Source organism: Helianthus annuus, chromosome 16 (assembly GCF_002127325.2).
Source record: "Helianthus annuus cultivar XRQ/B chromosome 16, HanXRQr2.0-SUNRISE, whole genome shotgun sequence".
Classification (NCBI taxonomy): domain Eukaryota; kingdom Viridiplantae; phylum Streptophyta; class Magnoliopsida; order Asterales; family Asteraceae; genus Helianthus; species Helianthus annuus.
The window spans coordinates 101,670,796-101,742,884 of record NC_035448.2 but is presented as its reverse complement, the minus strand read 5'-3'; the positions used below and the strand labels follow the sequence as shown (position 1 = coordinate 101,742,884).

Below are 72,089 nucleotides of genomic sequence, written 5' to 3'. Positions count from 1 at the left end.
GAGTTTCGTACCATTTCGACGCGTACCGTTTCGACCAGTACCGTTTCGACCAGTACCGTTTCGACCCGTACCGTTTCGACCAGTACCGTTTCGAATCGAACCGTTTCAACGCGAACCGTTCTGACCCATACCGTTTCGGCCAGTACCGTTTCGACACGAACCCTTTCGACCCGTACCGTTTCTACCAGTACCGTTTTGAATCGAACCGTTTCGACCCGTACCGTTTCGACCAGTATCGTTTCGAATCGAACCGTTTCGAACCGAACCCGTTCTAATAAATCAACTACAGAAAAATGAATTCTCAATTCTAATTCCCAAACCAGATGTCTATACCGTATAACTGATCATAGAAGCTTATAAATTGCCTACATTGTCATCGTATTTAAAACAAACCAGGAGGAGAGTGAATCGTATCGGGTTTGAGGACTAGAAATCTGATACAATGAACAAAGTTATATTTGTGATGGACTGTTTATTAAAAGATTAATTAGTAGAAGAGAAACTACCGACTTTGCAAGTTATAACAGGGGGTAAAAACCATGAAATGGTGAGTCTGGGGCAATGGTCAAAGATAAGATGCATGCCCAGATGGGCGTCCCCAGGCTCAGATGAATATTTATTTTTTTGCATTTTCTAAATAATACATATACTAGTTTTTTTATATCGTGCGTTCTGCGAAACCGAGCAAATGATAATTTAAAAACAAACGTGCTTTGAAAATAAAGCATGTTTTTTAGAAAGTCAAACCATTAGAACGATTTAGTTTATCATCGTACCGTTTTATTATACCAAATAAATACTTTATTTTGAATATAACCTTGTTTTAATAAAGCTTATAACGGAATGTCAGGAAAAGAAATCAAGCACAACTACGTACTTAGGTTTTTAGAAAAAAACATTATTCGAAAAAGTAGAGATGGTGATGCGTTAAGGCTGTGTTTTTTTTGGACAAAGTAAGTACATTATTCGAAGGTTACCAACCCGGACCTGTTTTAACCCGACAAAATTGCCCCTTGATGTACAATCATTTAAAAAAAAACATTTTTTAGCTAACCCGACCCGACCCAACCCAACCCGAAACCCGTTCTAACCCGAAACCGTTTCGACCCGAACCCGTTTTGACCCGAACCCCTTTTGACCCGAACCCGTTTTGACCCGAACCAAAACAACCCTTTTTTAATTGACCCGTTTTCACCCGAACCCGTTTTGACCCATGACCCGACCCAACCCGACCCGACCCGTTTGCCAGGTCTAGTTAGTATCTACTGTTGTAGTGGCTAGCATATGGAAATCTGCCAGCTGTCTATCTAATTCCTCTTCCCAAGGTGGTCTATTGACTGTTTCCTGAGTCTGTGTATTTGCTTCCCTATTAGCTCTGACTATCGCTCTCTGTTGTTGCAATTTCTTCATTCTCTTTCTTCTCTCATGTGCCCCTCTATTAAACCAACCTCTCTTTTTAGTAGTAAAGGGTTCCTCAGACTGTGCCTTAAATATAAATATTCCTTCCTCAGTATCAGCTGAGTATCCTGAGGGATTAGGTTGAGATGATGTTCCCTCATCTTTTGGTGAACTAAATAAGTGACTATAAGCGTCCGACGTTCCTTGCTCACTCATATTGTAAACTAACAAATAGTCAAATAACACAAAACAATATTTACACGTAATCACATAAGTTATTTCCAAACACAGAATTTAAGTGTCAGCAGAACACTTCTTTGGCTTAAACCAGTGGCTGTAGCTCTGATACCACTCTCTATCGCAACCCCCGACCCCTACCCCAGGAGCGGGTGCTGCGAACATTAAGATCAGTGGTATCGGTGTTTATTAATTTGGCAGCAGAATAATCAGGACCGTAGTTAGGAAATATTTTTATCAGAGTTAAACACCAGACTTTTTAGAATAATAAATCATTAGGGTAAAACCCAAGTTCATTTGACAATAGATTTGTAGGGGTAAACCCTAATTATTAAAATAAAAACTCCTTTTTATTTAGGTAACTTTTATAGCCACTTTTCCAAGCCTTCAGTGCTCTCCAGCTGGCTTCTATTGGCTTTCACATTGTGTTACCTGAAACCCATTTTAAAAACAATTTTATCAGCAAGAAATATTGGCAAGTACATTCCATTTTGGTAAAACATCAGTTGTTTACACATTACAGTATTAAGGGCGATTACAATATTTATATCTACACAATTACTCGGTCAGTACGTGTCACTCGACGGATCTGGGACTATGGTCATATCACACATTGGATACACGTGCCCAGTTGTGAACGTCATCAACTACTTTATATAAACCCCATAATACTGGTAGCAATTGTATAATTACAAAGACTTAATCACTATAATTGTATTTGAAAATATTTGAGGTTTTGGTAAAACATTTTGACTCACAAAAATGTAATCTCAAATAGTGAGAAAAAGTGAATGTACTTACATTGTTGATTTAAGTAAAACTAGAGCTTCCTGGTGTATCTTCCTGATTATTATCTATTAAAATTAAACAATGCACACGTGTTAGTAAAATAACCCAAATCGCATTAACCGTACAACTCGAGACAGAACTCCAATGACTGAGTCAGGCAGAGCCTTGACATGCATTACGGAGTCCTAGATCAATCAGGTGTAACACGAGACAGAACTCCAACGACTGAGTCAGGCAGAGCCTTGACATGTGTTACAGAGCCCTAAATCGATCGTGTAGGGTAACAGCAGGGTTATAATACTGATAACGAGGCAGAGCTTCGCTTTATATCGGGTATTATGACCAGGTATAATAATAACCTACAGAATATTGAGAGAGAATTCAGAATTGAATGACTGATCAAATGAGCTCGAGCCCCCCATTTATAGGCTGGTCGAGGGGTCCCTCACGCCCCGCGAGGACCACCTTTTCCTCTGTCGCAGGCCGCCAGAGCCGTAAAGGCGGCTGTAGGCCAGGTGAGTCATCGAGTAGCCTCCACACGTGTTCGGACACGTGGCGTCATTGTGTGTCCGGCAAGTCTAGGCCGTCGCGCCCCGTGAAGGATTTCCCTTCGTCTGTCGCGGGCCGCGAGCGACTCGTAGATTTGTTTTCTTTGATTTTTCTAAGTATGAGGGTATTCTGAGTCCGTTTCTTGCGTACGGGGTATATTTAGGAACATTTAGGGTTACGTTACGGGTTATCGGAGTGTTGTTATACTATTGTATGCTTAATTTCGTTAGTTGTGAAGAAATTATGAAGAACTTGATGTAAGGTTGCTTCTAAGTGATTAACAAGTAGATTATCAAGTGGGTTTTGATAATATGATAAAGATCATGATATAATCATTTTTGAAACCATCATGGATGGTAGTATTAGGAAAAATGCTTAAACAAACTATGAGTTTGAGTATATGTTCATAATTGCCATGAAATGGGTTAAGTAAGTTATGATGAAATTAAAGTTATGTTTAAGTGAATAGATACTTAAAAGAATGTTATCTACCAGTTGTAAGTAGAACATGATTAGATAAGGTGTTCGAATGAATGCTAGTGGTATGATGAAATAGGTCTCACTTATATAGGAGAACCCTTAGTTCTTGCGAAAATGAATGAATAAACTAGTCTTGATAATCGCTTGAACTAGTTAAAGTGTTGGAAAAATAATAAATTTGGTTAGAACTTTGGTTAAAACGGTGGCCAAGAGATAACGCCTACCGGATAATTAAGGAATGCCTAAACTAGTTGATGAACTTGATTATGCATTTCATATACTAATGGGCATTTGACTTTAAAAAAAAGTCAAACTGACCTAGAATACGATGAATGATAATTTTGGATATAAAATGCGTAAGGTGGAATAATCGTATTAAATTATGATTAAACTAACCACCTTGTAAACGATGATGATAGTTTGACGCTTAACAGGCAAGGTGGAAGCTTGGGGGGAGGAAGCAGGTCAAACGAATCAAGAAGGAAAAGAAAAGTGTAATTTGGATACGAGGTAAGTTAAGCTTACACCCCCTTTTGGAATTACAATACACTTACTCGTGAGTATTAATTATGAATTATGTTAAGTATTTGAAATATTATGTTCCGGCATGATTCAATGCAAATCGAAATAAATAAAATGGTCAAAAACCATAAGTCATGATAAAAAGGGGTAAAATGGTAAACTAGTCGGGTGAAGACTAACAAACGAGGAATTTTAATATCACATTGTGGGGTGAAATATAACGGGTAAAAGTGGTCAAATAATAATCCGTATACGAGTTTACAGATAGATAAAATATTTGAAAAGACACCAAATGGTGAAAGTCATAACGAGTCAAACAATTCAAGAAAATGTCTTTTAAGTAATAAGAACTCACGGTGCAAACCAGAATAGGTTCATGGGGCGAGATGGTATTAAAATACCATCATATGTTGATAATGGTCATGTCGACTAAACGGGTCAAATGGTGTGTTAATACCATTTGACAATAATAACTGATGACTACTTGTTGAGTTTTGTGATCACAGGAAATAACATATGTTTGCGTTGTTTTAACTAGAAAATTTAAAGTAAAAGGTATGTAAACGGGTCAATGCTATGACCCAAGCCAGGTAGGTATAAGTAAGATTATGGCAAAAGGTGATTTTGGTCAAATATATTGTTGATAGTGCTTCGTCGTAAAAGAAGAGACTAAGGTTGACCAAAATGCCCATGGATGTTAAACCGGGTATACCGTATACGGTCCTTATGAATCGTTTAGAAACGATATTATGATAAAGTAACGCTTTAGTAAGTGTAAAAGAGTAGGTATAATTTCCTTTTGGGTCAAATACCTTAATATGGTCCTTGTCGTAAATTGAAAATCCGAAAGGGGTAAATTCGGAATAAACAATATACATCTTTTAATCCATCGCAAAGCTAGTTGCGATGGAAGATATGTGAATACCTTTATGTAGTAAAATGATGGGTTAAAGGATAGAGAGAGTGAAATTTAAACTTAAAGGTTTAAATCCCTCTAACGGGTCAAAATGAAGTTTTGCGGATAACTTGAACTTTAGTCGCATAATGCATGAAAGTTTTGAACTCACAAGTTATGGGTTTTGAGATAATAATATTTCAAGAATTTATAATGATTTAAACGAAAGTGGTTTAAGGAATCATGAAATGGGTCAATAGTGTTAAAAAGGAATTTCAAGCCGAGAGCTTGAAATCTAAAATTTTGAGTAGTCGAATATTAGGTTTTAACTCCATATGATGGAGAATTCAAATACGATCACGTAGGAAGAAACGGATCGTAAAACGGATAGGTAAATTGAAAGTTATGCATGTTTTTGTGAATTTATAAGTTAGAGTATTTTGAGCTGGGAATCTGCAGCTCAAAGAAAGTAGCCTTCTGTCGAAAATAGGTCATCACGTCACGAGACGACGAAGTCTCAACACGGTCGCGCAACGCGACATCGGTCGCACCCCATGAACGCCCGGGGTAGGGGCTGTCGCGCCCCGTGAGAACTAGAGATCTGGTAATCCTTGTTTTCTAGTCCGTTTCAGCATCCGGACTCGATTTAAACGCTTATATTGTGAATAACTAACTCATTTCATGTTTTATAAAATGTAGGAATATCTTGGCTGGCCGAAGGACGATCAAGCTCAACGAAGAACTGAACACGAATGAGATAAAAGCTTCTGCACGTTGTTTCGTCGTCATTTTTAAACGACGAATCCATACATATTAAGTTGCAATGTTGTTAAATTGTAAAAATTTTAATAAACCTGTATTTTTCCAATGTATATGTAATTATAATTACAAGTCTATTGTTGTAAAATATATGAAAACTGTTAAATAATAATAAGGGTCTTACATCAACCTTGAGTTCTTAAGTAGTTTCAAACTCAAGAAGGACATCAGCAATATGTTCGATAATGAAGCGGTGACTTTTCGTTGTGGGGGAACCTGGTATGGAATGTCGGTGGCACAATATGGTGTAGATACGGGAATCTACACCGAGGAAGAAATTGGGGAGTCAGTTTTCACTGACAGCATCATAGACGTGCCCGACAACTCACGAAATACTTTTTGGTCACAAATCACAGAAGGAATTTACAACCCAAGTTTCACCAAGAGCACCAAGATCAGAGACCCACTCATCCGCTACATGCATCAGGTCCTGAGCGGTACCTTGTGCCAGAGAAAAGATAGTGGGGGTGTCGTGAACCTTCGGGAGCTAACTTGCCTATACTACATCCTAAATCGACAACCCCTAAACGTCGCCTACATGCTCCTCAAGAATATGGCCACTAACGCAAAGGCCACATATCCAACGCCCATATTCTTCGAAGGTTGGATTGCCTGTATCTACAAGGCTTACGCCACATGCACCGCTCGCCGCTTTACCAAGGGTGTTGGCATAACACGGGCCGATGTCAACCTCTTCCGAAGCCTTAACCTCATTGCCGACTGCAACAATGGTCTGATACGCTTCAAGGATAATAAAGGACAAATTTGGAGCCCGAACGATCCAGACCAAGTCCTCGCTATTAAGGATGACCCGAACCGTCGACCACACTCCTTTTTTGGGTTTGACCACGGATCCTCCTCATAAGGAGGAAGTGATTTCCCTAACATGCACAATTTGTATAAGATTATGCAGGAAACACTTCAGGTAAGCTGAAACGCCTTCAGTCTCGGTCAAAGCTCCAGCACCCGGATCGGAGGTATGGAAAGAAGCATCAACTCCATGCGGGGCGACATCTCTACATACGGGGAGCATATGATGTACTAGGATGACGAAGAGGAGGAGGGCGAGGATATGGAGTCAGATTAGAGGGCTTCGGCGGTAAAGATGGCGTGGTGGCGACGAAAAAGGTTAAATCTTTTCTCTACTTTTACTATGATGGTTGTGCAGGCTGCGACCCGTTAAACATTTACTGGTTTAAAACAATTTACTTTCTCATACTTTCTTTTATATTTTCTTTTTATGTGGTTGTTGATGGATGATAATGTTTAAATTTTCGTAATATAGGATTTTATGTTTTATCGTTATGTTGTGTTTTTGTGGTACAAACGAGTATACAGGTACCTTGGGATGCTTGAATCCACCAAGCATACGGCTCCACAGACCCAAATCAGGGGAAGTAAGAATGGATTGAATCCCTTATAAATAAACTATTATTAAAACCTTAAACCGGCCTTGTGGGATTGTATCCTTGCTGACTCAGATCAATATGGCCGAGGGTAGCGTTTCCTCCAAAAGAGGGACATGCCACATTTTGCATTAATAACTTACTTAATTATCTTTCAATATTCCGGCCTTGCGGGACTGTATCTCTGCTGACCCAGACTAATATGGCTGAGGGTAGCGTTGCCTCCAAACGAGGGACATGCTACTTTAACTAAGATAATCTTTTAAAAAACCCAAAGTGCGGAAATCATCAAACGATGTATAGATGACGAGTCGGAACCAAGTGATTCTATCTTGTCTATTTGTTTCTTTTATTACTTTCTTTTATTTCTTTATTATACTTATTAAAAATCTTCTCTCAAAAATTTGATTAGATTAGATGTCGACAATATTCCGGTAATAAAAGCTCTTGTGTCCTTGGACGACCTCGGTATCTTACCATCATTATACTACGCCAACGATGGGTACACTTGCCCTAGCGTGTTGTACAGAGTGATAGTGTCATATTATGTTTTATAAATATAAAGCTTGAATAACGAGTGAAAAGTACTAAAAATGAATCATAAAGACATACACACCCTCGCTCACGTCAACATGCTATGATCAAGTGTTGCTATGTGAACGTCTTATGTGTATTCTATCATTCTATATTCTATATGCTACCTGATGTCAAGTCTGTTGCATGCTATTGTGTCTTGTGGATCTAATGCTGACTAGGTTCCCCACGGCCATGGGTTGTAGCCTAGTATCACCAACAGTATTAGACTCGCTCTTCGGAGCTTGAGACTAATGCACGCTATTGTCATAAGTCTATTATTTTATTATTACTTGTTGTTAAATGGTTGTGTATTCTTGTTTGGTGTTTATGTGATTATTGCCTAAGTTAACGTCATGAGACAGTCACCAAACTAACCTTGAAATGCATGTTAAAATTATTTATTTGAAAATTTAAATATAAAAATGTTTTTGAAATAAAACGAGAAAATTACTCACCAACATGTTTGTTGACCCAAAATATATTTTCCTAACATGATGCAGGTAATCAAGGTTGATGATCGAGTGAAGAACTCACATAGCATGGGCCTTAGGAAATAAATTGGGAAAACTTATGTTATGTTTGATTTTGAACATTGTATGAACATTTTATGATTTCTATATGTTGTCTGACACTTTAGTTTGGTTTTGCCTTATATATTATAACTTTAAATAGTGTCATGAGCTATGGCAATTAGTCTGCTCCGTATCAATTCGCCATGGGTCGGGGTGTGACAAGGAGTCTCCCAGATTTTGACTGAGTTCATCTGATTGAGGGTTTCTTTAACATCAGTCACGTCTTCATACATGACAAAGCAAAAACTATTATCCTTCATGTCCTTCTTCTTAGGAATAAACACATCCGTCACCAATCCATGCGGTTGAAATGCCTTCCACAACATAAACCGCCCCACTTGAACCGAAATATTAGTGACCAGGAAGGTCGTCTCCGGCTTATCGGAGTTGCTTCTGAAATCCCTTGGCCGGTAATCTCCCTCCAAATAGTGTCGCTTCATTCTCTTTTTGGTTAATTTGTTTTAAATTTATGAGTGAACTGCCAAAATGATTCCTGAGGTCTGTTAACTTTTGTCACTTTAGTCCAAAACTCAAACTTTTTGAATCTGGGTCCCTGTGGTTTCAATTTTGTTGCCATTTTCATCTGAAATCAAAATCTGGTCATATTTTTTAGTAAACATCTAGCTTTTTTGTATTTTCCTCCCTTCTAATGAAGGGCAAAATGGTTTTTTAACGTTTTATTATAACAAATTAAAAAAGTCAGACCATTTTGCCCTTCATTAAAAGGGAGGAAAAAGATAAAAAAAAGCTGGATGTTAACTGAAAAACCTGACCAAATTTTGCTTTTGGATGAAAATGGCAATAAAATTGAAACCATAGGGATCGAGATTCAAAATATTTGAGTTTTGAACTAAAATGGTAAAAGTGACCAAACCTCAGGGATCATTTTTGCAGTTAACTCTAAGGTGCTGTTTGTTTTTTGGTTAGAAGCTCTTCTGAGCACTTATGTCTGCGTCGCGCAGACGCGCGCAGACCTTCAGATCCTGCAGCTTGTTTGTTTTCTTGAAGAGTTTCTCATCAAAAACATCTTCTCCACCTCTTCCCCAAGTAGACATGAACCCAAGTCTGCAAACCTCTTCAAACATCTTCTCCTCTTCTCCCACCAGCTGACACCACCTCCTCTGCCAAAACCTCCATCTCCGACACCACCTCCACCTCCGCCCACCTCCACTCCGCCACCACCTCCACCTCCGACACCGACACCCACCTCCTCCGACACACCACCTCCTCCGACACCCATCTCCTCCGAAACCCACCAACCAACCATCATCTTCGTCTGCAAACAAAACCCCCAAATCGGAACTTCTAAGAACCGAAAACCCAAACCAAAACATCATCTTCAACATTTTGGGAAACAAAACGACATCATCTTCAGCAAATAAAAGACATAAACAGGAGGGAGGGGTTTACCGTCGTCGGAGACACCATCAACATCACCGAGCCTTCCTGAGACCACCGTTGCCGCCCTCCGACGCCGGCTCCATCTTCGTCTTCAGTCTCTCTCTCTCTCTCCATGATTTCTTCTCTCTCTCCTGCATTCTCCCTCTCTCTCCTCCTCGTTATACCATCGCCGCCGCCACCAGACAGTGGTGGTGGTCGGCCGTCCAGTAGCTCGAGGGGAGATGGGGGTGTGGGTGAGGGTTGGGTTTTGTTTGTGAAGATGGTGATTTTTCTGTGTTTGTTCTAGGTAATCGAGAGAGAGAGTGGAGAAGATAATGTATGTGTTTCATTTGTGTGTGTGGGTTTGGTTGTAGATAAGATGCAGACAATGAGAGAGAGAGAAAGGAGTAAAAAAAACAAACCCTCTTCCCCTGCAGACTACAGACCTTTGGTCCACCTCTTTTTTTGCAGATGCCTGCAGATGTGGTCCGCAGACTACAGACCTTTTCCTACAGAAAAAACAAACACCACCTAAATTTATATACCTATCATGGTCCTAGGTATTTTTAATATTTTGACGTCTTTGTGTTTACTTAGCATTGTTAATCATGCTATGTATACTTTTACGTGAATCAAAATTAAAGGCTAAAACCATAAGTATATTTGAATATCGTACTAACATAGTATAATTTAATATCTTTTCCCTGTATGCATCATTTTATGGAGGTTACTTACAATATCATTACATGTATCATGTAATCTGCCTCTTTTGTATCCTATTTCCAAATTTTGTAAATTCCAAAACAATTTATTTGTATTATATTGTCATTCCTTAAGATTTGGAATTTTTTTATCATTTTCATCTAAATATTTAAGAGGAAAAATAAAGTAAATTAGACTTTTGGATAAAAATGACAAAAAATCTAAAAAGTGAATAACTATTTAGTAGAAAGTTGTTTTAGATGAAACAGACAAACAATCCCAAACCTCAGAGACAATTTTAGCAATTTACTCTTTTGTAAAATATACTAAAATGATTTTAAAGTTGGTGTTTTGGACGTGTAGTAACTTAATGAACTAAACAACTTTCAGGACCTGAAACTAACTGCATACCAGTTTTCAGAACGTAAATGTGGATATTAGTGTCGTATTTTGATTATAGATTAAATTACTTTTTAAGTCCTTGTGTTTTATAAGTGAGTTTAACCACTTGAGTTTAAAATAAAATAAATAACTCTTTGAACAACCATACTCTCATTTTATAACGTTTTGAGTTCAATTTTTTTAACTCTATTAGAACAGTATGTTAGTTTTTCATGAAAGGACTAAAATGCCCATATACTTTGAAAAAAATAAAAATAAATAATATATAAATGGTGTCCATGAAAAGACACCATTTACCACCATCACTATAATACACCACCGTTACCACCACCATAAACCACAACCTCTACCACAACTCCGGCCGTTAACACCATCACCATCTCCGATCGTCAACTGGAACACCACCATATACCACCACCACCACTAATACCTCCTCCTTTCCACCCTCAACCCTGATTTCCTCTTTCTCTCTTCACTCCGAAACCCCAACGTCGCCACCATTCAGATCCATAAACATAACTGCTTGTGCAACTCTAAATCTGTGAACAAAATCATCCAGTTCTCTCATAAATATAACCGCTTGTCACTCGGTTTATGGCAGAAGGAAGTGAAGATCTTGTATCTTGTTCTTTGGCCTCGATAACGTTGGTTTGATGTTGTTGATTGAGTTGTTTTTGGTTTGATTTTGACCTAGATGTGTGTGATCTGATGTGTAATTGTGTTGCTTTGGTTTGATTTGTTTAGAGATTATTTCAGGTGGTTCGATTATACAGTGGTGGATGTTGTGGTGGCTCTTGGTGTTGTTCAGATGTGTTGTACAAGAGAGGGGGGAGGGGTTGTGAGTGAATATGTGTGTATAATTGTATACATTAATAAAAGAGGAAAACTATTTTGTAAATACCTTATGCATTAAAGGGTTGTACATAAGTATAAAATGACTGAAATACCATTCTATTTAATTGACTTGGTAGACAGAGTTAACAATTTGGACTCAAATAATTAAAAAAAATGAAAAATCAGGTACGTAAGGAGTTAAACCTTTTATTTTAGATTCAATTGATTAAAACCAACAAAACACGTAGATTTAAAAAAAAAATTACTCAACTTGTATGCTAATCATATAAACACTTTTCCTAATGTGTTACTTATTAGAAAAAAAAATATCGTGTTAATGAATACATTTACCTTTGCAATTACATGCAGGGCTGGCATATCGTGTATACCCGTACACGATAAGACACGACACGATAAGACACGATACACGAAACCCAATACACGAACACGACACGATAACTTATCATGTCCTTTTGTTCAAACACGAACACGACACGATATACACGAAAATTACCTGTTAATACCTGTTAACACGACTGTTCAACTGTTATACACGAAAATTACCTGTTAATACCTGTTAACACGAACAAAAACACGAATGCGACATCCTATCTGAGAGTTACAGAGAGAGTTTAGGGTTTTATTTTTTTTAATTGAATGGGGAATAAAAATAGAAAGGAATTAAACATCCCACACGCACATGGCTGATGAGTTTTATTTAATTTAATTTCTTATCGTGTACTAACGGGTATTAACAGGTAAACAAGTATTTAACCTGTTTATACACGAAAATTAACAAGTAATCTCGTGTCTACCTGTTTGGTACACGATATCTGTTAAGGCCATACACAATACCTGTTAACTTCATGTAATTTCGTGTCATGTATTCGTGTATTCGTGTAAAATTGCCAGCCCTAATTACATGCATATATATATAAGAATGCATTAAACTAATTTATTATGCTAAAACGTGCAATAGGTATACATGGTTGAGGAGTGCATGTTGTGAGGAATAGAATAAAATCGTTGGGACTCATTTTCTATATAAACTATCTCTCGTTACTCTTCCCTACTATCCCAATAAAAAACTAAACATTAAAATTTCAAAAACATGCATTCCACCATCTTCTTCCTCTTCCTCCTCACCACCACCCTCACCGCCCAACCTCCACCAGCTCCGGCACCAGCACCCTTATCCGAAACCTGCAACGGCATCTACTTATCGTATACGTACACATCCGGAGCAAAAATCCCACCCGAACTCAAATCCGACCCCGAAAAACAACCATACCGCTTTAAATCAACGCTCTTAGTGTTAAACAACGCGGCTGACGAGCTTAAATCATGGAGGGTATTTGTCGGATTTCAGCATGACGAATATTTAGTATCGGCTTCTAACGCTGTGATTGCGGATGGGTTGGCTACTCTTCCTGGTCCGGTTGGGAATGGGACCGTTTTGGCTGGGTTTCCAAATGCAGATCTTAAAACCGCCATTGAGACCGCTGGTGATTTGAATCAAATGTCGGCTCGGGTGGTGTTAGTCGGTACAGAATTTGGAGTTGGCGAGCCGGATGTTCCCATGCCTGATGATATTTCTCTTGATAACGAAGGGTGGCTTTGTCCTTCAGCTACCATGCAAGGTATACTTATTAAACATATACCTTATTATTTTTACTTAAGTTAAATTTTATTTTTACCTCTATTAGTTTACTTTTCATTTTATAGAAATAAAATTAACGAATTCTAGTAAGTAACCTACTTTAGTAAGGTGTTGTTTGTTTTTTAAGAGAAGTCTGCGGACCACATCTGCAGACATCTGTAGATGAAGAGTTAGACCAAACCTCTACAGTCTGCAAGAAGAAGTGTGTTTGTTTTTTTAATGTATGCAGATTTCTAAAATAAAATGTTGGTGGTGTACGGACCATCGTCACATGGTTCGCGGTACGCTCCGGTACGGGATCGCAATTCGCTAGGTCCCTAAAATCCGGTACGAAGGGGGGTAGGCTCATTTCGGATCGTTTCGGTATGATCCGGGTCGCGATCCGGGTCGATCCCCGATCTCGAACGTACCGCGATTGGGATCGTTCGAACTGGATCGGAGATCGTGGCTCAACTAGCGAATTATGTGACTATGGTACGGACGGTGGTGGTGGGTGGTGGTTTTGCGTGTGCCAACATGTGCGTGTGGTCTGCGCGACGCAGACAGAAGAGTCTGCACAAAGCTTTTCAGAAAAAACAAACAGCACCTAAGTGTCTTCCAAGGAAAACAATTAGCTTTGGTGATAGTAATTTGTTTAGTTTTTGGAACAAAGTAATTGTTTTGTAGTAATGGTTTCTCAATGTTGAAGGAAGTAGGGTGATGGAAGTTTGCTGTACAAAAGATCCAAACCCCATTACAACCACCCCTCCACAAGATGAGTATCTTCCACATCAGACCGGGGACCTCACGATCATGTACGATGTGATCAGAACCTACGAATCCAACTACTGGGCTTCGGTCACCATCGAGAACCACAGCCCTCTAGGCCGGCTCGACAACTGGAACCTAACATGGGACTGGATGCGAGACGAGTTCATCGCGGACATAAAAGGGGCATATCCGTTCACTCGCGACTCATCAAGTTGCATATTCGGCTCGCAAGGCTCGTTTTACCAAAATATGGATTTCTCAAACGTCCTAAACTGCGAAAGACGACCAACCATTATGGATTTACCACTCGAGATGACCAACAACACCCAACTCGGAAACATCCCGTTTTGTTGCCGAAACGGCACCATCTTGCCGCCCACAATCGACCCAAGCAAGTCGAAATCGGCTTTCCAGATACAAGTCTACAAGATGCCACCGGATATTAACCGGTCGGAGCTCATCCCACCTCAAAATTTTAAGATAAGTGGTCGGTTGAACCCGGATTATAAATGTGGCCCGCCGGTTCGGGTTAGCCCGAGTCAATTTTCAGACCCTAGTGGCCTACCCGGTCCAACCGCGGTATCCAGCTGGCAAGTGGTGTGTAATATAACACATGCTCCGGGTTTGGCCCCGAAATGTTGTGTGTCGTTTTCGGCTTACTATAACGAGTCGATTATACCGTGCCCGACTTGCGCTTGCGGGTGCCGGGGTAAAAGCCCGGGCGCATGTAGTGCAACTTCACCGGCGTTGTTACTTCCATCTCAAGCTCTTTTGGTCCCCTTTGACAACCGGACAGCACTCGCTACGGCTTGGGCTAGCATTAACCACCGAAATATACCGAAACCGTTACCGTGTTCGGACCACTGTGGGGTCAGTATTAACTGGCACTTGCTTACGGATAATCGAGGTGGGTGGTCTGCTCGACTTACTCTTTTTAATTGGGAAGATTCTGCATTTCCTGATTGGTTTGTTGCGGTGCAGAATGACTATTTTACCCCTGGATTTCAGAAAGCGTACTCGTTTAATGGGACAACTCTAGAAGTAAATGGAAAAAATAACACCGTTTTAATGCAGGGATTACCCGGATTGAATTATCTCATGGGGGAAGTTGACGGGGTTAACCCGGGGAAAGACCCGCGAGTACCCGGGAAACAACAATCGGTCATTTCGTTCACGAAGAAAAATACACCGGGGATTAAAGCTGAAGGTCGCGATGGATTCCCAACTAAGGTTTTCTTTAACGGGGAAGAATGTGCGCTTCCGGGGATATTTCCAGCGAATGATTCGGACAGGAAGAACTCCAAGGGGTTATTATTCATAGTTGTAGCAATTATTGTTTTGATGTTGATGTAGAATTGACAACATTGCATGTTGATTTGGGATTATTTTGTTATTTTTTTTTTCTTTTGTAAAAGAACATTGAGGTAAACAGGTCTTTTAAGTAATTGTGTGTCATGTGGATTTTGGTTGTTTGCAAAAGAAATTTACAAGTTTGGAAATTGTGCGGGTTACTAGTTTTGAGTTTACGGGTTGAAATCGATGACCGAACACATTCTTTAATTGTGCGGCCGATCCTCCGAACTTTTCGCTCAAGAGTGGAGAGTATGTAGTTTTCGTATAGAAATTTTTGGCTATATACGTTTTCGACCCCTCGGTTTTATAAATTGTTTTAGATATATACGTTTTCGACCCCTTGGTAGGAGATCTCAAGTTTCGCCAAACATGCTAAAGGGTTGAACTTATAATATAGAGTCAAAATTTCAAGAATAGATTGAAGTTGCTAGCATGTTCGAATACATGAATAGCGCCCCAATTGTCCCAAAATAGAAGTGGCAAATACAAGAAGGTTTGTAATGAGTTAAAATGGCTAATCATTCAACACGGGCTAGGTTAGTGTGACCCACCAAAGCATGTTGAAATTATAAAGAGTTAATTACTGTTTTTGTCCCTGTGGTTTGTCCCTGTGGTTTGTCAAAAATCACTATTTCAGTCCATTAGTTTAAAAATTGTGATTTCAGTCCCTGTGGTTTCACTTTCATAACCATTTCAGTCTCTGTGGTTTCACTTTCGTAACCATTTCAATCCATTATTCTGTTAAGTACAGGGACTGAAATGGTTACAAGGTGGACTGAAATGGTTACGAAAGTGAAACCATAGGGACTGAAATCACAATTTTTAAACTAATGGACTAAATAGTGATTTTTGACAAACCACAAGGACGAAAACAGTAATTAACTCAATTATAAATGATTAACTTGCTAAACATGATTAAAAAGAGAAAGAGTCACTTCTAAAACAATAATCACATTTTTATAAGAATTTAATTTTAGTGAATACATGACTTCTCGTGACTTTGAACCTTCAACCTATACGACCCAACATTACAGATTGCAAAATGAGCCGATTAAATAGAATTTGGTTGTCAACGTGGGGCTAGACAACTTGGTAGAGGCATATGCCGCTTAGAAAAGAGGTCCCAACATTAGAGGTTCAAACCTTGGAAAGAGAGAATAATTTAGGATTATTAGTATAATCGTGCACTAGTTACATTTCTCATTCAACGAAAAAAGTAGAATTGAGTAATGAGTCAAATTTTAAGCTACTTGTTGACTTACAAACACTCGTAAGAAGGTGCATCTCAAGCTCAAGGATTTTGAATCCATTGATGTAACATCATTGATAACTACATCAAATCTCCTCTTGTTTCCCTCAGTAAAGATAAAGCAACGTCTGCTCAATTGCATTTAGTCACTGCAAATGATAAAATATCTTTGAATTAATCACTTCAAATCCATACACAAAATACGGGTTTTAATACTTTTCGGTTGGTTTTGAACAAAATTTTTGGCTGACTAGCTAACTACAATTTTTTGGACGACAAACCAAACTGGTCGGGATGAGCGAGAGATACAAAGATTTCCTCACACAAACTTAATAACATATAATGGTTCAAGTGAATATTAACAAACTCTCTTCATTACCATTCATTGGCTTTCCACCAAGAGTTCTTCTACACTAAGCTTCTATGTACCATGATAGAGATCACAAATATATTAGAGTAGCTAAAACTTTTTGGAACCACGGTTTATCGCTCACCAATCAACCAACAATCAAGTATCCAAATTCTAAAGAAGAATCATTACTTATTTAATATATATATATATATATATATATATATATATATATATATATATATATATATATATATATATATATATATATATATATATATATATATATATATATATATATATATTTGAAAGGTGAACTTCTTATAAGGTTATTCACATCCCCAAATCGGGGACCTTAACCAAAATCTGCCCAGACTTACGTTGTCTTAACCGGACCCGCGTTGGGTAGTCAGACTTGGCTACGGCTCTCGCCCGAAAACCGTGCCGCCTCCACACGAGTGACCTCGCTAGAGTAACGGCCGGATGAAAACCGGGGCCGGCTCAGGCTCGAACTTGCGCAACTAGCGGCTAACAAGTTCTTACCATCATTGCCTGGTCCTGCCCCTTTCGCCACAAGCAAGAGTCGAACCAGTGCCTCAAGAAGAGGACACTAGTATATATAGAAGCGGGATCAAGAGAAAAAGATTTAAAGTGTGAAAACGGTGAGAACGATTTTCAGCCACAAAATCTTTGTGATTTGTGACTTATGATGATGCGGTGACATTTTTGTAAATAATGGGAACCTTAGAACTATAAGGAGAGGTAAAATTGGAAGATCCAAACAAGGGTGCGCATGCTCATCACATGTCATTTCCCCCATCATATTTAAACACCAATAATTTTTTATACGTGATTATTTTTCTAAAAAAATACACCATAAAACTCAGCGTTTTTTATCTTTCTAACGAGTATGCTATTGATATACTTTTCGAAAAAATGAAAGTTTTTGTATAGCGTTTTCAACTTTGTGTTTTTATGGTGTTTTTAGCTAGTTTTATGATGTTTTTCTGAACTAGGTGTTTTATGTCGTTTTTTTTGAACTGAGTGTTTTTATGGCGTTTTGAACTAGGTATTTTATGGCGTTTTTCTAAACTGGTTGTTTTAATCGCATTTTCATCTAAGTTTTTCATAGTGTTTTTCTGAACTGAGTGTTTTTATGGCGTTTTCAACTGAATTTTTCAGGGCGTTTTTCTAAACTTGATGTTTTATGGCGTTTTCAACTGGTTATTTTTATGGCGTTTTTCTGAACTTGGTGTTTTTATGGCATTTTCAACTGGTTATTTTCATGGCGTTTTTTTCTGAAATTTGTGTTTTTATTGAACACCGGTTTATGTCATTTTTTAATTTAAAAGTATAACAATATACTCGTTGGAAAGATAATAAAACACTTGATTTTACGGTGTAACTTTTAATAAAAAATAATAACGCATAGAAAAGTTACGAGAGTTTAAAAAAGATGGTGGAATATGCATGTGACTTGCATGTGCATGGTTTTTGGCATGTGGATGAGCCTTTTAACAATATTACCCATAGGCTATAGGGTGTGGTTGGAGCCCCATGTGGCTTTATCAAGTCCACGTAGGATCCACGTAGATCCATGTCAGCCATGGAGCCTCCTTTTAATTTGTAGGGTGTGGATGGAGCCCCCTATTAAACAAAATTTAAAAAAAAAAATTGATTGGTTTACAAGTTATGGGCCCCACCTGATAAAGCCCTTCGAGCTCGTTACCACGGTGGCGGACGTTCAATGGCACCCCGGCATAGCGCCGGGGGTGTGGACGATGGCGGGGGTGGGGCGCTATAGAGTGCCAGCTGGGTTGGGTGGCGCCCCCACACCCTCCAGCCTTAGTGTAAATTAGCATCAACGCCACATGTCAACACCAAAATCGTTCCCACCGTTCTCACACTTTTAGACGTTTTCTCTAGATCTTGCCCCTATATATATATATATATATATATATATGATTTAGTTAACATATACAACCATATGATTTATGCAAACCTTTTTTGCCATTACTTGGCTACCAAACCTATGTTATTCGCCAACTTTAGGGTGACTAGCATATGGCCATTAATCAAACACTAATAATAAACACATCAATCTATACTCAATTGGATTTAGGAAATGATAGTCAAATGATTCATATATATTCTATTATGATTTAAGAACAATCACAATACAATACAATTCACTCCCCTCACCACACACACACACACACACACTCTCTCTCTCCTAGTTCTTCTACTTTTTTTCTCTCTAGATTCTTTGATAAGAGGATATTCAACTCTAAGAGTCTAAAGATTACATCATGTATTGTTCTATTTATAAGAGGAGATAACTGCTAGTGACGTAATCATGAAAGCGACCGTAAACAACCTATTAAATGATGTAACTGCAACTGCTAACTGCTGGACAGTTGGAATAAAACAACTATTACACTAAAACTATTGAAAATACAAGGAAACTATTGGGATTCCAAAACTACCGGAAGAATTCTAACACGTTTGTAATCCAGTACTTCTGTCTTCTGTGTTGACTAGTCTTTTGGTCTTCAACTTTGACTTGTTGACCTAGTTGTTGACTTGTTGACCAACACTTTGTCTTTTCAGCACTTGTACTTTGTCTTCTAGTACTTTGACCTTGTAGTTTGTTTCAGCTGTTTTAGTTAGTTGTTTGAGAAGCTTTCGAGACGGAACTTCTAGTACTTAGATTATACTTCAATTTTATTCCATCAGGAAAGGAATATGGTTTCTTGGGGTTTGGCTTTCATCATCAACATATCTTATATAACCCAACACGGTAAAAGTTGTTTTGTTACTTTATTTAATCAACCATTCTTCATAAACTTGAAACCACCTTCTTACACACTTAAACTCTAGGTTTAAGTCATTTATTAGTGATTTTTAAACTCTTTAAACACTTCATATTTAAAAAGAGATGTATATTTTCAAGAAAGAAAGATAGAGGGTTTTCGTCAGGGGGGGAACACTGTTGCACATCTACCGTCATTCCCCGGTCTTCATCGGAAGGCCAGCAACCACCTCTGGACGCTACTTCCATAGCAAACGATCTGAGCGAGCTCAAACGACCATTTTCCTCTTCTCTGGTGGGTTAACTTCAGTCAAATCGACTGTTGAAACGGTAACGTCGGTGGTGGTATGGTGGCGGCGATTAGGTTGTGGTGGCCGTCAGGTGATTGTTATGTGGTGATAGCAGATGACGGGTGGTTGTGGTGTGGTGGTGGTGCGGGTCGGTGGTTGTGCCGTTTAGGCGGTAGCAATGGGGGGTTTGATGATGGTGGTGTTGGATGGTTGTTGTGAATGTCAAAGAGAGAAAAATATGGGAGAGAGAGAAATTGAATTAGGGTTAGGCCGTGGGTATGGTGGGGCTTGGGTTGGGGCATATGCTGATACGTGGAATGGGAGCCCCCCCACCGCCTGGTTACGTGGCCGCGGGGTATGGCGGGGCGTGGGTTGGGCTTGGGTTGGCTGCACCGCATGGCAGAATAATTAAACAAAAAAAATTACAAAAAATTTATAAAAAATCACACAACATTTATAAAAAAAATCTACAACTTCATTAAAATTTTAAAAATTACATAATATTAAAAATTACATAATACTAAAAATTACAAAATAAAAAAAAACCTAAAGCGTTAAATAAATTTCAAAAAGGTCGATCTTGTCGAACACCTTTTTTCCTTGCCTCGAAACTCTATGTTAGCCACCGCCACCCGGTCCTCGTGGCTTAAATCGCCACCGGGAACGGCTTCGTAATAAGCCTTGAAACGCTCGAGCTTGGGCCGTAGCTCGCGCCATTTATGTTGGCACGCGTTGAGGTTGTGGCGGTCGTTACCGACGTTCTGTCGGTAGGCTCTGAATGCTTCCACCCAATATTTTGTTTGGCCCGGTGGCCGACCCTTCGTAGCGTCAACGACGCTTGTGACGAGAGCAATTTCCTCTTCATGGGTCCAGGATGCCATAGCGGGGTTGGGTTCAAGAGAAGTGGGGTAGCGGGTTCGAGAAGGGGTGGACCAGTGGGGTAGCCGGTGGGACAGAAGTGGTAGCCGGTGGGGTTGTTGGGTTCGTGGGATGGGGGGACCAGTGGGTTGGGGTTACCATATATAGAGGCCTTTGGGGGACCCGGGTGGCGGTTATAGAAGATGGGGGACCGTTTGAAATTTAAAATTCGAAATTCAAAAGACCCGTTTGACGTGGCGGGCGAGCCAATGAGATTCAGCCAACTAGCATGGCCATACCGCCCCACGCCCGGCTTGAAAGCCAAGCCCCAAGGGCCACGCCCCAAACCCAAGCCCACCCGGGGTGGTGGCTTGGGCGTTTTCCCCCAACCCACGCCCCAACCCAAGCTCCATACCCCACGGTCTTAATAGAGTGTGTTTGGGAGAAAATTTATGGAGATCTTTAACAAAGACCCAGAAACAAAGTGTAAAAGCATAAATTAGTTAAGGAAAAGAGCTTTTTGTAGCTATCAAAATAAATTGGTAAGAGCGGGGTCGTAAATTGGGATCAAAACTATCATAAATTTGAAGGGAAGGTAGTAATGTAGATGATCGTAATACTACTCATGTATGGGAGAAATTGTTCTTTTTCTTTGTCACCGAATTTAGCTGTTTTATAAATATTTAAAGATAAAGAAATGCAATATAGAAAGTTAACTAATTTAAATTATAGGGCTTTTTGCATATATCCCCTTAAAAAATTTTAAAATTGCATATATACCCAAGCCAAAAACTAAATTGCATATTTCCCCTCTATTAACTAGTAAAATTGCAAATTTACCCATTTTGATTTAATTTATTAAAATTAAATTATAGAAAGACTATTTAACCTTCATTTTACTAAACTTTAGAAAATTGCAGATTTACCCTTTTTTTACTAGTTTTTGTCTTTTTTTCACTACTTGCATTTTTTCATGAAGTTTTTTTTATTATTTTTTCTCACGAACTAGATTAACAATCATAAAAAATACAATTTACAAAAATCTAAATAGAAAACAAAATGCCAAAACTTTAATCCATTACGGTACCAAAAAATCATCTAAAAAAACAACCATAAAAATTCAATGTAACAATATTCAAAAAATGAAAAAGACAGCCAAAGGTTTGACCATTTGGCCATTAACAGTTTATATGTTCTTGCGCCGGCACCTTTTGAATCTGTGGCGGCAATCACATGGGTGACATTATCTCTGAATATTGACACTATGCACCACTGCTGCTTGCAAAATCAACGAGATCAAACTGCATTTTAATGTTATTGATTATTAAAGTTGAATGAAAACATATATAATTCTTATAAGCCTAACCAAAGCAAGAAGATGTAATAAGACAGTTTTCTGGAACAAAGAAACAAACTCAAACATATGAACAAGGTTTAAAGGTACGGCGGCTAAACTCAGTCAATATGACCGTTATTTGACTCCAACAACATAATCGTGCTCATGCTGTCAACAAACTATAAGAGAATTGCCAAATTTCAGTAATAATTAGTTTTGTACACCAACCTTTTCATCTGAAACCCACCGTCTCCGCCGCCGTGAACGGCGGCACTGACGCCGGAAATCTTGCCGTCTCTCTCTCTCTCTCTCTCTCTCAGCTCCGTCTCTCTCTGTTAACTCTGCAAGGTGGGGTGTGTGTCAGGGTGTGCGGCCGGAGAAGACAGCCGGCGTTGCTCCGGTTTGCCACCGGAGATGAAAGAACGAGGGAGAGTTGTGGGGGTGTGGGTGGTGTGTCAGAGAAACAAAAGAAAGCCGGTGGCCGGCCGGTGTGACTCTCGGTCTGTCATCGAGAGGGAGAGGTAAAGAGCTGTTTGGCTTTGTGTGTGTTTGGTTTGATAGTGTTTGTGGAGAGTTTAAGAAGGGTAGTTTAGTCATTTTAACAGGGAAGGAAAAATATGCAATTTTTATTTAGACTTGGGTAAATGCAATTAAAAGTGTTTTTAAGAGGAAATATGCAATTATTGCTAAATTATAAATATTTAAAGATAAAGAAATGCAATATAGAAAGTTAACTAATTTAAAGTAAAGCCTTTCAAAAAAAAAAAAAATACTAATTTAAAGTAACTTGTGAAAAATTGAAGTTTTAACCCTTTGCTGATGGTTAGTGGTTATGTTAGATGGTATGCGTCATAAAAAACAAGAAAAAAATAAAAAAGTTAAAGGGAAAGATAAATTGAGTAAATATCCTCAAAGGTTGAATTGGTGAAGAACACGATTGTATACGTCAGAGATTTTTGGATGTTGATTTGGTTCGATTAGCATCCAGCTGTTGTTCATCCTGTCGGAGGATTATTCAGCTTAGTTAGAATGTGACGCGAATCCTTAACACCAACATCCCCATTGGTGGTTGACGATGTTTTGATTGATGGTAGGAAAGAGGACCGTCATGCGCCACTGCCCTAAAACCTCGTCGTCGAAAACACTTTATATCAGATGGTATAATATAGTACCCCTCTGCCTATTGCTACGAGGTTGTTTAGTTGAATGAGATTATTGCTACGATATTGTAATTGTATTTATCAATGGTCCTCATTAATTGTATTTAGTTGTGTTATTAGTTTAATTTGAAAAATATTTATATTTCACAAAAGTCATACTTTAGTTAACTTGAAATTGAATAAATATCTTTTATTTACTTTTAAAATATTTTTAACGAACCGAACACGTTTCGCTACTCTTTTGGTCGCTATAGCGAGTGCCGATACCGTAATAAAGTGAAACCTCTGAATACCCACCGCGAAGCGTGGGTTATCACACTAGTTAAATAAGTTAATGGTATTGCTATATGTATAGTATTATTATTAAATAAGTTAATAATAACGTTATTAAATACTTAAAATAACATCAGGTTACTTTTCATGTTTAAAGTCGAGTCGTCTGAACATTCGACCCCTCGCAGAGCACGGATTAATACCCACTAGTTTATAATAAACGCTTAAATTGTTTAACTAAATGCACTTCAATGATCAAATTAGTCTAAAAACATTCATCTTTTGGTTACAAAATTTTAGAAACTATTTAAAAAAGGGTTATTGGATTTTATCACCCCAAACTATTGGCTATTGGCCGCTATCACCCCCAACTATCACTTTGACGCCCGTCACCCCCCAACTTAACACTTAGTGTGTTCTGTCACTATGTCGTTAACTGATCACTAACTTTTGATCATGTTACTATACTTTTGGGGGTGTCCTAAGATCTCTAAAACCTTCCTATGATCCCTATGACACCCCCAAAAGTATAGTAACAGGATCAAAAGTTTGTGATCAGTTAACGACGTGGTGACATAATATACTAAGTGTTAAGTTTAAGGTGACAAACGTCAAAATGATAGTTAGGGGTGACAGCGGCCAATAACTAATAATTAAGAATGATAAAATCCAATAATCAAAGAGCAACACAAATCTTAATTTTGTAATTTCTGCACATTTCTAAGCAACTTTTATTTTCTTTCACAGTTCACATACGCATCATCATCATCATTCATCAATACCCAAGGGACCATTTCTGTAACATACTTCAAACTGAATTTAAACTGTTCCAAAACACCCAATTCTCCCTTTCAAAAACCCTAACAAAAGATTTCATAAAACTTCCAAAAAAAAAGCCCCACAATTCAACTCAACAGACTACAAACACAATCAATACATATAATCACTTCAATCATATCCTCTCTTGATTCTGTTAATCGCCATTTTCAAAACTTCAAGTTCTTTCCTACCTTATATCCGATAAATGTCGAATTCGGGTCGGATCCGCGCCCGGAAAGACAGGTTTTACAGCCCGCCGGCGATGAGAAGGTACAATCAACAACAACAACAGCAGCAGAAGCATAAACAGCAAGTAGAACAACCAAAACATCGAGAAAAAACGGAGAAATCGGAGCGTTGGATGAGTATTAACAGTGGAAGTAGTGCTGTGGTCACTAATTTGGATCGGTTTATGAAGCATACGACTCCGGTTATCACTGCACAGCATTTCCCCAAGGTGTTTGATAAAATGTTTGAATGATAAAATGTGGAGTTTCTTTTTAATTTTTTTTTTTTGCATTATGCACTTTTGATGCTTGAAATCTAAAATCAAGAATGAAACAAAGAAGAAACAAATTGTTGAGATTCAACTGCGTTGTTTTTATCTTTAGTTGAATTCATGCACATTTAAAAGTGGACATTTGTTATGCATCTTTAATCTGTACGGATGGAATGAGGGTTTTGTTTGTGTGTTTTAATTTGTTAAATGATATAAGAAATATGGTCTTGATTTGTGGTCATCTGATGTATAGACTAGCATGAAGGGATGGAGGAATCGTGAAGACGATTACCACCCGTACTTTTTACTTGGTGATCTTTGGGAATCGTTTAAGGAATGGAGTGCGTATGGAGTTGGAGTTCCTCTAGTGTTGAATGAACGGGATTCTGTTGTCCAATACTATGCACCGTCTTTATCTGCTATTCAACTATATGTTGATCCAACCGCACCTACAACAAGCATAAGGTAACATGAATATCCGTATGTACATTATGTATAGACAGTGACTACCATACTTGTTAATGCATGGTCAAATAAGGAATCATTATATTGATTTCATGTACAGGCGGGCGGGTGAGGATAGTGACTATGAGTCATCCAGCGGTGATGGCAGTAGCTATGAGGCAGGTGGACCTGCTCCAGTGGCCATAAAAGATTCTGATGAAGGGGTGGAAATAAGGAACCCTCCAGGCCTTTTAGTATTAGAGTATTTTGAACGCGCATCACCCTTTCAACGTGAACCTCTCGCCAGCAAGGTAAGTCATTCAAACATGCACATGTTCTTTCGCTCTTTGCAATTTTTTCATATTTTAGAATAATAGCATCATCAAAGTTATGTTGGATAGCCTAGGTTAGAGCTCTTCTTTTTAAGAGGCAGCCTTGATGTGAACACAACAATACTATTTTGTTCAGAGTATGCATGTATCACATAGGTCTGCCTCTGAGTTATGTCCAAATTCATGGGGATAAGGATATCAGTATCATGTAAATATATATTTTCTTTCATATAAATACCTATACATAACTAACATTTTATAAGACATGAAATATTGAATATATGTTTCACTTACAGATATCAGACCTTGAATTCAAGTTTCCTGAACTGAACACGTATAGGAGCTGTGACCTGACTCAGTCAAGTTGGATTTCTGTGGCTTGGTAAGCTTTTACTTTTATATGTTCCATGAACATTTTATTTTCCGGACGTTTTTTCAATCCGAAGTGGATGCATATTGCTGTTATTGCAGTCTTGGTTTTAAAAAGTGTGCCTAGGCGTCTGACGCGGTTAGGCGACTAATAGATCGCTTTTGGCTGCTTGATGAAACGGAAGTACATGACTACATGAGGCATGTGACAAAATTGATTTTGTTCATCGGGAGGTTATGCATATAGCCTTTTAGGTTGTACATAGCGGTTTTTTTTTTTATATAAATCGTGCCTAGAAGTTATTTATATTCAAGCCTAGGTACATAATGATATAAACCTATTTACCTATCAAAATTATTAAAATATATGCTTCTCCACTTCAGCTTCGGGGACTATAGTCTCGGAGCACCGGTGCTTTCTATAAGCAATACTGCAATTCACTGATCTAAGTTGTACCCTTATTTTGTAGGTATCCAATATACAGAATACCTGTGGGCCCATCCCTTCAAAATGTTGATACAAGTTTTTTGACTTTTCATTCCTTGTCAACACCGTTAAGAAGTAAGCTCCTCTTTTACTGTTTTTGTGATCGTATTAAATTATAATAAAGATATATATATATATATAGATTTTTTTTGTAACCTTACCAGTCATACATTAATTTTTAAAATGAGGGACACAAAGTGTTCCCCGAAAGCAAAGTTAACCCACATGACCGAAACTCGTTACCTGGACCTGCTCCTTTTGAAACGGTGTCGGTTGACCATCCAGGTACAGATGGGAATGGTGTGCACCCTCGTGGTTCAACGGCTAGGGAGGTTCATGAAGCCCGAATGCCGTGTCAGCTCTCGTTACAGATTTTTGGTATGGCTGTCTATAAGTTCAAGGATGCTGACTGGACCAAAGATGGAGTTCATGGCACCGAGAAAATAAACTCGTTAATAAAGTCAACTGATAATTGGCTCAGGAATTTGGACGTACATCACCCAGATTATATGTTTTTCAAAAATCATTGAAACAGGTAAATGAATATGATCATTTTCTTGAAAACTGATATGATAGTTTTTCTTTGATTAAGGTTTCGTTAAACAAACGATGAAACTTGTGGTTTTGATAGTTTTGTACAAACTTGAATAGTATCTGTAACTAATGTTCCTCTGTCTAAAATAGAAACTAAATTTTGGATTATGTTTGTTTTTACCTTTCAAATTTCTTGTTTGGTTCATGGCATGACCTTTAAAGGGGTTTCATAAATGGCTGTAACCGATTGAACCATCCAAAAAGAAGCAGATAAATCAGTTTGCCGGTTTGAGATTTACATGGTTGGTTTCATGGCTTTAAAAGCTGGGTTTGATGGTTTGGTTCACATTTTGGAATTTACCTTTGTTATTTGTATTTTTCCAAATCAGGGTAAGGTTGAAATATACAGTCTCCTAAATATAGGAAGTCGTAGGAAGGGTATCAAGCGAGCTCCAATTTAACTCATTCAAGTGTCATTGGTACCTTGTTGTCAAAACCTACAATATGAGATTTTTAGGTTTTCGTTTTTGGATTTTTAGCTTGTAGATTTTAGAATTTTTGTTTAGATCGTTGTCTTTTTATTTAACATTGTGTTTTTTCTTTATTTGTGTCATTTTCTCTTTTTTTTTGCGTCTCATTGTGTTTTTTTTTTCTCGACATTGTGAGATATTTCTCAGTATCGTGTTATATTTTATGATCCATTATGTCTTTGTACGCATCTTATTTTTAGGAGACTTTGTATGATAACTTTATTCCTACCAGCCGGGGGTCTTACTGGAAGCAGCCTCTCTATTCCTACGGAGTAGAGATAAGGCTGTCTACATCTACCCTCCTCAAACCCTACCTTAACTTTGCTATTGATGGAATTTACTGAGTATGATGATGATGATATATGATTACTTTACCATTTTGTAAATTGTAGATCGTCAAACCAAATTGTTTTGGCGAGTCCAGTCAGCCCAGCTAACACGCCAACCAACAGATTCACGGTTTACATCGAAGCCGGTTATCCTTCTTTTGGGCAAAGAGGTTGACAAACTTTATTTATAAAGAATGAAAGAATACAAATTGTAAGCATTAGCGTTTCAAAGTCCATAACCCATATAACCGGTTGAGTTATTTTTAAGAGTTAATTACACAAATGGGTCCTGTGGTTTATACCTAATTTCGCCTTTGGGTACTAACTTTATTTTTTAACAGGTTTAGGTTCTATGGTTTCAATTTTGTAACATCTTTGGGTACTAACACCAAAATTAGTTAATTAATGACTAAAATACCCTTGCATTTTTTTAAGTTTATCAATGTAACACATTTGGGTACTAACACCTAATTTTATTTAAGTTTAAATCAATTTTACAAAATCTATTTATTTTTTTTATTTTCATCTTTTTATTACATCTCTTAATTAACATAAACTCTACGTATTTTTTTTTATTTTTATATTTATATTAAATTTCTTATTTAACATAAAATCTACTTGTTACACCGGTATTTTTTTTAAATAGATTTTCTAAATAAAATCTACTAGCTATATAGTTTTATGTAAATTAAATTTCTTACTAGTTTTAAATAATGTAAACCTTACTCGTTTTCAATTTTGGATATATATGATTGATAATAATAATAATAATAAATATCTTTCATGTAAAAAAAATTAAGCCATTTTTAACTTGTTTTTTTGTTCATTTACATTTTACTATTTTAGAAAGATATTTAATTTACATAAAATCTACTAGTTGCACCAGTACAATCTACTAGCTATATAGTTTTATGTAAATTAAATATCTTTTTTACAAAAAAAACGAGATAAAAAAAAGCTTAAATTTTTTTAGTTTTATCTAAAATACCTAGCTATATAGTTTTATCTAAAATAGCTAGCTATATAGTTTTATGTAAATTAAATATCTTTCTAAAATAGTAAAATGTAAATGAAAAAAAAACGAGTTAAAAAAAGGCTTAAATTTTTTTACATGAAAGATATTTATTATTATCAATCATTTCAATCCAAAATTGAAAACGAGTAAGGTTTACATTATTTAAAACGAGTAAGAAATTTAATTTACATAAAACTATATAGCTAGTAGATTTTATTTAAAAAAATATATTTAAAAAAAATATTGTTGTAACAAATAGATTCTATGTTAAATAAGAAATTTAATAAAAATATGAAAATAAAAAAAATAAATAGAGTTTATGTTAATTAAGAGATATAATAAAAGAATGAAAATAAAAAAAATAAATAGATTTTGTAAAATTAATTTAAACTTAAATAAAATTAGGTGTTAGTACCCAAATGTGTTACATTGATAAACTTAAAAAAATGCAAGGGTATTTTAGTCATTAATTAACAAATTTTGGTGCTAGTACCCAAAGGTGTTACAAAATTAAAACCATAGAACCTAAACGTGTTAAAAAATAAAGTTAGTACCCAAAGGCGAAATTAGGTATAAACCACAGGACCCATTTGTGTAATTAACTCTATTTTTAATTGGTTAACATGTAATCGGTTAATAATAATGGAGTTTTTTTTTTTTTTTTTTTGTGAATATTTAAAACCTTTTAAAATATAAAAAAATAGTGAAGTATGAAATAGACTCGATAAGCTCTTGTTTTTTATTTTTGAATATTTTAAAGCGCTAGAAAATTAATTCGTTAAAAAACATTATAAATCGTGAATGCGTTTTAATTCTTAGATATATAATCATCGTTGTCTTCCTTAAGTGTTCAATATCCGTCTTCAGGACTAAGTATATCGATTCATCGTAAGCGAGTTCGTCATCAGAATGTGGTTGCACCCTTTTTTTGATACTTTGTACTCGTGTATTGGTTTTTCTATGGCGATTTTGCCTTCAAGATTTGTCGTATGTTGTAGACGTTCCGTAATCCGTAGTGTCCATCATCTTAACCCAGTGCCAACACCATCCAACTGAGCAAGTTATCCATTTACTGGAGTTGACTTTTTGACCAATGTTGACTTTTTGATATTAACCATCATCCAAATTCTGAATTACCCAGTTATTATTCTCCTTATGACATTTTAGTTCCTTTACCTCATTGCGGTAGGACCTTTGACAAATGTTCCATGCTCCCCATATCAATACCTTATTAAACGATTTCTTTTGTCATGCTCAAACACATTTAGATACGAAACTACTTTTCATCAATCCTAGAAATGGTCATTGCGGTAGGACGTTGTGAAAGTTTGAGATCTACTCTACAAAACTCATGCTTGCATTTTAGGGTGGAGAGTATAGGTTCGGTAAACCCATTCGGTGAATGGAGTTTACCGATCGGTGACCGCCCCGCCTTGTTTGACTCACCGCAATTTTGAATGATTTCGGTGTATATTCACCGATGTGGGAAGAGGAGGGAGGGAGGTTTAATGGTGGGTCCCAACCTCTTTCAACCAATCACAATTTTTTTATTTTTTAACCTACTCACCGCAATTTTGACTATACCCCCTGATTGAGTGCAAAATGGGGAATGGAATGGGGAGTTGACATGGCATAATATTATTGGATAGGATTTCACTCAAACACCCTAAAGTGTTTGACTATACCCTCCACCCTTAGTTCCTTTACCTCCTTAAACTAATGTGGTTATGTGCAAGTGAGTTTATAACATCATAAGGAACTTCGATGTTACACTGAGAGCTTTCTTTAGATTAGGATGTTGATTGTGTAAAGACATTCAGTTTTGTAGATGCAATACTTGGTGATAAATACTTGGGTAGGTGTAATAGTTGGTAGGGTGATGTATTGTAAAATACATCTATTATTCTTGTATAGTTTGTGCGTTTTTCATTAGAAATTAGTTTCAGTTTTAGTTAGAATGTATATACTTTTGTGAGTGCATATGTCTATCGCTTCCGTCATGTATCGTAGTAGCTGAACAGATGAGACAAGACAAGGTTGAACAATGTTTAAACATAATCATGCCAACCCGCACGATTCCGCGCACAATTGGTCCGCACGGATGGAGTCATATACTGAACGCACAACTAGGGTTTCTTGTATTTGCTGATCCGTGCGCAAGGAGTACGTCGGCACATGTGCATCCGTAAGTATATGTTGATCCGCACAAGGTTCTTGATCCGCAATTATGTCCATTCGTGAATAGGTTAGTGAGGATGGACCTTGCCTATAAATAGGAGTGTTTTGTTCATTTGTAACGAGGTATCTTTGAAGACCTGAGAGCAGAAACTCTGTCAGTTTGTTTTCATGGTATTGTATTGATAATCAATCAATAGAAAACAACTTATAATTATTTGTTCTTGTTCAATCCACTCTCGTACTTGGATTCCGCACAAGATACGAGATCTACGCAATCAACGGAGCATTCAAGTGCATCAGAATCGATCCTACAACGCACTATCAAGTGGTATCAGAGCGTGGGATTGACTGCAAGGACTAAAGATACAAGATTCAAGTTGAATTCATGCAAATCAGAGTTGAATTTCATCATTCTTCTTCTACTCATCTTCTACACTTCTTTTCAAGTTTAAAACTCAGATTTACGAAGAATCTACGGTTAAAAACGTCTGATTTTTCAACATAGTGTGCGAATTTAACTTTTAAATCAACCCTTGAAAGTTTCAGATCTAAATTTAACCTAAGACATTGAAATTTTTTTAAAAAACTATCAAAATTGAACAACATGAACTCACTGATGTGTACGCATGGATCAACAAGTAGATCCGCACAGACCTAGGTTTGACAATAGTCACGAATCAGCATCACAAGTTCGTGCGGATCAGCTTGTTGTCAGTTCACATGGATCAAGATACCTACATCCGCGCGAACCAAGATCTTAGTGTTGTTTGATTTTAAAAATTGTTTAAGTGTTTGTTTGATTGTTTGCAGGTGATTCACGAGCATCTCAAAATCATGGAAGAGGAATTTTACAATGAATTTTACAATGCGTTCACATCCGAAACGACGTCCACTTCGAAGACCATATCTAATGCTATTTCGGAAAGTTTGAAATATGATAATGTGTACGGAAGTAATCAAAGACCACCGAAACACTTATGAATATAGAAGATTATAACTGGTGGAAGATTGTAACTTATGAATGTAGAAGATTATACGAGGATCCTGATAAGCCCTACCCTTACTAACCTAGTGAACTAGCAGTGATTGACCATTGGGAATTGAATCTCTTTGAACAACGAAACATTGGTCTTCTTAGTCCTTATCGTTCTGCTTGGTTTTTAGAACTAAAGGTTGTTGGCCAAGTTTGATTCGAAGTGTGATACGACAGGTACCATGGGTTCTCAACTCATAAACATCGGTGAGTTTGAAAGACTGATGTCCATAGAATGGGTTTGATTAAGCCTATCAAGAATGTAGAGAATCCAACACAATAGAGTCATGGCTTAGGAATAGTAGATTTTGGTGATTTCGATGAACTCGTTAACAAAGGGAGAGAAAGGAAAAGTGAACCCAATGCTTAAAGGGTAGAAAAAGAAGTACACCCACTGGGTGGAGCACAGATCGCCCTTGGACAGAATTTTCAGGAAGAACACGAGAAGCCCTCCTCCGCTCAGTGCACTGATCATAGAAGGAACAAAGCTCTTCCTCACAGGACTCTAGGATCTTTTGATCCGTAAACTTAGGACGATAAAGGATCAGAGAGTTTTCTTCACCATTTGCAGGTTTGATTGGTTAAAACAAAGAGAAAGGTAAAAGAGAATGGGAGAGAACTAACCTAGTTCTTTGGATTACTCTATTATAATGAGATTCACAACGGTGAAAACTACATTGGTAACCGAGTCGAAATTTTATCCTTTAATCCCATTCACACGTTTTACAATTGAAATTTAAAAAATTTACAATTGTTATCCACAACCATAAAATTTGGGGGTAAATTTTTATACTCAGGATCCTGCTGTCTTTAGCATACAGTAGTATCCTAACATGGCTAAGGATCTTGTACCTCAGTATTACTAATAATTTCCTTGTCCCTCTCAGGAATTATTCACATGAATATACTCTTATAACGGCTGGTGGATGAGCTCTTGCAGATTTCTCATTGAACTTGTTGAAGGAAACGTGTTGAATGAGGCTGTCAGGCTGTAACGTTAACTTACATGGTCTTCTTCGCAGGATCCCGAGAATCTCGGAATTATAGTTAGGATTTGTTTTGAGCTCTGTACTATAAATTAGCTTGATCTGATCGTCTTAGGCATAACTTACACACCCAACTCACTCGTAACACTTGCATACTGCTCTATAACACTTAGTTTCGATCGACCAAAGCTCTCGTTTGTAACTTTTCAAGTGATTAATAGACCAGAGTTGTGTAGTTTCAAGCTCCCGGGGTTTTTTGTGCCGGAGATCATCTTCATAAAGAAGATCAAAGGCTTTTTCCACGTAACATATCGCTTGTATTCTTATTTATTCATGGCAGTCATATTTATCTCATCACATCTTACTTTCAATTGACTTGTAACCTATTCTTTAAACCGAGGATCCTGACAGTTAATTAAGGATCCTAAACACCAAACTTACCATTTTTACAAGCACCTCACCCCACTTTCTCGATTTGGTTATAAAATTATCTTCACCAGTTTTTTTTTTTTATCAAAACAATAGGGTAAAAACTATTTTTTGAGTTGAATCTGTGTGAAAGAATACCTTCATAAAGTATTTATATATAATTCACGCACATCACATATTTACCAATGGATACTGGATGAAAAAAATAGGTGGTTATTGGTTGGGGACTATATCCTTAACCTTTAAACCATCTGGATATAATCCAGAATTTAAGGCAAACCGCATAATCATTTTTGTAATTTACTCTAAATATTATCATGTTTCTTCGAAACAACAGGTTATATATCCTCTCAAACTAATTGGGCCATTGAAGAACCAAGTTTCGTATTACAAACCATCTCCATATATCTCGTTCAAATAATTCCTGGTGTTTGTGGGCGCGACAAATGGTTTGCAAATTTTATATCAACTAGTGCGATGGGCCAGTCTACGCGAAGAAAAAAAAACCATGTCGCAGCAGTTTCAAAAGTAACGGAAACGTTATCGGTTTACGAAATCAACACTTGTTATAACCATAAAAAACGAATATATGTTGTGGCTTCGAATGTAGTTTAACTAACCTAGTTATGACGGTACATATGAAAAAATTAGAAAAAAAAAAATTACATTGACAAAAACTAAAAAGAAACCACAAAAAATTCAGTAAAAGAATAAAAATCAAAAGTTGAGAGTCTAAATAGTAATTATAATAAAGTGTACAGCAAATATGTAAAATTAAAAAAAAAAGAATACCTTATTAAAGTTGAGGATTTAAACATATCATCATTAGAGTTGATGAGGTAAATATATCATTATTAAAGTCGATGGGGGCAAAGATGTTTGATATTGACAAAACAGCCTTAAAAGAAACCAAAAAAAAAAAAAAAAAAACTAAAAGTTAAGGATCTAAGTAGTAATTATAAAAAGTGTAAGGGTAAATAGTGAAAACTAGAAAAAGAAAACCTTCGGGCTAAACATATAATTAAGGCCGTAAATGAACCAAACGTTTAGTGAACCGTTCTTGAACCGTTCGACGGGAAGTTCGTTTATGTTCGTTCGATTAGCTTAATGGACGAACACGAACAAAAAATTCCGTTCGGTTGGCTTAGCGACCGAACACGAACAAAGGTCTCGTTCATTTGACTGCGTTCATGAACGTTCGGTAATATGTGCGATTACGTTCGTTTATGTTCATTTGTTTACGTTTGTTCATGTTCGTTTGATTATATTAAAAAATAATAAATAATAAACCTTTTATCTAAACATATTGAAAACTTGAAACCTTGTTTTTTTTTTTTTTCTGTGTTAGCTAAAATTTGGACATTAAATACTTTCTAGGATAATTATGTCTTTGTTAGTTAAACTTTAAAATAATTACGTCTAAGTTAGTTAAACTTGATTTATCGTCTAATGATTGTTGTAGACTTCTTGTGTTTTGATTTATCATTTGATGGTTGTATTTAATTACTTATGTCCAATTTTTAAGATTAACACTGTTTTTATTTTTTATTTTCAAGGTAAATGTTCGTTTACGCTCGTCTTTATTCGTCTACGTTAGTTTGTGTTCGAGACTAGTGTGTTCATGAACTGTTTGCGAACAACTGAATTTCGTAAATAACTTGCTTTTATCCATCAAGTATTGTTCCAGTAAGAGTAAATTGCCATTTTAGTCCCTGAGTTTTGTCCAAATTTGTCATTTTAGTCCAAATAGTTTTTTTTTGCCTCTGGGTCCCTGACTTTTCCCTTTTGTTGCCATTTTGATCACATACACTAACTCCATCCAAAAACTCCATCTTTAACCAGGGGTATTTTGGGAATTTTCATTTTAAATGTTTTCAATTGTCATTTTGATCCAATTCCAAAAGATCAAAAAAATTCCAAAAAATCAAAAAAATTCCAAAAAATTCTAAAAAATAATAAAAATTCTAAAAAATCGTAAAAATTCTAAAAAATTCTAAAAAAATACAAAAAATCCGTTTCGGCGCGAACCGTTTCGAACCCGAACCGTTTCGAGCTGAACCGTTTCGACGCAAACCGTTTCAACCCGTACCGTTTCGACCCGAACCGTTTCGAGCTGAGCCGTTTCGACGCGAACCGTTTCGACTCGTACCGTTTCGACCCGAACCGTTTCGAGCTGAACCGTTTCGACGCGAACCGTTTCGACCCGTAGCGTTTCGACCCGTACCGTTTCGAGCTGAACCGTTTCGAGCTGAACCGTTTCGATCCGTACCGTTTCAGCTCGAAACGGCTCAGCTCGAAACGGTTCGCGCCGAAACGGATTTTTTGTATTTTTTTTAGAACTTTTTAGAATTTTTATTATTTTTTATTATTTTTTGGAATTTTTGGAATTTTTTTCATTTTTTGGAATTGGATCAAAATGGCAATTGAAAATATTTAAAATGAAAATCCCAAAATACCCCTGGTTAAAGATTGAGTTAGTGTATGTGATCAAAATGGCAACAAAAGGGAAAAGTCAGGGACCCAGAGGCAAAAAAAAACTATTTGGACTAAAATGGCAAATTTGGATAAAACTCAAGGACTAAAATGGCAATTTACTCTTCCAGTAATTTTTACTTACTTTTTTATACAGATGGAATGATGGTCCATTGATAAAGTCAATGCCTTTAAAACACTAAGGGGAGGTTTTGGATTCAAGTTAGGGATAAACATTTGAGACTTGGTACCGATATCGGATTTCCCATACTGAATTTTTTGATACCCACTCGGTACCAACTTTTTGATGTTTTCGGTACCAGTATTTTCGATACGATACCGGTGTTTTACCAAATTTTATACACAAATATTGGTACCACACTGAATGCTTTTAGTACTGGTACTGGTACCCATATTTAACGAATTTACAAATACCGATCTCATCCTTATTTTTGATGAAACTTGCCTATGTAATATGAACATGGTAAAAAGTTGTTTATTTCACTGTACATACATTTTGTAAAGTTTTAAGTAAAATCAATCACATGATCCCAATTTTTGGCAATAATAAGTAAAATCAGTTGCCAATGAGCTAGTGGTGGAGTGGTAAGGGAGAGACCTTGTGTTCCAAGTGACTCAAGTTCAATTCCTGCCCCTAGCATTTAGTTTCTGCGGCACCTGGTGATGATGGGAGACTAGGCGAGTAGGCGGCGATCGCTAGTTCGATCCTTGAACTGAGCGGGTTTTACCTCACCGCACTGTTGTGCCTTCGGGCGAGTGTTCACGGGCTTCGGCCCTAGGTGGGGGTTTTCCCCGGTTCGGAAGGCGAGTGTATCCCGATGTGGTGAATTTCGCCAGTAGCCCATTTGGAGGATTCGTTGGCCGTTCAAAAAAAATAAGTAAAATCAGTTGCATTTATTATAAGGAAAAATTATTGAAACTCTCATTGTTCCATTAACTATAGCTCTCATTAAAGTTTTTTTACACGTTTGCCAAGGATGGCATACCAGTTTTTGTGATTTTTTTAAGTTTTAGTATTGCCATGGAATAAAATAATAATGATGTAGATGTATTTATTGAAAATTATTAGAAATGTGTTATTTTTCTTATGTTTTTTTGTTGAAACTAAACTTCCATTCACACTAAACCGACCCGAAAACCGAGCCGGCAACCCAAAAACAAGACAAAGTTACATAATTACAAATTTACACCAATCACTCCAACAAATCGACTGAAAATGAGACCTATGTTTAAACAAGAAAAAACCCATGGACCTGATGTTACAAAAAATTTCCTCCACTTTCGCCCGCTGGCCTTCGAACACCGCTTTGTTTCTCGCCGACCAAATGCACCAACATGAGATAATGATAATGCCTCTTAAAATCTTAGAAGCCAGCCGGCCCACAGAGCTAAACTTATGAACTTCAAAGAGGTCCTTAATGGAGAAAGCAAAGATAGTCGGAATTCGACGCCATCTACTCTCCTTTTGCCACACCAAATCCGCAAAACGGCAAAAAATGAAGAGATGAGGAACAGACTCGTCGGCGTCGCCACACAAAGGACAAACTCCCGGCTGACTAACAATGCCCCTAGACAGTAAGGCGTCGTACGTCGGAATACGGTTTAACGCCAATCTCCAAGCCAGAATATTATACTTAATAGGAATCCATTTACTCCAATTAATCACAACAAAATCCGGATTACATTTAGGCCGCACCAGAAGATGTTTAACTGATTTAACCGAAAAAATGCCCGAGGCGTCACCCAACCATTTCCATTTGTCCCTACCCGACCCGAGAATAATAGAAGAAACCATACCCGAAAGTGTCGACAGCTCCTGACTCTCTTCGGCCCCGTCCGGATCGCTCTTCCAAAGCCACAAAATACCTCCGGACAAACGATCATAAACTGAGCAACTTTTAACAACTTCCAAGTGAAAGAGACGAGGGAATAAATCCTTGAGCGGAGCCTCGGAAATCCATGGATCCAACCAGAAAAGAATGTCCGAACCCGAACCGACCTCTCCTTTGAAGAGACAACGAAGAGGCTTATTGTCAATAAGCGTTTTACTAACAATGCTGCATATATTCGACCAAGTTCCTCTAATCGCTTTGTTAAACGGTAAAAACTCCCATACCAATCTTCCCGAGTGAATAGCATTAATAACTTTAACCCATAAGCTATCCGGTTCATTCTTAAACCTCCAGCCCCATTTGCAAAGCAAAGCCAAATTAATGTCTGATAATTTAGTCAACCCAACCCTCCCGCTTTTCTAGATGTTTTAAGTTCAAGAAATAGATCTATTTTCTTCTATCTTCGTATTCAAATCAGAGGCTTTTTTGTTGCATATTCGAACAAATCAATCACCATCTCAACCTTAGTTATTTAGATTGTATTTGCCAGTTTTGCTTATTAATTATTGTTGCTCGTAGTTTTTACAAGTTGGAAAAACAGATACATTTGCTATTTATTTTTGTATTTTTTTGTGATTCTATATATCATTTTTCTCGTCCGTTGCATCAACTACTTTTTATGATCTTGTTTAATGGCCTACAGAATTAGCAGGGGGGATATTCTACGGTCCTCCCAACCGCTGGAGTGATTACACTCCACAAGCTAGCTTAGCCCCATAACTACCTGGGGGTGAATACCCAACCGAGAGCGAAGAGCTTGGCCGTGAGATGCGGACACCAAGATTCGAACCCGGGACCTCTAGGGAGAGGGTGGGTGGGGCTGGCCAACTGGGCTACCCAGAAGGTTAGAATTAGCACAGGGTATTACCAATATTTCTTTTTATATTTTTTAAATCAGATTTTCACTCCATACTTATGAGAGTATTGTTCTTTAAAGTTATGAAATAGTTTTTATTGTACCTTGTCCTTGTATGAGGAAAAACGAATAAGATGTTTAGTGACCATATTATGATAATAATTTATTATTGGTAGATAACCTGTAAAGATTCCTTAAAAAAATAAAAAAATAAAAAATAAAAACGAACGTGCCACGACGGTAATAAGAAAAATGTATAATATTCATGTTTGGTTATCCTTAGGAGCAATCAGTCAAAATTGATGGCTTTCAAGTTAATTCCTTGAGTCTATTTTTTTGAACGGCGACTTTCCTTTTTTAGTGACCCAATGTCACACCATTTAAAGGGCGGCCCTAGCCAAGATTTATTCATACTACGTTATTTTAACCAGGCTTGTGCTGAGTTGGTCAGACTTGATTACGGCGTTCCTCCGGAGACCGTACTGCCTCCGCACGAGATGGCTCGCTGAATACCAAAAACTGATGGGCTTGATGGCTTAAAAAATTGATGGCTTTCAAGTTTACTCCTTGAGTCTATAAATACCAAAAACTTAAGTCTTATTTCATCACAAACAAAACACATTTCTTCTTAACCATTTCCATTTTGTTTTATATCAGTTAATTTAATCATGGCAACAGTTACTAATGAGATTGAGATCGCTTCTTCCTTTCCGGCTGAAAAGGTTTTCAAGGTCTTTAAGGACTTCGAAAATGTTGCACCTAAGGTCAATCCTGCAGTTTTCAAGTCTGTCGAGACACTCGAAGGCAATGGAGGTGTTGGAACGATAAAGTTGTTCACATTTGGTGATGGTAAGTGTTTTATTTCAACGTTATCGGATTAGTCCTCTTTATCTAAACGAAAGATTTTTTTGACACAGCCGTCCCATTTACACACGCAAAGTACAAGGTTGATGCTTTTGATGAGAGCAGCTTTAGCTATAGCTACACATTCTTTGAAGGTGACAACTTGATGGGTATATTAGACTCCGTCACCCAACATGTTAAGATCACACCTTCTGGTGAGGGAAGCATATACAAGCAGACAATCATTTATAAGTGCAAAGGTGATGAAAAACCATCCAAGGAGACTCTTAAGGCAGAAAAGGAATTGTACGAACAAACCTACAAGGCTATTGAAGCTTATGCCGCTACCAATCCCGAACTTTATTGATTGAGCATTCAATCAACTGCTATCTCTTGTTTTGTTTTGGTTTGAAATAATGGACAATGTTCCATGTTGCTTATTGTTGTGCTTGTGTTGAAGATTGAGTATATTGCATACTTTGGCTTTGTTAATAGGTTTTGTTTACTTTGTATTCCACGGATGAGATCTATGTTAACGTTTTTAATGAACGTAATATGTTTTTACTACGACAAAGCATCATATATATCCAGTGGTGGATCCAGGAAAGTTTTTCAATGGGGTCCATTTTTTATCGGTGTTAAAAATTTTCATAACAAAACGTTAAAATTTTTGGGGCGGTCTTCGTTCGGGTCGGGTCATAGCGAGGTTTGAACTAGATTTAAAAAAAAAACAGGAAAAACGAGCTATACATAAATTGAACACCTGACCTCTTGTTGGTAAAGAAAGGGATTTACCACTACACCAAGTTTCTTTTTATTTATATGGTGTCCACCTAATTGTATTTATGGGGTCCTTATACAATTTAATATACCGAACCTACTATTTTTTTTTAAAAAACAATGGGGTCCGGGGACCCCGACCCTCTCTATGTGGGTCCGCCCATGTATATATCCCTCAAATATAACCACCAGATATAAATCATAATAGAAAAATGAATTTACATCGAGATAGTTGGTAAACGTGCAACAAGCTGCGCCGCTACCCCTTTTTAAATAGCAAAACTAAGTCTTTTAAAAACTACGTCCATAGATCTCGGGGTCGTAACATTACTATGCATGACCCTTTGAACTCGTCTGAGTAGGTCCACGACCTCTAGCGCCAGAAAACCAAAAGTATCAAAAGCAAACGAGATAAACACGTGCTGGTTGTCAAGGCACGCTTTCTCGTGTTTGGTCACTTTACCCGAAGCAGCCTTTAAAGCAGTCTGACCCACCGTGAAAGCACTACCCCCTAAGCCCACAAGCGGGGAAACCCCTGTTAGATCCACACAAGCATGTTTTCTTCCTGCCCATCCAAAGACCAGAATGTCGGCTGGTCGAACTATCGAAGGGTAGATCTCCCTTACAACGGGTCAACTAAGAAATTAACGGGTGCTTCTTTCTTTGCAGAAATACCAGCGCGTCTGAATATGTCAAAAAGGACATCCCTAACCAAATTATGTCGGTATTTAAATTCCGGGAGCTCTCTACAATGAACTGCATGCTCCACAAAAGAAACCAAACACGCCAAATAACATGGCATACCTCATTAAAGAAAGTGATTTCAATATATTGGATTAGAAACATTACATATAAATAGTTTCATGTTTATTGAAAACAACGGTTTCCATTTATCCCTTATAACAGAATTGGGCCCGTATAGCAAAGTAAAAGAACCGAATTCCTGAAAAACAAAACGATCTCTTCTCTGTATATTCTGTCTCCTTAGTTAAGAGAACAACATAGGTTTATTATATTCAAACTTGCTAGGGAGAATATTTATTTCATGATTAACTTGCTTTTATCAGATGCTGTTCCCATAACCTTTACCAACTTTTCCATGAAAATTGACCTTATAATATGAACATGGTGAAAAAAGTATTTCTTTTATCATTTATCCCTTTTTATTTAATGGATTTTTCACATGTCATTCCAACAAGTAGCCGGTCTACCTACAACCGTCATCTTTGCTAACAAACGACACATGGAAATTTTCTAACATCATCATCGGATTCCATCTTTTTGCAATGTAAAAAATCATGTAGTATGTATTCGTTGGCCACAAGCGCCTGTTTGTACTATGCGCATATAATGTATATATGAGTGGGCCTTCGGGGGGACAAAAGTGAAAGTGCACTAATTTTAACATTATTTTACTAATTTCGTGAAAATAACATTAAAAAACGAGGGACAGTTAATCATGAATCATGTGGTTCGTTGATGGCCGAAGGGCAAGAGGGTATATGCACTAATCGGCTTTTGCGGAGTGTTATGTGCCTTATGTCCAAGTCTTGATGCAAAACTACTATCGAGTCGGGGTCTCTCTAGAAGCAGCCTCTTTATTCTTACGAAGTAGATATAAGGTTGTCTACCCTCCTCAAACCATACCATAATTTTACTATTGGTAAGATTTACCGAGTATGATGATGATGATGATAATGAGTTGTTGGCCCGACCAAGGAGAATTCAATTCAATAAACAACGGAAATTTGTAGCAAAGAATTTCGTAACACTAGGAACCTTAGAATTCATAACTTTCATTAATTCAAAATAAATACTTGACCTCCTAACTAACATTAAAACACCTAACTTGATAAACCTGCAAACAATTAACACAATTAAATAAACTTTCAAACTAATCTAAAGCTAATAGATAATTCAAACCATTAATTAAAATCTAAACTTAATTCAACTTGTCACTTTAACCCTTCATCTTTCATCAATTTTGGTTTTAGAATTAAACTCAAACATTCCCCCTTAATTCAAAAACGCATCAATGCTCCTTCACTGCAATTGTAGGCCTTCTTCCTGTTAAAAGAACAACCAGAAATTGATCCAGAGAAAACTTGAACCAATGATTAACGATTCTTCTTGAATTGTGAAAGTAGAAAAGAAAATTACAAGAATTGAAAACAATGAACTATTTACAGACAAATACAAACCCCCTATATATACTAAGAGCTCCAAATTCAGTTACAACAAACCGTTGTAAGAATTTTCACAAACACCCCCTGATCTTACAAGAATGTAAGAATCAACCCTTGTAGCCCAATCACTGCGCTACCTTAACTACAGCTTCTCAACCACTAACTTCCTAATCACTGCTTAAGACAACACCAGTTGTTTACCATCAGATGTTATCATCAGCTATTAACCACCATCAGGGTTTGATCACAAGCAGTGCTTACAAGGTTTCATGTTTCCATCAGTTGTTTGCCTTCTGAGTATTCGGCAGTGGTTTGCCTTATTTATTCGGTACTCATCAGTGTTTACAGTTAAACTAAAATGTTACTTCTTCTCAACAATCTCCACCTAAGTAACAATTTAGTTTAACCTAAACTTAATGAGTTAAAACAAAATGTAAACTTTACACCTGGCAAAGCCTTGGTCATCACATCAGCTGGGTTAACATCTGTTCCAACCCACCTGACCACCACTTCCTTAGAAGTCACCACATCTCTAATCCAAAACATCTTCACATTGATGTGTTTGGTCTTTCATGAAAAACACTGTTCTTTGACAACTGAGCAGCTCCTTCATTATCACAACTCACTTGCACACCATCCAACCTGATTCCCAGATCAGCAACCATTCCCTTTAACCATAACGACTCTTTTACCCCTTCTGTTAAAGCTATGAATTCTGCCTCAGTTGTGGATAGTGCAACCACATGCTGCAACTAAGACTTCCAACTTACCACATTTCCCATCACTGAGAACATATAACCAGTTATTGATCTCCAATTGTCTTTATCTTTTGCATAATCAGAATCAACATAACCACTGATCATGTTCCCCTTCTTCTCAGCTTGATCTTCAAACTTTAAACCAAGTTTCTTTGTTCCTGCCAAATACCTGAGAATCCATTTCACTGCTGCCCAATGACTTTTACCAGGATTTGCCATGTATCTGCTCACCACACTTACAACATATGCAATATCAGGTCTTGTGCATACCATGATATACATCAGACTTCCAACAGTGTTGGCATATGGAACTTTGCTCATATACACTTTATCCTCATCTGTTTGAGGACAATCTTTCTTTGACAGATTAAAAAGAGCTGCAAGAGGAGTTGTAACAGGCTTACACTCTCCCATTCCATAATTCTTCAACACTTTCTCAATATAAGAAGATTGAGACAGTGTTAACACTTTTTCTGCCCTGTTCCTGTGGATTTCCATACCAAGTATCTTCCTGGCTTCTCCTAAATCTTTCATTTCAAGCTCTTTCATCAGCAGCCTTTTGGTTTCTTCTATTTGACTCTTACTTTCACAGGCTATCAGCATATCATCAACATACAAGAGTAAATAAACAAATTTACCCCTGTCATACTCTCTATGATACACACAACTATTATAAGGACTCCTGCTGAAACCACTACCCACTATGTATTCATTAAATCTTTTGTACCACTGCCTGGGAGACTGTTTAAGTCCATACAAGGACCTCTTCAACAAATAAGCTTTATCCTCTTGGCCTTTGACCTCATAACCCTTTGGTTGTGCCATGTAGATCTCCTCCTCCAAATTACCATGCAAAAATGCAGTTTTCACATCCATTTGTTCCAACTCCAGATCTAATAAAGCAACCAATGATAAGATGATTCTAATTGAGACATGTTTGACTATAGGAGAAAAGATCTCATTGTAATTAACACCTGCCTTTTGTGTGAATCCTTTGGCCACCAATCTTGCTTTATACCTTGGATCCTCTCCTGGTTTAACACCTTCTTTAATCTTGTAGATCCATTTGCAAGACACCAACTTCTGATCTTTAGGCTTGTTCACCAATTCCCATGTACCATTCTTGTACAAAGAATCCATCTCCTCATCCATTGCTTAACACCACTTTTGACTATCTTATGAATTTACAGCTTCTTTAAAAGTTAGTGGTTCATCGATGTTTTCATTCTCAGCTGTTATAAAAGCAACTGCTGAGATATCTTCATGATCTCTATACTTCAGTGGTTTCACAACTTTCCTCTTTGACATGTCTCTCACCAAAATGTAATCTGCTAAGTTTGGTGCACTTTGACTTTGTTCATCCTGACTTGAACCAGGACCACTTTGACTTGATTCACCCTGACTTGTACCAGACCTCTCATCATTCACCTTTGGTCTGTTTAATACTGGGTCCACCTCAAACTGAAGATCATCTTTCTTGGATACACTTTTGTTCATTGAATCCATGACATCTTTATACAGGACATTTTCCCTGCACTGAACATTTCTGCTTACTATCACCTTTGGATTTTGCAACCTCCAAAGCCTGTATCCCTTCACCCCTTCAGTATACCCTAGCATTACACACATTTGAGACCTTGGATCTAATTTATCATCACTGACATAAGAATACACCAAATATCCAAAAACTTTCAAATCTTCATACTCAGGCTTAATACCAGACCACATCTCCATAGGTGTCTTCATCTGAATTGCTGATGAAGGACATCTATTGATCAGATAAGCTGTAGTGGATACAACTTCACCCCAAAACTTCATTGGCATTCCTAAACTTGCTAAAATTCACCTTACTCTCTCCAACAAGGTTCTATTCATTCTTTCAGCCAACCCATTCTGTTGAGGAGCACCAGGAATTGTTAAATGTCTGGCTATCCCATTTTCTTTACAAAACTGATCAAACTCATGATTACAGAACTCCAACCCATTGTCTGTTCTTCAACTTTCTTTCAGTTTGATTTTCCACCAATACTTTCCTTTCTTTAAACTTCTTGAAAGTATCACTCTTATGTTTAAGAACATAAACCCACACTCTTCTAGAATAATCATCTATAATTGACAAGAAATATCTACCACCCTCCAAAGTTTCTGTTCTTGCAGGACCCCACAGATCAGAGTGAACATAATCTAAGACTTCCTTAGAAATATGTTTTTGTGACACCCCAGGAAAACCAGTGAACGATGTAACTTACCTAGCTTCCTCAGTAAGTGCGTACCAAATTTCGGGACGAAATTTCTTTTAAGTTGGGGATAATGTGACAACTCGAAATTCCAAGATTTGATTTCATATGTATTACACGAACATGTATTGACTAATTGTTTAATTGCACATTTGATTGCCATATTGTGAAACTTGTATTATGTGTTAACTAGTTAGTGTGAAACATGGCCCAACTTTCGAAGGATGTCCCACGAAACATGATGCATGAATCGAAGGATGTCGAAACACATCCTTCGATCCGAAAGATCATCCTTCGGAATGATGAATCTCGAAACATATCCTTCGGCCCAGTTATTCTAATGGGCTTGGCCCATTCATGTAAAATGTTTATATACGAGTATTACATGCAAGTCGGCAGTTTTTCTAAGAACCCTAGTTTTCATTGTGTGTGTGACGGCAATCACAACCAACCGGAGATTTCTTGCTGAACGATTCCCTTTTTGCTTTCAATTCCGGTTAGTATTTAAGGTGTATGTGATTTCATGATTTACCAATTTACTTGCAATATGTTGACTGTATGATTAACCGGATACGTATACTAATCGGATATATGTTAATCGAATTGTTCATATCGTGATCGGTTAGTATGGATGTTTTGAAAGATGCTAGGGTTGTATGTTAATCGGTTGTGCATGATTGGTAGGATTTGGATGTTCATCGGATTTGTATGCAAATTGGATCTGTTGTGATTAGGGTTAATGATAAAGCTTGTGGATTGGTTGTGATGTATACACTACGGATTGTTATTGTTCACTGTTCTTGAAAACGGAATCGTATAGGATAAAGTGTTATGCTTGTTAATCAGATTAGGGTTCTTGATAAACGTGGGAATCATGCTTGTTTGATCTGGTTGATATTTACTAAATTGTGAAAATTGTGTTAATGGATAAACATAACTGATATTGACTGAAAGATATTAGCTGTTCGAACCATTATTTGACCGAAGGATACTTGTTGACCGAACCATAGTTTGACCGAAAGATAGTTGGACCGAAAGATAGTTGGACCGAAAGATAGTTGGACCGAAAGATAGACATGGTCCGAAGCATAACCTTCGGTCCGAAGGAAAATGGTGATAATGGACTGTCGAAGGATGAATTATGAATCGAAAGATATTAGGGTTTTGATAATGCTTTGAACAGTAGAACATATGTTGTATTAATAGTCATGCCATGCTTGGTGATGAACATATTCGTGTAATACTACGTGTTGTGCCGATATGCAAACTGACTGCTATGTGAACAATTAACTGCATGCGTACAATTGTGAACATGAACTGATTCGTTATACGTGCATACACTAGGACGTGATTAATTACTTGTGAGTGCATAACTTAGCATACCGAGCAAACTGACTGTTATGGTCACTACGAGTTTCTTGTCATGCCATTCGGGCTTACGAACGCGCCAGCAGTCTTCATGGATCTTATGAACAGGGTGTGCAAACCCTATCTCGACAAGTTTGTTATCGTCTTCATCGACGACATTTTGATCTACTCCAAGAGTCAGGAGGAGCACGAGCAGCACTTACGCCTGATCTTGGAACTTCTTCGAAAAGAGCAACTGTACGCAAAGTTTTCAAAATGCGACTTCTGGCTTCGTGAAGTCCACTTCTTAGGCCATGTGGTAAACAAGGATGGGATTCATGTCGATCCATCCAAGGTTGATTCGATCAGAAACTGGCCAGCACCACGTACACCGACAGAAATACGCCAATTCTTGGGTTTGGCAGGTTACTACAGGCGATTTATTAAAGACTTCTCCAAGATCGCGCAACCACTCACTATGCTTACACAGAAAGGTGTCGTTTACAGATGGGGTAATACACAGGAGACCGCTTTCCAGTACTTAAAGGATAGGCTTTGCAGCGCGCCTATTCTCTCACTGCCCGAGGGCACGGATGACTTCGTGGTTTATTGTGACGCATCGATACAAGGGCTTGGTTGTGTATTGATGCAACGGGATAAAGTTATCGCATACGCCTCTCGGCAACTCAAGGTTCATGAACGGAACTACACGACGCACGATTTAGAGCTGGGAGCTGTTGTTTTCGCGCTTAAGATATGGCGACACTACCTGTACGGTACCAGGTGCACGATTTACACCGATCACAGGAGTCTCGAGCATATCCTTAAGCAAAAGGATTTGAATATGCGTCAACGAAGATGGGTTGAACTTCTGAACGACTACGAATGCGCCATCAAGTATCATCCAGGCAAGGCCAATGTTGTGGCTGATGCCCTCAGTCGGAAAGACACTCTACCTAAGCGCGTGCGAGCGCTACAGCTTACCATTCAGTCCAGTCTTCCTGCACAGATACGAGCTGCTCAGATAGAAGCACTAAAACCCGAAAACGTCAAGGCTGAAGCCTTGCGCGGTTCAAGGCAACAAATGGAACAAAAGGAAGACGGCGCCTACTATGTAACGGGGCGTATTTGGGTCCCACTTTATGGCGGTTTACGCGAACTTGTGATGGATGAAGCGCACAAGTCTCGCTACTCGGTACATCCAGGGTCGGATAAGATGTACCACGATATCAGAACAACTTATTGGTGGCCAAACATGAAAGCTCTTATCGCAACTTACGTCGGCAAGTGTTTAACTTGTGCAAGGGTTAAAATCGAGTACCAGAAACCATCAGGCCTACTTCAGCAACCAGAAATACCACAATGGAAATGGGAGCAAATTTCCATGGATTTTGTTACTGGCCTACCTAGATCCCAGCGTGGGAATGACACTATCTGGGTGGTCGTTGATCGGCTCACAAAGTCTGCTCACTTCTTGGCTATCAAAGAAAAGGATAAGTTTTCTACCCTAGCAGACATCTACATGAAAGAAATTGTTTCGAGGCACGGAGTGCCCACCTCTATTATTTCGGATCGCGATGCACGATTCACGTCAGAGCTTTGGCAAGCGATGCACAAATCCTTCGGCTCACGATTAGACATGAGCACAGCATATCATCCTCAGACGGATGGGCAGTCTGAGCGAACTATTCAAACTCTAGAAGACATGCTTCGAGCGTGTGTTATCGATTTCGGCAACGGCTGGGAAAAGCACCTCCCTTTGGTGGAGTTCTCATACAATAACAGTTACCACACCAGCATTCAAGCCGCTCCATTTGAGGCATTGTACGGACGTAAATGCCGGTCACCTCTCTGTTGGGCAGAGGTGGGAGATAGTCAAATTACGGGTCCAGATATTGTTGTGGACGCCACAGAAAAGATAGCACAGATACGACAACGCATGGCGGCAGCACGCGACCGTCAGAAAGCCTACGCGGACAAGCGTAGAAAGCCATTGGAATTTGAGGTCGGGGACCGGGTCTTATTGAAAGTTTCACCCTGGAAGGGTGTGGTTCGTTTTGGTAAAAGAGGCAAATTGAATCCGCGGTACGTCGGACCATTCGAAATCTTAGAAAAGATTGGCAAGGTAGCCTACAGATTAAACCTACCTCCTGAACTCGGTGCAGTTCACAATGTATTTCACGTGTCCAATCTGAAGAAATGCCTATCAGATGAGACCCTTATAATTCCTTTTAAGGAACTCACTATCGACGAGCGGTTGCAGTTCGTCGAGGAACCAGTTGAAATCACGGACCGGGATGTTAAGGTCCTCAAGCACAAGAGAATCCCTCTTGTTCGAATTCGTTGGAACTCCCAGCGTGGTCCAGAGTATACCTGGGAACGCGAAGATCAGATGCAAGAAAAGTATCCTCAGTTATTCGAAACCAATGCATCCACTTCTGAGGCTGAAGCTACTACTACTGAATTTCGGGACGAAATTCCAAATCAACGGGGGGATGATGTGACACCCCAGGAAAACCAGTGAACGATGTAACTTACCTAGCTTCCTCAGTAAGTGCGTACCAAATTTCGGGACGAAATTTCTTTTAAGTTGGGGATAATGTGACAACTCGAAATTCCAAGATTTGATTTCATATGTATTACACGAACATGTATTGACTAATTGTTTAATTGCACATTTGATTGCCATATTGTGAAACTTGTATTATGTGTTAACTAGTTAGTGTGAAACATGGCCCAACTTTCGAAGGATGTCCCACGAAACATGATGCATGAATCGAAGGATGTCGAAACACATCCTTCGATCCGAAAGATCATCCTTCGGAATGATGAATCTCGAAACATATCCTTCGGCCCAGTTATTCTAATGGGCTTGGCCCATTCATGTAAAATGTTTATATACGAGTATTACATGCAAGTCGGCAGTTTTTCTAAGAACCCTAGTTTTCATTGTGTGTGTGACGGCAATCACAACCAACCGGAGATTTCTTGCTGAACGATTCCCTTTTTGCTTTCAATTCCGGTTAGTATTTAAGGTGTATGTGATTTCATGATTTACCAATTTACTTGCAATATGTTGACTGTATGATTAACCGGATACGTATACTAATCGGATATATGTTAATCGAATTGTTCATATCGTGATCGGTTAGTATGGATGTTTTGAAAGATGCTAGGGTTGTATGTTAATCGGTTGTGCATGATTGGTAGGATTTGGATGTTCATCGGATTTGTATGCAAATTGGATCTGTTGTGATTAGGGTTAATGATAAAGCTTGTGGATTGGTTGTGATGTATACACTACGGATTGTTATTGTTCACTGTTCTTGAAAACGGAATCGTATAGGATAAAGTGTTATGCTTGTTAATCAGATTAGGGTTCTTGATAAACGTGGGAATCATGCTTGTTTGATCTGGTTGATATTTACTAAATTGTGAAAATTGTGTTAATGGATAAACATAACTGATATTGACTGAAAGATATTAGCTGTTCGAACCATTATTTGACCGAAGGATACTTGTTGACCGAACCATAGTTTGACCGAAAGATAGTTGGACCGAAAGATAGTTGGACCGAAAGATAGTTGGACCGAAAGATAGACATGGTCCGAAGCATAACCTTCGGTCCGAAGGAAAATGGTGATAATGGACTGTCGAAGGATGAATTATGAATCGAAAGATATTAGGGTTTTGATAATGCTTTGAACAGTAGAACATATGTTGTATTAATAGTCATGCCATGCTTGGTGATGAACATATTCGTGTAATACTACGTGTTGTGCCGATATGCAAACTGACTGCTATGTGAACAATTAACTGCATGCGTACAATTGTGAACATGAACTGATTCGTTATACGTGCATACACTAGGACGTGATTAATTACTTGTGAGTGCATAACTTAGCATACCGAGCAAACCAAGGTGAGTTCACACTCCTACTAAGGCATGGGATTCCCGGGTTGTGGGAATGGGTTAAAGGTTGTTATTGAAAGGAACGTACATATGCTTTACTAGACTGTCACCTATCATGTCCTCGGATGTCAGGACGGTTACGTAGGTTGGGATAACACCTACGGGTTCACATGCCATTCTATCCTCGGTTACGAAGGATACGCACGTAAAACCTACGTGTACGCATTACTTACTCCTATCCTCAGGTTACGAAGGATACGTGCGTAAAACCTACGCACACTTTATACACACTTCTGTTCTCGGACGAAGAACAGGGATAATAATACGAATAGTCTAGTGGTAACTTAACATGGGAAGCCCCCACCAGCATAACTTACTATCGGCCCTGTAGAGCCACCTGTTACTTACTGTTACACATTTACTTACTGTGAACTCGCTCAACTAGTTTGTTGACCATTCTGTTACATGCCTTGCAGATCGTTAGGTACTTGGAGCTTGCACTGGAGAAGCGGGTCGTTGTGGACAAGGATTCGTGGTTTCTATGCTGAACTATTATAACATTTGAACTATTTACTATTGTTGGATTATTACTATGCTTCCGCTACACTTTAAAACAATAACATGTTTTGAACACCTTTTGTATTGAACGGATGGTTTTCTTTTATCTTACTTAATACTATATGCATGTTCAATATGATTGGTGGCTTGATCCTGGTCAGTCACGCTCCCAAGCGGTGATACTCCGCGTGTGGATTTTGGGGGTGTGACAGTTTTCCTTTACTAAACTTCACTCTTTTCTGTTTGCCCAGAACACAGCTTTCACAAAAGCTTATATCACAGTTCTTTAAACCACTAAGAACTTGTTGTTTGGACAACTCAATCAGGCCTTGTTGACTTATATGACCAAGTCTTTTATGCCACTTCAGGGCTTCATCATTTCCTTCTTCACTTGCTACAACAGCAACTCCATCAACAACTTTACAATCTAACATGTAAATGTTGTTTTTGATTCTTGTACCAGTAAGCATCACCATAGATCCTTTTATTACTCTTGCTTTACCATCTTTAAGGCTAACATGATATCCCATCTTTTCTAAAGTACCAAGAGACAACAAACTTCTCTTGAGATCAGGAATGTACCTCACATCTTTGAGATCAAAAGTAATACCAGACTCTGTCTTCATTGTGATTGTGCCAATTCCAAGAATCTGGCAAGGCCTGTCATCTCCAAGCTTCACAGACCCCTGTCCACCATCTTCAATTCTTTGAAAGCTTCTTTCAGAGGTGTCATGTGGAATAAACACCCTGTATCCATTACCCATTTTTCTTGGTTACATTCACTTGTGACCATGAGAACATCAGCACTTTCATAACCTCCTTCTGACCGATAATCAGAATCTACATGACTACTTTGCCCCTTTGAGTAATTACTACTTTGCCCTCTTGAATAACTACCTTCACCTTTTCTTTTCTTGTATTCTGGACAGTCTTTCTTGAAGTGTTTCTCTGAATTGCACACAAAGCATCTTCTCTTGAATCTTGACTTGGACTTTGACCTAGAATTTCTGCCACCACTGCTATAATTCCTTTGATCTGACCTCCCTCTCACAAACAAACCATCTCCACCTTCTTCTTTAGAATTTGACCTCTTCTTCAATTCTTTTGAATTCAAGGCAGACAAGACATCTTCCATAGACAGAGAATCTCTACCATACATCAATGTATCCACAAAGTGTTCATATGACGATGGTAGAGAAGTGAGAAATATAATGGCTTGATCTTCATCATCCAACACCACCTCTATGTTTTCAAGATCCAAGATCAACTTGTTGAATTCATCTGTATGATCTTCAAGACTCTTTCCAGATGACATGTGAAACGTGTACAACATCTTCTTTAAATACAACCGATTTGCCAACGATTTAGTCATATACAATGACTGCAACTTTGCCAAATCCCTGTAGCAGATGTCTCCTTTGACACTTCACGAAGAACTCGATCACCAAGACTCAAAATGATTGCACTATGAGCCTTCTCGAGCATATCCTTCTTCTCTTTATCATTTAAGCCTTCAGGAAGTTTATCTTCTCCCTTCAGCGCATCTACCACACCATTATAAACCAGAAGAGCCCTCATCTTCACACGCCACAGACTGAGATCATTCCTCCCATCGAATTTCTCCAATTTAAACTTCGTTGACACCATCTTTGATCTCTGATTGTGGATTTGAACGTCAATTTCTTTGAATCGAGCCACCAATAGTTCTAATACCACTTGTTAAAAGAACAACCAGAAATTGATCCAAAGAAAACTTGAACCAATGATTAATGATTCTTATTGAATTGTGAAAGTAGAAAACAAAATTACAAGAATTGAAAACAATGAACTATTTACAGACAAATACAAACCCTCTATATATACTAAGAGCTCCAAATTCAGTTACAACAAACCGTTGTAAGAATTTTCACAAACACCCCCTGATCTTACAAGAATGTAAGAATCAACCCTTGTAGCCCAACCACTGCTCTACCTTAACTACGGCTTCTCAACCACCGACTTCCTAATCACTGCTTAAGACAACAGCAGTTGTTTACCATCAGATGTTATCATCAGCTGTTAACCACCATTAGGGTTTGATCATAAGCAGTGCTTACAAGGTTTCATGTTTCCATCAGTTGTTTGCCTTCTTAGTATTCGGCAGTGGTTTGCCTTATTTATTCAGTACTCATCAGTGTTTACAGTTAAACTAAAATGTTACTTCTTCTCAACACTTCCTGTAGGAGATTAGCTTCCTCTTCCTTTTGTTCTTTCTCTTTGCCCGTCCGCTGGTTGCATTCATATCCAAAGTGACCAAGTTTGCAAAATTCATAACACCTAAAAGTGCTCTTATCTCTAGTTCCATGACCCCTTTCACAACCTCTTCCAAAATCCACCTCCACCACGGCCTTGTTTCCCTCCACCTCTTCCAGAACTACCACTGGTTTTGATTTCCTTTACAACTACTTACACCCGGCAGAATCTATTTATTCTTATCACTACCTTCTTGCTCATCAAAACTCTTTAACCTTTCTTCAAAAGCATTCATTCTAAGCTTCCTATTGAATCTTCAAACAACATTTATCAATGTCAAAAATACTGTTCAACCAAGGCTATGATCGTTCAAAACTTCATCGGTATTAAATTCAACAACTTTCTCATGATCACCCTATCCTTCAAAACAGAACCAAGAGATTCGAACTTGGCCCTTACCCCACTCAAGTTTCCTGCAAAAGCATCTACCGTCTGATTCAACTAAATTTTCGTAGTTTCTTATTCAGTTCTCAAAGTATGCAAACGTGCCTTGTGAACCGTACGTGCTCCTAGATTTAGGAACTTCATCGAATTCTACACCTCGTTTATGGTTTCATACTTAATTACTTGCATCAAGATACTATTAAAAAATGTCTGAAAAATCATTTCCTTGGTTGTAGCCACCTTCTTTTCATCCACTTTCATACCTACGTATGCAATTACCACCTCCTAATGACCATAATCCCTCAAGATCAGTTCCATCATAATCAACCACCTGGTGTAGTTTGATTTGGTTATCTTCGAGCATTGAAGTGACACATTTCCCTACTCTCGTACTAGAACCGAAGTCTGATATGGTGTTGTTTCTACCTCGTAACTTTCTTTAAGGAACTGGTTCCTGATTACATTCCACCTTCTTTCAAGAATATTTTTCTTTATTACCTTTTAACTTCTTTCAAGATAAAAACGTTGATGAAAGATCAAACTGGTGGTTACGAGTTAAACAATTTAAACTTGTTTTTATTTCTATTTTGTTTAAACGTTGGACTTTCTTTGCGTATCGAAAGATCAACCTGATTGTTAATGTAAAAAAATTATGCGTTATTTTTGTACAAATCACAGTTGATGAAAGTTTAAAGGCATTACTTGAGTTAGTGTATTACATAATGAAGGGATATATGCTAAGATCATGGGGTCAATAATAACTCAGTACAAATTAATATACCTTAACGTATCGGTAAGCATTACAAAAGTTTTTAGATTGAGTTTAAGTGGACAACAACACCGACAGTTCATGTGAATTATTTAATTTGAGTGTTTCATAAAGATCAACGGTGCATCTACGACGAATTACTGGAGGAAATGTGGGAGCTAATAGTGAGCCAATTAGGCGATAATCATCATCAACAATTCGAATAACTTTCATCGGTAAGCAAACGACTGTTCTCGTTAACCGATCGGTTACGCCGCCGTTTCACCGTCGTAGATCTGTATGTTGTTCACAGTATGATTTCTGAACTCATTTACCGATTTAAAAACCTAAAAACCCTAGATATTAGTTAATTGCAAAAAGTGTAACGTAGAAACTGCTATTCATGAGATTGCTCGTACGTCTGTTGCTTTAAATTTAGAATCTGATGATGTTTCGATTTATGATTTGGTTCTGATTGAAGGAGTTAGGGTTGAGTGATAGGAAAATTAATGTGTGGAGATGTGCAAATGTTGATAAGTTAAGTTATGTTGATTTAATATAGCGAAATTTCATCAATATTTGGAGGAATTAGATGTAAGTTATCCGTGTAATAGGCTTGAAATTGATGAGTTACGTGATGTTGATTTGATATAGCGAAGTTTCATCTAGATTTGGAGGAATTAGATGTAAGTCATCCGCGTAATTAGCTTGAAATTGATGCTTTGTGTAGTTATAACATTAGTGAAATTATGATCACTCTGATTATAGATAGGTCATTATTTACAAAAATCTGATTTAGTTCATGATGAGAACTTTCATATTGTTATTTCTTCAAGGTTTATCTTTGAAGGGAGTGATGAAGGTTCAACTAGTTGGGCACTTGATGGTGCATTTTCATATTACATAGAGAGTACCACATAATTACTTGATCTTACTATTTAGTATTCTTAGTTTCTTACCATTTAGTATTCAAAACGTATTATATGTTATAACTATCTCCGGTGACATAGAAAAAAATGAAGCTTAATGAAGCGTAAGGAACTAGAGGTTATGTTGATGTTCTCCATATCTTTCAGTGAATATGTTCTAACTGTGTACGTGATCAAATGTGTAATCTCTCTTTTGAACCAAGTCAAATAGTGATTCAATGGTAATGATGTTAGATCTTGACAGTCAACACCCTGTATTAATAAGATGGTAAATGAAGTTTAGTGTTTGGTAGCTGTTATATATCGAGTTTGTTGCCGTTATATATTGAATTTGGACAACCTATACTAACAATCTCGAAGGTCTGATGCACCTCTCATTTTAATTATTGGCTTTATTTTAAACCTGAAATGTCTTGTTTGAAGGAGTGTATGTGTGGTTACAGGTGTTGCTTTCCATCTGCTCTCTGTTAATAGACCCAAACCCCGTGGCTCATTGATGCCAGAGATTGCTCACATGTAAAAAACTTACAAGTCCGGGTATGAGGCCACTGCCATGGGCTGATCTCGAGTCTTGTTTGTATTCTTAGAATATCTCAATGAAGAAATGGTTGTTAAGATATTGGAAGACTTCACCTCAACATAAAGATGACAACACAATAATAGACTGTTGTTTGACCCGCTTGTATTATTGCTAAAACTTGTATTCACAAGATTTATATATATTTTGCTGCTTCAACTTGTAGATCTCATATTTCCTTTTCGCCACTGGCTACCCACACAACGAACTTGCTAGCTAATCCAAGGTTTACACACACCGTACGGGTTAGTACTTAGTATCATAATTGACTTCTTCTTAAAGAGACCTGCCAGACACTTTTCCTAATAGATACCTGGATGGGTTGGATTATCAAACTGCTATGCTTGGAGCAAGTATGCTGAACTAGAAAGATCTTTGAGTGAAAAAAAAAAACAGCGGGCCCGAGCCCTATTTGAGTCTGCAATTTCACAACCTGCACCTGACATGTTAGAGTTGAAGGTAAATGCCCTAGCATTTTGTTTCTACCATATGTTTCATCTACAATATACACAAACCATCTTGATTTTTTTTTCTACACTTCTGTACACTAGACACTTGTATTAATTATATTGAACATGTCTCATTTATATGAAAACAAATCGATAGACATTTGTGTACCTCTTTGATTGTGCTGAGCATCCCCATTTACAACAATTTGTCTTGTGCATAAACAAAACCAAAGAGATATAGGTAGGAAGACCTGAGACATGCATCGACCCTTCAAAAAGAAGAAAAACAACAAAAATATGAACACCCTAACGTTACTGGTAACTAAAGTTGGTTAATCATGAAATTGTCACTGTTACTCATGGTTGTAAAAATCCCGACTAGTCTCCAATTAATCGCCGATTAATCACTAATCGGTGGTTCACTGATTAATCACTAGGCGGTCAATGGCGGTCCTATTCTGGCCAAATTTTGGCTACACGCCGGCCAAATTTCAACCAAACCTTATAAATTCTTTTCAATTACTTAAATAAATGTGTCAATGAGTGGTTAAAAAATATCTACTTTAGAAAACTACATATAAAAATGTGTGTGTATATATATAACTAAAAATTACATATAAAAATCTCGATCCGATTAACTCCGGTTAATCCTATTAATCCCGATTAATCGCTACTCGGTACCCCACCGCCTGACTAGCGCCTAGCGATTCTTACAACACTGTTGTTACTCCTCATCTTGGTGCTAGTATCACGTTTGTGATTCGCCACAAGAGTTGTGACTTTTGTTTGGATTTGGTAAATTTGTATACGAATGAGTCGATTTGCATTGTGTAGTTGTTGCAAGATGGGTGGATTGCCCAGGTTGGGTAATGGGTCATTTTGAGTATGGGTTGAAACATGCCAGATTTGGATGACTTGCAAGCGTTTATTGGTGCATATTCTTGTTCTATTTATGAATAGTTATTCTGTGAATCATGGCGACAAAACAGTTTTTAAAATTGTTGATGAAGACCTGGTAGTTTATTTGGCAAATAATTAATTTACACTAGTTTTATACATTTTGTTACGATTGCTTAATTATTGTGTATGATTTTGATGTTATTAATTGTGAATTGTTGGTTTGATCAAGGGGGGTTAGTAGTATAGGTGGATTTGGGTCTTATTTGTTGGGGTTGAACAAAATTATTCTTATCTCCTAATTTTAGAATAGAACGCACCCAAACACACTACTAGCCTTTTTATTAAAGTTGCTCCTGTTGTTGGATCAGAGACAAAAAGCTAGATCATCTATTTCAAAGTTTGCACCAAAAAACTGGATAGAATCTTGGGGAATGTCCACCTCATCGATGGGTTTCCGGCTGCGGCTGCCTATTTCCATCCGTATCGCATTTCGGATCACACCCCTTGAATTTTAAAGCTGCCAAACGTGTCTAGGGATAAACCGAAGCCATTTAAATTCGTTAATTTATTGGCTAATAAGAGGGGTTTTATGGACGCGGTGAAACAAGTGTGGTGTAGTGATCAATCAGGTTTTCGAATGTATCAAGTGGTCAAGAAGCTCCAACTCCTTAAACACCCGCGTCGGAAACTTTTCTCTCAGCAAGGAAATCTGCATGAGAAGGTAAAGAATTATAGGAGGGAGCTGGAAACGTGCCAGAAGGCTATTGATGCAGATCCTTTGAATGATATCTTAATCGATCAGCATGGGAGTTTAATCCAACTCTATAAGGAGGCGGTGAAGGATGAGGCATTGTTTCTTAAACAGAAATCTAAAGTCGGCTGGTTGGACTTGGGTGATTCTAATACCAAGTTTTTTCATAATGTTCTCAAAGACAACAACCATAGAAGTCGGATTTTTTCGGTCAGAGATGTTGGTGGGACGTTGCATGAAGGTGGTTTGGTTTCACAGGTTTTAGTGGACCATTATACGAAATTTTTTGGTACCCCTGGTGGCGGTAGTGTGGTTCCTACTCCGGATCTCTTTCGAAACATGTTACCAGCCGATATAGCTAACAATATGGTTAGACAGGTGACTGATGAGGAGATTGAGTTGGCTATGTTCTCGATTGCGGGTAATAAAGCTCCGGGCCCTGACGGGTACACCTCGGTTTTCTTTAAAAAAGCATGGGATGTTGTGGGGAAGGATGTTTGTGAGGCAGTTCAAGATTTTTTTTGCGAATGGTAAGCTTCTTATGCAGCTAAACCATACTATTATTTCGCTTATCCCAAAGATGAATACTCCCTCATTGATTACGGATTATCGGCCAATATCTTGTTGTAATACGCTTTACAAGTGTATTAGCAAGATTATTACCAACCGTATCAAAGAAGGCTTGACTACAGTTGCTAGCATTAATCAATCGGCGTTTGTCCCAAGCAGGAGAAAATCTGACAATATTCTGTTAACTCAGGACCTCATGCACAAGTATCATCGTAGTCAAGGGCCTCCAAGATGTGCTTTCAAAGTCGACATCCAAAAAGCATATTATAACACCCCAAAATTTTAGAAAGGAAGAGAATCAAGCCAAGCAAAGGCAATAGGAACGCACAACTCCGGTAAGTTCACTTGAACTTCGCTTATGTAGAATGTAGATTTTGTGTTAGTTCTCATGTAAATATTTGTTCGATATTTTATGCGGAAATTTATAGTAAAATGTCTTAATGCGAATTGTTTGTAGAAAAAAGGAAAAGTCTATTAACGACCCGTACGAATGGGTCTAAAGTATGAGAATGACGTGTTCTTGATGATGTATTGACCCATAGTTAAACGGGTCAAATAAGATGAAATTGTCATGAAGTTAAGGTAGCTAAGCGTTGACTTTTACAAGTCAAACTAGTGAAGTATGAAAATTGATAAGGTAAGAATAAGCATGATCCGTGAAAACGGGTTGGTTGAAGTATGATGAATAATGATGATGGAAACTAAGATGGTGCTATATCCATTAAACGGAATTGTCATATGAGAAGTTCGAATGAAATTATATAAACATCTAATGACCCGGTAACGGGTCAAATAATGAAGAAAAGCAAATCGTATTAGTAATATGTTTTAACCGATCTAACATGTAAGTTTGTTTTATGATGTAGGTGAATCTCACGTTTAGGTAGGCGACTTGGGATGGACACACCACATGACCATATGCGCTTCCGTTATACAAGAATATGTCAAACGGGTCAAAATTTGTTTTTTTAAGTGTTTAAAGTTGTAATTTTGTACTCATGTCATTTGTTAAATAAGCTAAGGTTGAATGTAAATTTGGTAGTAAGGATATGTTTTCGAACCGCAAGACGAATGTTTTTAAACTTAAAAAAAAATTGGTTCGTCCTACTAGTAAGGGTATTGTTTTGTAAAAGAAACTAATGTTAGCATGAAAACTAGTAAAAATGCATTGATGATCGTTTGGCAGATTTGGATGTTACAAGTTGGTATCACAACCGACGTTTGAGGGATTCGAGCACGGGATAGGGTGCTTGGACTCAAACGAAAGCTCAAGAAGTGATGTGTGTTCGCTCCAAGACGTGGTTAAGGTAGAAATTTAGTATTATGATTTCTAAGTTTCATTTTATCGGGAAATGGTTAAGGGAAGGGATGTGGAGTTTTGGTATGGGTAATGCCTGGAAATGGTAATTCTGGAAGCCTCGGGGCAAGTTCGGAGGTTACGGGTCTCGGGAACGGGTCAGAATGGGTAAAATCAAGCACAACAGCGTTTTGGCTGACGGCTTAGCGTCGCTGATGCCAAAATACGCTATCTATGTGTAACACCCCGTGTTACCGAATGTCAAAGTCAAAGTCAAAGTCAAGATCGACTCCTTTGACCATAGTTATTCTATTTTATGTTTGCGATTACGTTAGTTATATTATGTGGAGTAAGTGTTATTAATCAAAGTAATCGAATGTTCAAATCGATGCGAAACGCTAAACGACTGTGAATAATAGGAAGTAACAATGCGATAAAGTCAAATTAATCAATAATCGAGCAAATCTAATCATCATCGAACTCGAGACTCGAATTACGCGAACTCTGGTGTTAGTATATGTGAGTGTGTGCCTTATGTGTTACTTGTGTGTGTTTACTTTATGTTATGTGTGGTAATCAATCGAAACTCGAATCGAAACTCGAAACTCAATCCAACTCAATCAAAATCGAATTATGATAATTGGTGGCGAAAAGACAGCGCGAGAAATAGGTGATTGTATGTTAGATATAGTGGTTGGGATTAAAAGTAATTTGAATAGGAAACTCTATCGTATTCTCATCAATCGCAATCGAAATCGAAATATCAAAAATCGTCGCACCGAACGCTCGAATCAGGCAGCTGAACGATCAGGCTCCCAGCCGATCGAACAGCCCAGCCGATCGGACCGCTGTCCGATCGGACAGGCTGTCCGATCAGGGTGCCTGATCGATCGGCCAGCCCTTTCCTCTTTTGGAAGCCTATAAATACCCCTTGTCACTTTCAAACTTTCTACTTTTGGAAACCTCTGACCGCCCAGCTCGTGCTCCCCTTCTTTTCTCAGATTCCTTCCGATTCCGGTAAGATTTCATCCTAAATCTTGTACTTTCTTGATCTATACACACTCCTACACCTTTCTATCTTTCAAATCTTACTTTTTAACCGTGAAATCATCGAGATTCAAGTGTTCAAGGATGATGTCGTCATGGTGTTCTTGAAGAACTTCATGTTTTGGCTTCAATCCACCAAGAATAACTTGGATCTAGTCGATTTCCACATAAACAAACAAAGATCTATCATAGATCTAAACATTTGCACGGTGAAAAGGATTGAAAGAATGTTTTCCGACTTTCTTTCAACTCTTTTACACTCAATGCCTTCAAACCGGTAGAAACGGAGTTTGAACCGACTCACTTATCATCCTAGTAGTTGTGCGGTTCAAGATTCGGGTTCTATCCACGAGATTCACCGACTTCGGGTTAAACGTTAAACTCCGTTCCGAACAGTTCATCGGCCGGATTTGGGTGATTCCTGTCGAGCAGGAGAAACAAGTAAGAACGAGAGTTCTATGGTTCAACTCGTTGTCAAAGTACCTCGATGTAACATCAAACAATTAAAACAGCCAAGTGTTAGACGAACAAGTCGACCAGGTCAGGAAGCTGACCGATCGGGTTGACTGTCCGAACGGACAGCCCAGCCGATCGGATAAGCCAACCGATCGACCAGGCCAACCGATCGGCTAGCACATGGCCCCACACTTTAACAGTTTTATGAGGTCTAGTATTGAACGAAGTGTTGTTCGATCGGACTACGGTCTGATTTGAATTACTCTTCGGATCATGAGATACTATGCTTCAACACTTAATCGATTTGCAACTTGTCAACACGTTGGAGTGCCACCCGATCGGTCGAGCCGTCCGACCAGGTGACACCCTGATAAGAACTGTTGTTGAAGTACCTAACCGATCGGTTAAGCCGACCGATCGAACGGTCCGTTCGATCGATCGACCTGAAAGGTAAGGATACTTCAATGTTTTCAAATACTACAACGAAAACCTCAAAAGGTCAAGCCATCATACACAAACACATCCTTCTCAAAGGAAGAAACAATCCGCTTGAACAGTCCATCCGATCGGCCTACCGACCGACCGGACAGACTGTCCGAACGGACTGGTTAACCGAACGATCAAGCCGTCCGATCGGACCTACCGTCCGATCGACCAGGTTGTCCGACCCTCCAACACTTGTTTCCATTTTACGCGTACTCATCGTTATACTATCGAACTATTCAGGCTAACCCTACTCTCAAGTGCTCCCTTCAATCCATCAATCACTGTGAGTATACTCGAACCCTTTTTGCTTTAGCACTTTTGGGTGTTACATGTGTTACTTATTCTAAATCACAATCGAACACACTACTAAATTATTTCGATCGCTAACCATTACCGCATGTATTACGTGACTAAATGAATACTTGTTGTTATGTTTACACGTGGAATGCTGTCTACCTGCCTTAACGACAATAGTACTATAGTTTGGACTCAGCACCCGTTCACACGGGGGTTGTTAAGGACAATTACTTGCATGGATTACGGTGGTAATCATGTATTGCGAACTGCCTCGGGCAGTCACCCCGCAATAATTGGTATCGATAGATCTATGTCGATAATTAACATGCTTCGTTTTCCTCTGTGTACGTGCTGGTTATGCGTAAACTATTTCGAACTCTATATGTTATTATCAAACTTGTATGCTCACCTTTACATTTTATGTATTGACTTTATTTTAACGTATGTGACAGGCAATTAGGATGCTTATCTGCTGGGAAGGCGAGCTTAGAATAAGCGTCTAGAGCATAGTTGTCTGTAGATCTTGCAGAGCGAGTCTCTAGAAGCATTTGAACAATTTTTATATTTAAAATCTGAGTTGTCGGAACAGAATATTTGACTTGATGTTATCTGTAATAATTTGTTTGCTATTTAAGGTACGGTATGTGACGTATTATATAAATTGAATAGTAATAATAATTATTATGGAAACTTCTGGACAATCTGTTTCGCTTAGTGCCATGCCCCGATGATTCCGCCATCAGTTGGGGTGTGACACTATGTGTCTTGTGGCCCGACGCCACTTTTGAGCATGCGTCGCCGACGCCAGGGAGGGCCGTCGACGACGCCACTCCCTGGACTCAGTTTTCTGATTTATTTTGTTTGTCTTGTTTGATGTATTCTGAGCTTCCGAATGTCATAAAACGCGTCTAAAGGTCTCAATAAACTTCTAGGAAGTAGTATAAGATAGAAAGGGAATCATTTGAACTGAGTTTGGTGCATGATTACGAATCAATGAAAAGTATGGTACATGAATGTAAAAGGGAACCTTAGGGAATTTTAAATCCTCATAATAGGAAAGCATGCATATCTTAACAACTAATGATACTACCAATGATGATGATAAAGATGATGCCCTATGATGACGAAAGGTATGCGGTGTGGTCACAAAGTGACCGTTAACACCGAGAATGATGAATGGTATGCGGGGTGGTCACGAAGTGACCGTTAAAACCGAGAATGATGAATGGTATGCGGTGTGGTCACGAAGTGGCCGTTAACACCGAGGATGATGAAAGGTATGCGGTGTGGTCACGAAGTGGCCGTTAACACCAAGGATGATGAAAGGTATGCGGTGTGACCATGAAGTGGCCATTAACACCTGAATTATGAAATAAAAGCATGATAACCATAATTAAAAGAACAAAGGTCAATAAGATGTAAGCATGATGGCATGAAGTAACATGTAATGAAGTGAAAAGTGTATGAAATTAACGAATGTGTAATAAGTTAGAGAATGAAAGTCATTGAAATATGTTAAGCATATTAACATATTTCCTAAACCATGTTGTAGAATATTTCTTAGGGAAAAATCCAATAGTTTCGTTAAGCTTCCGAAAATGCAACCTATGATAATTAGGATCCTCTAAATGTCAACCGGGCCATATCAAAATGTTTCAAAGTAAGAACGTATATGATTGGAAAGTTGTGAATGAAGTTCTAGTTGGGTTTATCAACCCTATGATGAGAGGTATGTGATGTGGTCATAAAGGACCGTTAACACCTAGCATGAAAGAAAGGAAAGTATAAAAATTTAAAATGCTAGAATGAAGTGAACATGACCAAAGAATAAATTTTAATAATGACCTCGAATGATATAGTAGATGGCTGATGAAAACGAAGAAATTGTTAACGAATATGTTCCGAGTAGCGGATGGTGCGAGAAAGTAAGTAAGAAGGATGAGGGATTCTATTTCCCTATGAATGAAAGGCATGCATGATATGGCCTATCATGACCGATGTTGATGATGATGTACAAGTGAGATGAAAGTTATTGAAATATGAGTATGAATGCATGAATGTAACTTGAGATGACACGGAAAGTATATGAAGTAATGAATGTAGAACATGCTTAATGTAGATGACGGACGAAAGAAATACAAACGACAATAATATGCGAATTTGTCTTTAAATAATAGCAGAATATGTAAAGAATGTAGGAGTAAGATGTTTGATAGTAAAATATCATGAGGAACATACTCTTGGTGAAATCCATGTATGAATGTGGTTAATGTGTGATTGGATAGAATTAAGTTTTAGGAATTTGTGCTATATGCTTGAGTGATGTAATAAATACATATGGATTATTTGATCGTATCAACTTCGACTTAAGAGTAGATATGGAACATATGAGAATTTAAAAAAGAGAGAGAGAGAGAGAGAGAGTAAACTCAAATGATGTTGGTGTTAAGTAGGGGAATGCTAGTGTAGACGGAACGGGTCGTGTATGGATATATAGATATAACTAGGTGACCATGTAGATGTATATGTCATGTAGTATGAGTATGAAATGCATACAATGTTATTAATATGGTCTACCGTTTTAAGATAGATTTATGTACATAATTTGAAAGTACATGGATAGGGCAGTTGACTTTTAAAGTCCACAATGTATGATTATCATGCATTGACTCTTAGACACATTTGATGGAATAAAAGGGTAATGTGATATGTATTAGGTGATTAATGTGTTATGAATGATGATCATTAGGTTATGTAGATTTGGAATGAAGCAGTTATTAGTATATGTTTTATATATGTGGCAATTGACTAACTAAAGTCAAGTAATGTATGAATGAAAAAGAAAATGATTGTTTATGTATATGCTGTAACAATTCTCACTAAAATTAATACTTAGTATGTTAATTATCTATTAAGAAAACCCTAAATAAGACACCCAAGTGATTCTGCACAAACCCTAAAATTTTCAGAACAATCGGAATCAGGATCAGGGCCCCTAAAACCCGGGGGGGGTAAACCCTAGTGGACGATTATCTAAATAACTTGTTGTCGAATTCGAATTTGGAGAAATCATCAACTCAGCAGGCCTAGTCCCACACGTGGCAACCCTATGACCTTTAGGTGTCCTTTACGGACCGTAAGGAAAAAAAAGTCTTACGGTCCGTAAGCATGTCAAAATCAGTGTATAAATAGCAGACATTGGCACTTGATATTCTGCGTACGTTCGACGAAGAAATTCGTTTTAGGCACTGAGTTACGTTCTGTTTACCACAATTAACACACACGATTCACAAATCGCTGCCGCAATCAGGGTAATAACTCGATCTGTGACAACTCGAATTTCCAAGATTTCTATTTCGTATTTATTGCACGATCATGTATTGATTGCCATGAAATTATATATGTTTTGGTTGTTTGATTGTGTATAGTTGTTGGTTATTTGTGAAACTTGTCAAATGTGTAAACTTGGTGGTGGAACTATGAAACAGTAAACTTGTCAATTATGAGATGGTGTGCATTTGTAAATTATAATACTTAGGGATGTAGATGGTAATTAGTGAAATCCTAAATACTTAACCCTAATCTCATTTCTCTAATCATTTGCACACAAAACTAAATCACGTACTTTCACCTCTCTAATCCTCTCTACAATCATCTTCTTATTATTCTTGGATTTTGCATCAAGTTGATTACCAATTCATCTAGAATCGAATCAAGGTAATTGTTTAAGCATTTCTTGTGATTGTTTGATTGTTGTTAATCATTGATTCTTGTATTGCTTATAAAACCCTAGTTCTTCATGTGATAGGTTGTGATTTTGATTTGATTCTGAACCATTGATGATAATGATTGGTCGTATGATTGATAGATGGTTCCTATAATGATATAGTTTGATTATTGTTGAGCATAAGTGGATTGATTATGATTCTGCCGTCACTGTGTTTGATATTAGGGTTTGATTGAATGATAAACGTAACTGTTCTGATCATTTTGATTCTGTGCAACTTGAAATTCACGCATGATTGATAGTCTGAGGTTGATTATTTGTCTGAGTTTACTAAATAAGAATATGTCTGAGTTTAATTGTTGAACACATGGACCGAGTTTAATAAGTTGTGAATGGTCCGAACTTAATGAATTGCACTTGGTCCGAACTTAATGTATTGGACTTGTCCGAGTATAATAGAATGGTTATTGGTCCGAATATAAATTGGATTGGTCTGAGTTTAAGGAAGCTAAGTGGTCCGACTTTAAATGGTTTGTTTGGTCCGAGTATAATGAATTTACATGGTCCGAATCTAATGGAATTGTGGTGGTCCGAGTTTATTGGATCATCCTTGGACCGAGTTTAATTTCACTATCTTGTCCGAGTATAATGTTGCTTTGTGGTCCGAGTTTAATACATATAACAATGGTCCGAGTATAATTTGTATATTTGGACCGAGTTTATGGATGCATTAGATGTTCCGAGTTTAAATAAATAGAAGTGGGCCGAGTTTAATTGGACACATGATTGGGCCCGAGTTTAATATAATTCGAATGGGTCCGAGTATGTTAGTTTATGAATGGACCGAGTTTAATTGGTCCGAGTCTATGAGATTGGGCCGAGTTCATTCAATGAAAAATCAAATTGTCTGAGTATATCAAGTTAATATGACCAAGGTTGTATGATTGCATGTGCTATGTGAGCTTTGAACAGGGGAGACCCCCCATACTTGTCTGAGTTTTTGAGAGATTGCATGATCCTGTATATGTTCATATGAATTACGTGAATTGCATGAATGGATTAACTGTTACGTGATACATGATTGATACATGATATTGGCTGTCAAGCACTATACGACATTAGATTACATGCGTATCATTTCGAACATGAACTGATTTACTATACGTGCATACAATAGGACGTGATTAATTACTTGTGAGTGCATAACATAGCATACCGAGCAAACCAAGGTGAGTTCACACTCTTACCAAGGCATGGGATTCCCGGGGTGTTGGGAATGGGATTGAAAGGTTGATTAGATACTCTATTGACACTATGACTAGACTACCACTTTACTATCCTCGGTTGTGAAGGATACCTATAGTTACGAGTAGTCTAGTGGTTATACAACGTGGAACACCACCACCAGTAACGTGGAACACCACCACCAGTAACGTGGAACACCACCACCAGTAACGTGGAACACCACCACCAGTAACGTGGAACACCACCACCAGTAACGTGGAACACCACCACCAGTAACGTGGAACACCACCACCAGTAACGTGGAACACCACCACCAGTAACGTGGAACACCACCACCAGTAACGTGGAACACCACCACCAGTAACGTGGAACACCACCACCAATAGAACATACAATCGGCCCAGTAGAGCCACATGTTACAAACGAACTTACTATTACGCATTTACTTTCTGTGAACTCGCTCAACTAGTTTGTTGATCATTCTGTTACATGCCTTGCAGATCGATAGGTACTTGGAGCTTGCACTGGAGAAGCGGGTCGTTGTGGACAAGGATCGTGACTTTTCTGTTAAACTATTATGACACTTAAAACTGTTAACTACTACTGGTTTATTTACTATGCTTCCGCTACATTTTGAAACGATGATTTGTTTGATCACCTTTTGTATTGAATGGATGGTTTTCATTTATTTCACTTAATATTAAATGCATGTTCAATATGATTGGTGGCTTGATCCTGGTCAGTCACGCTCCCAAGCGGTGATACTCCGCAGGTGGATTTTGGGGGTGTGACAGATTGGTATCAGAGCCATTGGTTATAGAGAACTTGGTTTTAATATGGGAAAATGTTTTTATTAAAACCAGACTATAACCAGAACAATGCTCTCAACGATCCACAACGACGCTTCGCTCCACGTGCAAGACTCAACTTCCTAGGTAATAAGGTTTATGTTTATTGCCTACATGCTAGAATTTGCATAGAACTTTGCTCGTAGTATGCTTACATTACATTGCTCACAACTTGTTATTGCTTGAGAACACATACGTGCTTACACTCTTCTGTCATCGTACTACTCACGAACCATTCATACTTATGCTACCTTTACTGTTCGATCATGTCCGGACGTGTTGACATGACACAAGCCCAGTTGACGGCTCTCATTAACGAACAAGTCGCTGCGGCGCTTGCAGCCGCACCAGCAGGAGGTATAACCTGCTATTCCAAACCTATCCTAGGATGTTAGATCCTAATCTCGTGACCCAACTCTCGCGCTTAATCTTGACCTATCTTTCTCGCGCAACGGGTCGGAACGCATAGCAACCTGTCTGCGCATTCAAGAACTTCATGGACTGCCGTCCAAGCACATTCAGTGGCACAGAAGGAGCAGTGGGACTACTCCATTGGTTTGAGAAGCTCGAGTTAGTAGTCGGGATGTGTGAATGCCCTGAGACTCGCAGGGTCAAGTACGCCACTGTTACGTTGGAAAGGATCGCGCTAACCTGGTGGAACGCGCAAGTTCGGATATTAGGGCTGGTAGCTGCTAACGCCACCCCTTGGAACGAATTCAAAGAACGCATTAAAAGGGGATATTGCACGCGTGATGACGTTCACAAGTTGGGAGTGGAGCTATACCATTGGAAAATGACGGGGTCAGAAATTGAAGCTCATACGAAACGGTCGAACGAAACTGGCCATCTTGTGTCCAACCATGGTGGGTCCTCCAAGTAAGCGTATCGAATTGTACCTCAAGGGTCTAGCCTCAAAGATTCAGAGCCATGCTACATTGGCTAACCTCGACAATATCCAAGACATTCAGCGTCTTGCTCATCGCCTCACGGATCAGGCAGTGGAACAGAACAGGCTGACTAGTTGTATCAGCGCTATTACTACCGCTACCACTTCTGCAACTTCCGCTACCCCTAGTGACAACAAGCGGAAATGGGATGGGCATTCCAGCAAGGGTTCAGCTACCGTTCGGTCTCAAACACAGCAGCAACGCAAGAATAGTGATCACCAAAGCCGAGTCAGCCGACTTCTGGTGGTCAGGGGCAGGATGGATATCGGGGAATTCACCCAATGTGAAACTAATGCAACAGACATCACGGTGGTTAGTGCAACGAGGGACATTGCCAGAGGTGTCTCAAGATGGGCCAATGAAGCTAAGGATTCAGGAGCCCACGGCCTGCAAATCGGAATCGCCAGCAACAACAGCAAGCAGAAATCCTATGCAAAGAAAAGATTGTTCGCATTCCTCGTTCTAGTCAGGAACCTCTCGAAGTTCAAGGCGACAAGAGTGGTGCTGTGGTTGGCATCATCTCTTTCTTAAAGGCGCATAAATGTTTACGAAAGGGGCACACCGCCATTCTGGCACTTGTCACTGACGCATCAACAAAGGAAAAGAAGTTGGAGGATATTCCAGTTGTACGTGACTTTCCTCAAGTGTTCCTGAAGATTTACCTGGTCTACCGCTTCATCGTCAGGTCGAGTTTCACGTCGAGCTCGCTCCAGGAGCAGCACCCATAGCTCGAGCACCGTATCGCTTAGCTCCACCAGAATCGGAAGAACTATCGACGCAGTTACAAGAAATCTTGGATAAGGGATTTATCCGACCTATCTCTTCGCCTTGGGGAGCTACAAGAACTCTTGGATACCAAATATCTGTGAAAAAGAAGGATGGCACCTTCAGGATGTGAGATTGATCTTGGAACCGCTACGAAAGGAACAACTGTACGCAAAGTTTTCTAAATGCGACTTCTGGCTTCGTGAAGTCCACTTTCTAGGCCATGTGGTGAACAGGGATGGGATTCATGTCGATCCATCCAAGATAGATTCGACCAGGAACTGGCCTGTACCGCATACACCAACGGAAATACGCCAACTCTTGGGTTTGGCGGGGTATTACAGACGCTTCATTAAAGACTTTTCGAAGATCGCGCAGCCGCTTGCTATGCTGACACAGAAAGGTGTCACCTACCGCTGGGGAGATTCCCAGGAAACCTCTTTTCAGTACTTGAAGGATAGGCTTTGCAGTGCACCTATTCTCTCATTGCCAGAGGGCACGGACGATTTTGTAGTCTATTGTGACGCATCGATACAGGGGCTTGGTTGTGTATTGATGCAGCGGGATAAAGTTATTGCCTACGCTTCGCGACAACTCAAAGTTCATGAATGGAATTATACGACGCACGACTTAGAGCTGGGAGCTGTTGTTTTCGCGCTTAAGATATGGCGACACTACCTGTACGGTACCAGGTACACGATTTACACCGATCACAGGAGTCTCGAGCATATCCTTAAGCAGAAGGATTTAAACATGCGTCAACCAATGTTGTGGCCGACGCTCTCAGTCGAAAGGACGCCCTACCTAAGCGCGTGCGAGCGCTACAGCTTAATATTCAGTCTGATCTTCCTGCACGGATACGAAATGCTCAGGCAGAAGCATTGAAACCAGAAAACGTCAAGGCTGAAGTCTTACGCGGTTCGAGGCAACGATTAGAACAAAAGGAAGACGGCACCTATTGTGTAGCGGGACGTATTTGGGTCCCACTCTATGGCGGTTTACGTGAGCTTGTTATGGACGAAACACACAAGTCTTGTTACTCGGTACATCCAGGGTCGGATAAAATGTACCACGACATTAGAACTACATATTGGTGGCCTAGCATGAAGGCCCACATTACAAATGATTGGCTTGTGCGAGAGTCAAGACAGAGTACCAGAAACCTCAGACTTACTTCAGCAACCCAGGATACCACAGTGGAAATAGGAAGAGATTTCCATGGATTTTGTTACGGGCTTACCAAGATCTCAACGTGGGAATGATACCATATGGGTGATCGTGGATCGACACACCAAGTCTGCACACTTCCTAGCTATAAAGGAAACGGATAAGTTCTCCACTCTCGCAGACATCTATCTTAAAGAAGTTGTTTCGAGGCACGGGGTGCCCACATCCATCATTTCGGATCAAGATGCACGATTCACGTCAGAACTATGGCAAGCGATGCACAAAGCGTTTAGCTCTCGTTTAGACATGAGCACAGCGTACCATCCTCAGACCGATGGGCAGTCTGAGCGAACAATTCAAACCCTTGAAGACATGCTTTGAGCATGTGTTATCGATTTCGGCAACTGCTGGGAAAAGCACCTACCTTTGGTAGAGTTCTCATACAATAACAGTTATCATACCAGCATACAAGCCGCTCCATTCGAGGCATTGTACGGACGTAAATGCCGGTCACCTCTCGGTTGGGCAGAGGTGAGGGATAGTCAGATTACGGGTCCAGAGATTGTAGTGGACGCCACAGAAAAGATTGCACAGATACGACAACGCATGGCGGCAGCACGCGACCGTCAGAAAGCCTACGCGGGCAAGCGTAGCAAGCCTTGGAATTTCAGGTCGGGGACCGGGTTTTATTAAAAGTCTCACCCTGGAA

At 38.4% G+C, this 72,089-nt stretch overlaps 3 protein-coding genes across 5 annotated transcripts; all 3 read left to right on the top strand.

Annotated features, from left to right (window-relative positions):
• The first annotated feature begins 12,652 nt into the window (after positions 1–12,652).
• On the top strand, positions 12,653–15,470 carry LOC110917458 (COBRA-like protein 7). Its single transcript, XM_022162008.2, has 2 exons — positions 12,653–13,201; positions 13,910–15,470. Exons 1-2 carry the CDS (start codon positions 12,673–12,675, stop codon positions 15,322–15,324), a joined length of 1,944 nt encoding a protein of 647 aa, XP_022017700.1. The 5' UTR covers positions 12,653–12,672; the 3' UTR covers positions 15,325–15,470.
• A 9,010-nt stretch (positions 15,471–24,480) lies between these two features.
• Positions 24,481–28,247, top strand: LOC110916594. Of its 3 annotated transcripts, XM_035985826.1 has the most exons (7): positions 24,482–24,927; positions 25,223–25,434; positions 25,535–25,724; positions 26,042–26,127; positions 26,585–26,676; positions 26,887–27,136; positions 28,058–28,247. In XM_035985826.1, the coding sequence occupies exons 1-6, from the start codon at positions 24,676–24,678 to the stop codon at positions 27,129–27,131; spliced, it is 1,077 nt and encodes a 358-aa protein (XP_035841719.1). In that variant the 5' UTR covers positions 24,482–24,675; the 3' UTR covers positions 27,132–27,136; positions 28,058–28,247. The 3 variants fall into 3 exon arrangements, 2 of the variants coding, with proteins under 2 accessions (XP_035841719.1, XP_022016990.1); XR_004884385.1 differs by lacking the exons at positions 26,887–27,136; positions 28,058–28,247 and adding an exon at positions 26,217–26,369 and having other exon boundaries at positions 24,481–24,927; XM_022161298.2 differs by lacking the exon at positions 28,058–28,247 and having other exon boundaries at positions 26,887–27,303.
• An 11,225-nt stretch (positions 28,248–39,472) lies between these two features.
• LOC110917724 (root allergen protein) lies at positions 39,473–40,238 on the top strand. Its single transcript, XM_022162182.2, has 2 exons — positions 39,473–39,725; positions 39,794–40,238. The coding sequence occupies exons 1-2, from the start codon at positions 39,545–39,547 to the stop codon at positions 40,084–40,086; spliced, it is 474 nt and encodes a 157-aa protein (XP_022017874.1). The 5' UTR covers positions 39,473–39,544; the 3' UTR covers positions 40,087–40,238.
• The last annotated feature ends 31,851 nt before the right edge of the window (positions 40,239–72,089 follow it).

Coding starts and splice junctions, on each gene's coding strand:
- LOC110917458 (XM_022162008.2), top strand. CDS start 12,673: ATGCATTCCACCATCTTCTTCCTCTTCCTCCTCACCACCACCCTCACC. Junction 13,202..13,909: donor TCCTTCAGCTACCATGCAAG/GTATACTTATTA, acceptor TCAATGTTGAAG/GAAGTAGGGTGATGGAAGTT.
- LOC110916594 (XM_035985826.1), top strand. CDS start 24,676: ATGTCGAATTCGGGTCGGATCCGCGCCCGGAAAGACAGGTTTTACAGC. Junction 24,928..25,222: donor CTGCACAGCATTTCCCCAAG/GTGTTTGATAAA, acceptor TCTGATGTATAG/ACTAGCATGAAGGGATGGAG. Junction 26,677..26,886: donor CTTGTCAACACCGTTAAGAA/GTAAGCTCCTCT, acceptor TTGACCATCCAG/GTACAGATGGGAATGGTGTG.
- LOC110917724 (XM_022162182.2), top strand. CDS start 39,545: ATGGCAACAGTTACTAATGAGATTGAGATCGCTTCTTCCTTTCCGGCT. Junction 39,726..39,793: donor GTTGTTCACATTTGGTGATG/GTAAGTGTTTTA, acceptor TTTTTGACACAG/CCGTCCCATTTACACACGCA.